We start from the raw sequence: 72,089 nt of genomic DNA on the forward strand, positions 1-72,089 counted from the left end.
GGGAAGGGGAAAAAAGGTTGTGTCCGTGGGGTAGGTGTTAAAGCAACAGTAACATCTGCAGAAGAAAGACCATCTTCCAGCCAAACTAAAATGTCTACTTCTTTTAGCGGACAATGTGATAAGATCCCTTTCTTACGGCCACACCAATCGCTACAAATTCCAGATGAGGCACAAAAACAGCAGGTGCTTCAACGGATATCAAGTGTTCCTTTAAGTGGGCTCTTCTCCACATCAACTTCAACATCACAAATACTCCAGTCCTCAAAGGTGTCACCCCAATCGCACTTGCTTCCTCACAGCTCCCAAATCTCCAGCTGCCCATCTGAGTATGAGGTAGAACAGATGGTTGAGTCTGCAGAGCTGTTTACTCATACTATAGCCTGGGAATCAGAGGTCGACTCCAGCGCTTCTGTGAATCCAGACGAGGAAATGATCTGCACTGATGCCCAGAATCTTTATGAGTCGGATCCAGGACCAGACGCAGAAGGTTCTGACCATAATGTAGACCCTCATTCCCAAACTGTAACTCCTGTTGGTGGAGACAATGAGGAAGACGATGACAAGACTCAAATACCTGATTGGAGCGACAACTTTAGTTTTTTGTCAGGGCAGGAACAGGTTGGCTCTGAGGACGACGGGTGTGATAACGCACAGGGTGATGATGATGAGGTTGGAGATCCCACTTACTGTCAACCCACAGTCAGCCAAGAGATGAGGTCAGCAGAGGAGGTGGAGGAAGATGCTAGTGACGACGAGGTCAGGTTGCGCCTTCCTGGACAGAGACGTAGTACTGGAAGCACGTCAACAACTGCATCCTCAAACACAACTCTGCCTCTCACCACAAGTCGTGGTGGCTCTTCAGGTCGCATGGGTGCTAAGCCTTGCATAGCCTGGGCATTTTTTCAGATCGATAAAGATGACCCAACTCGTGTTATCTGTAACATTTGTCAGCAAAAGCTAAGTAGAGGCCAAAAAATACATAGTTTGAGTACTTCATGCATGAACCGGCACATGGACATGAAGCATAAGTTGCAGTGGGAAGCTCAGTGTGCTACAATGCGGCCTAGCCGGCCGGGCCAACCACCGTCTGCCATATCTTGTGCATCCGCGGCCTCTTCATCCTCTGTGACTGGGGGGACAGCAGTCACACCTGTTTTGGGGCGCAGACCTGCCACCTCTTTACCCGCAACAGCCAGCGTGATTGGCAGGTCAACATTTTCTTTGGAGGTGGTAACACCAGCTGGTGTTGAGCGCTGTCCGACATCGATAGCACCACCTTTGGATCAAGGCAACCTAACATGTCCGCCTTCATCTTCCTCACAGACCGGCAGTTTGCCGGGGACACCCTTATCAACCCCGTCTAAGCACAATAGCCAGCCCTCGGTCCCTCAGATGTGGACAAGTAAAAGACCATTTCCTCCTAGCCATGAGAAAGCTAAGAGGTTGAATTTCACCATCTGCAAGCTCTTGGCTACAGAAATTCTGCCTTTCCGCCTGGTGGACACAGAGGATTTTCGAGACCTTATGTCCGTCGCAGTGTCCCAGTACCAGATGCCCAGTCGGCACTACTTCTCAAAGAAAGGTGTGCCTGCGCTCCACCAGCATGTCGCACACAACATCACCGCTTCTTTGAGAAACTCTGTGTGTGACAGGGTGCATTTCACCACAGACACTTGGACGAGTAGGCATGGACAGGGGCGTTACATGTCGCTGACTGGGCACTGGGTAACTATGGTGACAGCAGGACAAGGGGCTGCTGTCCAAGTCTTGCCGCCCCACGAGTTGTGCGTCAATCCTCTTTATGTCAAAGTTCCTCCACTGCTTCTGCCTCCTCAACCTCCTCTCGGTCTTCCACCTGCACCCAAAGCCTGTCTGGTCATGCCACAAGCTTTCTAACTGCGCAGAAGGGATCCTGTACACCTTCTTACTATGCTGGCAGTAGGGCTCAACGTCATCAGGCGGTTTTTACATTGAAATGTCTGGGAAATGTGAGTCACACAGCTGAGGAGTTGTGGTCAGCTCTGGAGAACCAATTTCATGAATGGTTGTCTCCACTGGACCTGAAACCAGGGAAGGCCGTGTGCGACAATGCTGCAAACCTGGGTGCGGCCCTTCGCCGGGGCAATGTCACACACGTGCCTTGTATGGCTCACGTGTTGAACCTGGTTGTCCAGCAATTTTTAGCCCACTATCCCAGACTAGATGGCCTTCTGTAGAGGGCACGGTCGCTGTGTGCTCACTTCCGCCGTTCGCATCCCGCAGCTCAGCGACTTACATCTCTACAGAAGTCGTTGGGCCTGCCACTTCACCGGCTAAAATGCGATGTGCCTACCCGGTGGAATTCAACTCTGCACATGTTGCAGCGACTGTGGCAGCACCGACAAGCCCTGGTGCAATACGTTCTGACGTATAGCCTGGGCCAACGAGATTCAGAGGTGGGGCAAATCACGCTGGAGGAGTGGTCTCAGATCAGGGACCTATGCACCCTTCTGCACAGTTTTGAAATGGCGACGAAGATGTTTAGTGCTGACGATGCCATTATCAGCATGACTATTCCGGTGATTTACATGCTGGAGCACATGTTAAACAGAATTCGTAGTCAGGTGGTGGCACAAGAGGAGGTGGAGGAAGTAGAGGAGGAGGAGTTGTATGCGGAAGGGCTAACATCTGCAAGGTCCAGACGGTCGGCAGCACCAAGGCGGCAGGCATGTGAGGGTGGGGGAGATGGTTTTACCAGGGCGCATGGTAGCAGCCAAACTAGTGAGGAAGGTGCAGGAGCCCAGGAAGAAGTGGAGGACGAACTGATGGAAGACTCATCAGATGAGGGAGACCGTGATCACATTTCTGTTGTGCGAGGTTGGGGGGAGAGGACAGAGGAAGGAAGCATGATTGTTACCTCGCCACCAACACAACAGGGACTTGGTGCTCCTGGATGCGCAACACACATGAGTGCCTTCTTGCTGCACTACCTGCAACATGACCCTCGAATTGTGAGAATTAGAAATAATCCTGACTACTGGGTTGCCACACTGTTAGATCCCCGGTACAAAAGGAAATTTGCAGAAATTATTCCTGCCATAGAAAGGGATGCACTCATGCAGGAGTATCAGCAGAGACTGTTGCAGAATCTTACATGTGCTTTTCCACAAAATACCAGTGGTGCACGTAGTGAATCTCACAGTTCCAACTTGCCAACCGTGGGACCGTCAAGTGTTCAGCACTCAAACCGTAACAGAACCACAGTATCTGCTGGTAACATCAATTTTGCGGAATCATTTCACCACTTTTTTAGCCCATCCTTTGCAAGGCCACAGGAGACAAGAAGTCTGACACATAGTCAACGCCTAGAGACGATGGTACAGGAGTATCTCCAAGTAAACATTGAAGCCACGACTGTGTCACTGGACCCTTGCTCTTTTTGGGCTTCCAATCTGGATAAATGGCCGGAGCTAGCCATTTACGCCTTGGAGATCTTGTCATGCCCCGCAGCCAGCGTTCTGTCTGAACGTGTGTTCAGCGCTGCTGGTGGTGTGCTGACAGATAAGCGCACGCGGCTCTCCACTGATAATGTAGACAGACTCACGTTCATAAAGATGAACAAATCATGGATCCGAAACGACTTTTCTACCCCTGTGTCATCCTGGGGAGAGTAAAAGCTTGATGATTGGTTAAAATCACCCTACCAACCGTTTTGAGCTTTCAAATTACTAATTGTTTATCTGTATCTTGGCTGGAAAATAATTTGGGCTTTGTAGCAGTGTGCAGCACTGATCCTATTAGGCCCTCTATACTAAAGCTTCACCAGATTTAAAATTAATAATAATTTTTAGCTGCATCTAGCCCAGAAAATAATTTTGGGGCTCCGAGATGCGCAAGACACATAAGTGCCTTCTTGCTGCACTACCTGCAGCATGACCCTCATATTGTCAGAATTCGAAGTAATCATGACTACTGGGTTGCCACACTCTTAGATCCCCCAAACTTTTCGATCAACCTTTTCATTTTAATAAAGACCAAAAAAATGGTCATTTTTGAAATTATAAGCATTAGCAGGTTGTTAGAAACTGAAATCAAACAGTTTTCAACTCAAAACTTTATTCTAGGTGATGTTACATTTTCACATAGGACCCCTTGTTCGAAAGGAGCTTCTGAACTCTCTCGTCCATTGAATTTGTCAGGTTTTGGATGGTTTCTGCCTCAATTGTTTTGCATGAGGACAGAATACCCTCCCAGAGCTGTTGCTTAGATGTGAACTGCCTCCCGCCATCATAGACACTCCTTTTAATGATGCTCCAAAGGTTCTGAATGGGGTACAGGTCAGGGGAGCATGGGGGTCACACCATAAGTTTGTCCCCTTTTATGCCCATTTCAGCCAGAGATGCAGATGTTTTATGTGCAGCATGAGATGGTGCATTATCATGCAGAAAAATGATCTTGCTGTGAAATACACGGTTCTTCTTCTTGAACCATGGCAGGAAGTGCTGTTTGAGAAAATCCACATACATTATGGAGTTCACCTTTAGCGCCTTCAGGGATCCTAAAGGGGCCGACAATCTCTCTCCCCATGATTCCAGCCCAAAACATTACTCCACCTCCTCCTTGTTGGCGCTGTAGCCGTGTTTGCGTGGGGTGTCCATCAACCAGCCATCCTCCACTCCATCCATCTGGACCATCGAGCGCTGCACGGCACTCATCCGTGAACAAAACAGTTTTGAAATCAGTCTTCATGTAATGTTTGGCCCACTGGAGCCATTTCTGCTTGTGTGAAGTGGATAGAGGAGGTCGACAGGATGGCGTATGCACAGCTGCAAACCTCTGAAGGACCCTGCATCTTGTTGTTCGGGGGACGTTGGAGGCACAAGCAGCTTCAAAAACTTGTCTGCTGCTATGACAAGGCTTTTTTGCCGCTGCTCTTTCAACCTGACGTAATTGCCTGTAGGAAAGAGTCCTCAATTTGCCCTTATCAGCACGCACACGTGTGTACTGTGAATCAGCTACATACTTCTTGATTGCCAAGACACTTCATCCTGATCATCGCACAATGTTGATTGTAGTCATGCCTTGACCTAAACACTCCACAATTTGTTGCTTCTCAGCAGCCGACACATCCTTTTTCTTTCCCATTTTGGCAGAAAATGTAGGCTGCTTAATAATGTGAGACAGCCTTCTTAAGTAGTCTTGCCTTTCATTGGACACACCTGCCAAACTAATTAGCACAGGTGTCTGCAATTGCTTACAGTGATATAAAGAGCCCTGACACACATCACCATCAATGAGTTTAACTGACAAACAAATTCTTCCCTTATCACTCCTAAACACTTTTTGCATAATAATTTGGAACGCAGTGTACATGTGCTTTTCCACAAAACACCAGTGGTTCACGTAGTGAATCTTACAGTTCTAACTTGCCAACCGTGGTCTGTATGGAGTTGTTCAATAAAGGGCCCAAAATTAAGATAACATAGATGGGAGAGGTCTCTATGAATAGGAATTCCTAAGTATTTGATACCCTGTGAGGGCCAGGCAAAGGGAAAGTTGGACTGGATGGAATCCTATATGGATTTGGGGAGGGAGACAACGAGGGCCTCAGACTTCGCTGCATTGATTTTAAAATTTGACCATGTAACAAAGTGATCTATTTCAGCCATAACAGCATGGATGGATATATGTGATTGAGTGATATATACTAGGACATCATCAGCAAATAGAGAGCACTTGTACTCGGTGCCTCCCACCTCAATCCACCTAATATTGGGGTTATGGCGAATTGATGAGAGCAGGTGCTCCGTCACTAGGATGTATAAGAGAGGGGACAGAGGACATCCCTGCCTTGTCCCATTGGTGATTGTGAAAGGTGATGAAAATGTTCTGATGCACCCCCTGGGCCTTGGGACACACGGAGCCGGACCTTTTTTGGTGGATGCTGGTGGTTGTAGTCTTCGTGGCGGCGACCCGGTTCCGTGGCTCAGGGTGGTCAAACCAGTGGCGGAACTATTTATGTGGTTTTGATGTTTAAATGTCCGACTACGCCACCCGTGGATTGCGGTCAGAGTGAACCGCCGCTGCAGGGCAGACCGCTGAGGCTGGTGTTGTGGGTGCAGCAGAGCGTAGCATAACTCCCCATGGGAGGAGTATAGCCTCAGGGCAGTGTATGCGGAGGATGGGGGTGATGGTGCAGGGCAGCAGCAGTAACGACACGGAGTCAGTGATGCAGTCCAGGGCCTTTACTCACAGTTCTTATTATCCAGACCACGTCTGCAGGTAACGGCTGCCCACGTCGTACTGTGCTCACCAGGTGAGGGGCTCAGACAACTCCCAGATAACTTTGGAGCGCTTCACAGGACCCCCTTTGTGTGTCCTTTGTCTGGCCTTTCTTACCAACCCTTCTGTCCGGCTGCCTCGGGCCTCCTCTTGGTAAACTTGGCGCCAGTTTCCCTGACCCTATGTGGTGCCTTCCTAGCGGGTGTAGTGAGGGGCTGCGCCACATAAAATATCACAGCCTCCGGTTTCTAGCTGAGGGTCGTTTCCTGCCTCCACTAGTTTCGGGGACCGGTCTCCCCCTTTGGCCTGACCCCTCCACGCAGGTGTATTCGGGCGTGCGGTGGCGACTCGCCCGTCCGCACCCCTGGGATCCCTTCATTCCTCGTTCCTGGAGCCTTCTCCGCTCCTCTTCCTTCCTTCTCCCTCTTCCAGGCCTGGGCCTCTGTTACTAGGCCCGCCTCCGGAGCAGAGCTCATGCAGAGCCCCTGCTCCCTGCCACTTCTGCTCAGACTTCTCTGCACTGAACTAAGATGGTGCCCACCTTTTATACTCCCTTCTCAATGCACCCAGGAACTGCTTCCTCCCTGCTCCTGCACTACAGGGTTCCCCTTCCTCAGTGTTCCCTCCCCCCACTCCAGCCAGGGACAGGGACTGTCGTGCCCATCTCAGAGGCATATTGGTCGCCCTGCCCCACGGCAATGTGGTGTAATGCATGCAGGTGTCGGGTCCTGATCCACACTCCATCCTTACCTGAGAGTGAGATATCACACCTCTGGGTGAGGTGCAATACCTCTGTAGCAACCGAGCCCTCCGGGTGCCACAGTTCCATTTATCTTCAGCCTAGGTGACGTATTGTGATACAGGGCCGTGATTTTGGCTATAAAAGGGTCCCCTAGACCCCTACCCCAAGCTTTTTAAGAGAATCATATATGGCGTGCCAGGAGACTCTATGGAATGCTTTCTCAGCATCCAACGAGAGTATCTAATTACAAATTTTTAACTGCATCTAGCCCAGGAAATACTTTGTGCCTAGTAGCAGTGTCTGCTAGTCAGCGGATTATCCCGGCTGTTAAGCAAGCTACACCACCTGTAGTTTAGACACTTAATTTTTTCAAAGGAAATGCTTCGGGACCATGGGATACTCAGTGAAGAGCATCAGGAGGCACCCCAAGGCATAGGGGCTGGGACTGGCAGTAGGATGCCTTGCGGTGGACAGCCGAGCTCAATCCTTATAAAAGCTTTTTAACTGCAGCAGCTTTAGTGGACGCTACTGGAGCTGGAATTACACGGCTGCTGGCATGAGACTTGCCCTCCAATAGATCCTTGTAAATGGATTTAAAGTGTATTCATTCAAATTAGAGAGACAATTTAAATTAAAAAGCTTAGAGCTGCCTCCACCACAGGGGGGCTCGCTCGACCCACCAGCGGACAGGCACCAGTATTGGGAGAGGGGGGCTGGCCATCAGGGTTCACCGCGGCTCTGGCACAAACCCGGCGACACGGAGGTGGCACGGGCAGGAGCGGACTGGCCGTGTCGGCTTCTCACTTTTCGGATTTTAGAAGGGCATGACATGCCTATATCTGTGTCTCCCCCTCCTTTTACTCCTCCACCTCTTTTATTTTCGCATGACTATATGTACTTGTCACTTTTCCATGTGTTAGTTATGTCTTCTGAGCAGTTTGTCAGCTTTTGGACACCTTTGAAGGTGTTTTCTATGTGTTTCTATGTGTTTTTGTTTGCCTGCCATTGGTTTTAACGGTGTTCGAAGGTGTTCGACGAACAGTTCGACGAACAGTTCGGCGAACACACGGGTGTTCGACGAACCGAACCGAACTCGAACACTACGGGGGTGGCTCAACACTACTCCAGAGGTTCTCAATGGAGTTGAGGTCTGGGGAGCATGGGGGCCACCCCATAAGTTTGTCCCCTTTTATGCCCATAGCGGCCAGAGATGCAGATGTGTTATGTGCAGCATGAGACGGTGCATTATCATGCATAAAAATGATCTTGCTGTGGAATACACGGTTCTTCTTCTTGAACCATGGCAGGAAGTGCTGTTTGAGAAACTCCACATACATTAAGGAGTTCATCTTTACCCCTTCAGGGATCCTAAAGGGGCCGACAATCTCTCTCTCCATGATTCCAGCCCAAAACCTTACTCCACCTCCTCCTTGTTGGCGCCATAGCTGTGTTTGGATGGGGTGTCCATCAACCAGCCATCCTCCACTCCATCCATTTGGACCATCGAGCGTTGCACGGCACTCATCGGTGAACAAAACAGTTAGATGGTCCAGATGGATGGAGTGGGCATAAAAGGGGACAAACTTATGGTGTGGCCCCCATGCTCCCCTGACCTCAACCCCATTGAGAACCTCGGGAGCATCATTAAAAGGAGAGTCTACGATGGCGGGAGGCAGTTCACCTCTAAGCAACAGCTCTAGGAGGGTATTCTGTCCTCATGCAAAACAATTGAAGCAGAAACCATCCAAAACCTGACAAATTCAATGGACGAGAGAGTTCATAAGCTCTTTTCGAACAAGGGGTCCTATGTGCAAATGTAACATCACCTAGAATAAAGTTTTGAGGTGAAAACTGTTTGATTTCAGTTTGTAATAACCTGCTAATGCTTATAATTTCAAAAATGACCATCTTTTTGTTCTTTATTAAAATGAAAAGGTTGAAAACTCTGCTGTACATAATAATTTGGAACATGCATTTTGAGTGCAGTTTGAGTATTTTATTTTTTTAAAAATATACTGTTATCATAGGCAGTTTGTACAAAAACCTTTCAATTGTACTCTAATAGTTATTTGACTGGATAATTACAATGACTGCAATTCATATAGGTAATTTGGGAAAATCTGAGAAAATATTATTTGCATAATAATTTGGAACACAGTGTAAATGTTGTACCGCTGTAAATGTACTGACCTGAAAAATAAAGCTACCTTATAAATTTTACCACACGCAGAACAGCATAAAAAAGTTTTTAAAAAAAACAATTCCTGAATTGTTGTTTTTTGTTTATTCTGCCTCCCAAAAATCAGAATAGAAAGCGATCAAAAAATGTTACATGCCTGAAAATGTCACCAATAAAAACTCAACTCATCCCGCAAAAATCAAGCCGTCATATGACTCTGTCGGCCAAAATATGGAAAAATTATAGCTATCAAAATATGGCGATGCAAAAACTATCGTCTTTTAGTGTGCGACGGCTGTCAATCATAAAAACCCAATATGATTCTAGTATCACTATAATCGCACCGACCCGAAGAATAAAGTCATCTAATCACTTATACTGCACGAGGAACGGCGTAAAAAATGAACTCTCAGGTAAGAGTTGTGCTAGGGTTCGGGTTGGGGTTAGGGTTAGTGTTGGGCTATGGTTAGGGTTAGGGTTGGGCTAGGGTTGGGGTTAAGGTTGGTGTTTGGCTAGGCTTAGGGTTAGGATTGGGCTAGGGTTAGGGTTAGGGTTGGAGTTAGGGTTGGGGTTAGGGTTGGGGTTAGGGTTAGGGTTGGTTTTGGGTTAGGGTTGGGCTAGGGTTAGGGTTGGAGGTAGGGTTAGGGATTTGGTTAGGGTTAGGGTTGGGCTAGGGTCAGGGTTGGGCTAGGGTTAGGGTTGGGGTTAGGGTTGGTGTTGGGCTAGGGTTAGGGTTAGGATTGGGCTAGGGTTAGGGTTAGGGTTGGGGCTAGGGTTAGGGTTCGAGTTGGGGTTAGGGTTAGGGTTGGGCTAGGGTTAGGGTTGGGGTTAGGGTTGGGGTTAGGGTTAGGGTTGGGCTAGGGTTGGTGTTGGGGTTAGGGTTGGGCTAGGGTTGGGGTTAGGCTAGGGTTAGGGTTGGGGATAGGCTAGGGTTAGGTTTGGGCTATGGTTAGGATTAGGATTTTTTTCAAAAGTAAAAAAAAAAAGATGACGATATGGTGACTATTGTTGAGTGCAAGTGCTCGCTACTTGAGTTTGCATCAGGTGCTCGGGTATGCACTGAGTATCGCGGGTGATCAAGTGACATACTCGAGTCTCCGCCCCATATGCTTCGCTGCCAAAAAAACCTCGCGGGGATAGCCTGCCATGCACAAGCGATCCCCGCATGTTTTTTTTGGGTGTCTAATTTCCATGAAACATGTGGGCGGGGACTCGCACATGGCACTCGAGCACCCACGATGCATGGTGCATACCCGAGTACCTGATGCAAACTCAAATAGCGAGCACTTGCGCTCAAGCCTAATGACAACTTATTCAATGTGATGACCTAACGTTATCAAATTCTGTGTCGTTCCTCTGGGTTCAAAATGTTCCAGATACCCCTTGATAAAATCCTTGAGGGGTGTAGTTTCCAAAATGGGGTCACTTGTGGGGGGTTTCCACTATTTAGGCACATCAGGGGCTCTCCAAATGCGACATGGCGTCCTCTCTCGATTCCAGCCAATTTTGCGTTCAAAAAGTCAAACAGTGCTCCTTTCTTTCTGAACTCTGCCGTGCACCGAAACACTGTATTTTCCCCACATATGGGGTTTTGGCGTACTCAGGATAAATTGCACAAAAGTTTTTTGGGTCCATTTTCTCCTCTTACCCTTGTGAAAATAAAAAAATTGTGGCTAAAACATCATTTTTTTGGAAAAAGTTTGATTTTTTTATTTTCATTGTGTCTGCTAATTATTCAAGCAAATTTTCCAATCAAAAAGTCAAATGGCGCTCCTTACATTCCAAACCCTGCCGTGCGCCCAAACAATGGTTTTCCCCCACATATGGGGTATATGCTTACTCAGGTGAAATTGCACAACAAACTGCATGGTGCAATTTCTCCTGTTACCCTAATGAAAATGCAAAATTGGGGGCTGAAATACATTTTTGTGGGAAAAATGTGAAAAGTATGTTTTAAACTTCTGTGAAGTACCTGGGAGTTCAAGGTGCTCACCACATATCTAGATAAGTTCCCTGAGGGATCTAGTTTCCAAGATGGTGTCACTTGTTGGGGGTTTCCACTGTTTAGGCATATCAGGGGCTCCCCAAACGCAACATGGTGTCCTCTAATTATTCAAGCAAATTTTACATTCAAAAAGTCAAATGGCGCTCCTTCACTTCCGAACCCTGCCGTGCGCCCAAACAGTGTTTTTTCCCCACATAAGGGGTATCTCCGTGCTCAGGGGAAATTGCCAACAAATTTTGGGGTCCATTTTTTCCTGTTACCTCTGCGAAAATAAAAAAAATGGGTCTAAAGTAACATTTTTGTGAAAAAAGTTAAATGTTCATTTTTTTCTTCCCCATTCCAAAAATTCCTGTGAAGCACCTAAAGGGTTAATAAAGTTCTTGAATGTGGCTTTGAGCATCTTGAGGGGTACAGTTTTTAGAATGGTATCACTTTTGGGTATTTTCTGTCATAACGACCCCTGAAAGTCACTTCAAATGTGATGTGGTCCCTAAAAAATGGTTTTGTAAATTTTGTTGGAAAAATGAGAAATCGCTGGTCAAAGTTTAATCCTTATAGCTCCCTAATAAAAAAAAATTTGGTTCCAAAATTATGCTTATGTAAAGTAGACATGTGGGAAATGTTATTTATTAACTATTTTGTGTGACATATCTCTCTGATTTAAAGGCAAAATATTTAAATTTTGAAAATTGCAAAATTTTCAAAATTTTTGCCAAATTTCCATTTTTTTCACAAATAAACGCAAGTGATATCAAAGAAATTTTACCACAATCATAAAGTACAATATGTCATGAAAAAACAATCTCAGAATTAGGGGGATCCATTGAAGCATTCCAGAGTAATTACCTCATAAAGTGACAGTGGTCAGAATTGCAAAAATTGGTCTGGTCATTAAACTGCAAACCACCTTGGGTTGTAAAGGGGTTAAAGTGTACCAAAATCGGGATTGTCCTAACTGCTAGTATTAAAACCTAACTTTAGGACTCATGTGAAAATCTGATATAATTTAAGTCAAATTTATGCAAAAATATCCAAAATTCTGAAAGGTTAAAAAAATTTCAAGCATGTGACGATCCTTTACTTGTAGAAAAAGTCACATCACAGGACAATACACTGCAATAACATGACATTTTCAGATGTACAAAAATGAGCTTATTATTTTGTCTTCTTTAATCTCACTATCACTATGTCATTATTCCTTGTGCAGACAGGTCCACTTCCAGAAGCTCGGTCCATATTCTTGCTCCTCTCCAGCCTCCGTGCACTCATAGCTTATTATAACTGGCTTGTGTGGTACATGAGGCTCGTGATACAGTTCATATAACCTGGAACGTTTCTGGGAGACAACACAAGGGCCGGACGATCTCTAAAATGGAGTCAAATGGAACATGGACAATTATGAACTTCATTTCACTACCAAGAGACAACCGGAACAATATAGAGAAGGTCACCTGTGAAGTTTGGCTTAGTTCATCTCCTATTAGTGTCCATTGGGTAATAACTAGTGTTGAGCGAGCACTAAAATACTCGGGTGCTCGAAGCTCGGGCCGAGCTCACTGTGATACTCGGGTGCTCGACCCGAGCAACGAGCCCAATGTTAGTCTATGGGAGACCCGAACATTTTTGCGGCGGCTCCCCCGGCAGTCTGTAGAAAGCCTAAAAAGTGCCCAAAACGATAGTGACAGTGCTCAAATGACATGGGAACAGCATGGGGATCGCCCCAGGAAGCATTTCTGACCCCCAGGTCACTGCTGTCAACAACGTGGTCAGAGGTATTAAGCCACTTTTACAGGCTCACAATAAAACGTTCAAAAACGAAAGTGAAAGTGCTTTCCTGTGAAATGTGTTAACCCCTTAACGACCATGGGTCTTTCTGTTTTTGTGTTTTTCTTTTTTGCTCCCCTTCTTCCCAGAGCCAGAACTTTTTAAATTTTCATTCAATATGGCCGTGTGAGGGCTTATTTTTTGCGGGACGAGTTGTACTTTTAAACACCATCACTGGTTTTACCATATCTTGTGCTGGAAAATGGGAAAAAAATTCCAAGTGCAGTGAAACTGCAAAAAAAATGCAATTCCACACTTGTTTTTTGGGTCCTTTTTTACCACGTTCACAGATTGCTAAAACTGACCTGCCATCATTATTTTCCAGGTCGTTACGAGTTCATAGACACCAAACATGTATAGGTTCTTTTTTATTTAAGTGGTGAAAAAAAAATCCAAAGCTTGCTAAAAAAACAAAAAAAAATGACGCCATTTTCTGAGACCCTTAGCTTCTCCATTTTTCTGGATCTGGGGCCAGGTGAGGGCTTATTTTTTGCGTTTTTATTTATACCATTTTGGGGTAGATCCGATGTTTTGATCGCCCGTTATTGCATTTTATTGCAAAGTTGTAGCGACCAAAAAAACTTAATTCTGGGGTTTAAAATTTTTTTCTCGCTACCCCGTTTACTGATTGTATTAATTCTTCTTTTATATTGATAGATGGGGCGATTCTGAACGTATCGATACCAAATATGTGTATGTGTTTTTTTTTTATATATATATACATTTTATTTTGAATGGGGCGAAAGGGGGGTGACTTAAACTTTTATATATTTTTTATTTTTTTAATATTTTTAAAAACTTTTTTTTTACACTTTCTGCTTGCTTCTATAGTCTCCAGAGGAGACTAGAAGCAGCAGTTGTCTGATTGCTTCTACTGCATACAAGCGATGAGCAGATCGCTTGTATGCAGGAGAAATGCTCACTTGCTATGAGCGCTGACCACTAGGTGGCGCTCATAGCAATTGAGACATGACAACCACAGGCGTCTGCTGCAGATCCTGAGTTGTCATGCCCACCCATTGGTGACCCGCGATCACGTGGCGGGGTCACTGATGGGCGGGGCTTAGGACTCCCGGAAGCGCGAGTTAAATGCCACTGTCAGAGATTTAACATGTTAACAGCCGCGGGTGGATTGCGATTCCAATAATCAGCTGACATCTGCACGCTTCAGTGCGGGCTCACCGCCGGAGCCCCCGCTGAAACGGCCTTCCCGACCTCGTGCGTACTATTACTGACCAGGTCGGAAAGGGGTTAAGGAACATCCTTTCCAGGGTAAAGACTTGTGTATAAGGTAAAATAAATAACCAAAAACAAAAATACTCCTCCACACCTTGGGCTATGTTCACAAGTAGCATTTTTTAAGCGTTTTTGCACGTTTGTATTGCTTTCAACCGTGACAAATGCATTCACCGAGAAATGTCATTTTAACATTTTACAACCTTATCTGGCCGTGTGCTGTGTGACACATGCATACAGTGCTAAAAAAGACATGGGAACAGCATGGGGAAGACCCCTGGAAGCATCTCTGACACCCAGGTCACTGCCTAAAAGTGTGCCCATCAGAAGTGATCCTTGCCGCATCAGAAGATGCAGACTTGCAACTATCCCCGTGCAAGTCCTTGTCCCAGGGCAGTGTTCAATTGTACCTCCCCCATAACTTGCAATACAAGCGCAAGTATGCAGCCTGCCACCCACCCACCCCCAGGCTGCAATACCATACTGCTAGCTTGCTTGCACTTGAAATTGGGCCTTTTAGGCATGTGGAGGTGGAATCTGGGCACCACGTCATGGCTGCGTCGGTAGCCTGGTATTCATACTCAGTCCCCAGCCGCCCGGCGGCCGGGTGTCAACGCTTGGTCCCCAGCCGCCAGGGGGCGGCCGGGTGTCCATACTCACTCCCCAGCCGCCCCGCGGCCGGGTGCCCACACACAGTCCCCAGCCGAGTGGGGGTGGCCGGGTGTCCATAATCGGTCCCCAGCCGCCCCTATTTGTCCCGGTGCGCCTTATACACAAGCGTGCATACCAAAACCTTACCTGTGCCCTCCCCAGTGCATTTAGTGGGAAGGACAGCCTAACCACAAACACGTGGACAAGTGAACGTGGCCAGGAATGGTCCATCTCACTGACGCCTTCACACTGGGTTAATATTGTGGAAGCCGGGACACAGTTGGACACTGGGATGCAACACGTCCTCCAGACATAGAGGATTGTGGGTCCTGGGTCAATCAGGCTTCAACACAAAGTTCAGAAGGTAGACAGCAGCAGTGGTCGGCCTCCTACACAATGAGTAAATTATTCATGATCATGAGGCCATCCACCTGCTTAGCTTTCTGTTCCTTGGAATGCAAGCGCATGTATGTAGTAGCAGCTAGGCCTGAGGTGGTCAGCATTTTGGCGCATATTCTACCTCCTTCGAGGATTGCTGGATGTTTTCCTGCTACTATCCCAGTTCTATGACTCCCGTTAAAACAAAGCTTCAGGTGATGAATGATGGATGAGGTGGTGGCAAAGGAGAAAGAGCAGGAGGAACAGGGACCATTCACATCAATATCAGACCAGCGAACCACACATGTCTTGTAGGATATGTTTCTGTACCAAAAGGAGCGGTTCAGCTACACAGTTATAAGGCATACAGTGAATGCAATGCCTACCAAAAATTTCGAGGCACTCCAATGCCCCTTGGAAATGACATGGAGGTCAGAGGTAGAGATGAGCGGTGTTTGACTAGAACTGTTCGCCAATCTCAAATTCGAGCTGTTTTGGGCAGTGTTCGAGTTGTTCGACGAACCCGAACGATTTGCAAAAAATTCGGCTGTTCGAGGTTATGTTCAATAACTGTTCGTGCACCAAAAGCGTGTCCTGCATGTCTGGCGCTATTTTGAGCACCAATCATGCAGGATTGTCTGCCACTCACTGTAATGCCACAGCCATGGTGGTTGTGGCGTTACAGTGATTGCACAAATCGATGGGAACAGTGCCAACAGTGAAACATGAAAACCCGGCAACTCAGCTGCGGCATACACCGGTACCCGACAATTTAGAACCGAAAGAATAGAGCTTCACACATAGATTAGATAGATAGCAACATGTCAGTCACATATATATGAAGTACAGTGACAGTGTTGCTTACTGTACTTGTCATTTAGTGTAAAGGATTTATTTTAAAAAATAATAGTGTTTTCATGCACCGTCTCTTTAAAAAAGCCGGCCGGCAATTCAGCAGCGGTACCCGACAATTTAGAATAGAAGGAATAGAGAATCACACATAGATTAGATAGATAGAAACATGTCAGTCACATATATATATGAAGTACAGTGACAGTGTTGATTACTGTACTTGTCATTTAGTGTTAAAATAAAGGATTTATTTAAAAAAAAATTGGCGTGGGGTTCCACGTAATTTTAGGCTCTAGTGAAGGTTAAGCAGACAGCTGGGGCAGATGTTTGAAGCCTGGGAAGGGGGTAATACCCTCGGAGCTTCCCAGGCTACTAATATCAGCCCCCAGCTGAATACCTAGCCTTTACTAGCTATTAAAATGGGGGACCCCCCCAAAAAAATGACGTGGGGTCCCCCCTATTTTAATAGCTAGCAAAGGCTAGGCAGACAGCTGGGGGCTGATATTAATAGCCCAGGAAGGGTGCCATGAATATTGGCCCCCTCCCAGGCTATAAACATCAGCCGTCAGACGCCCCAGAAATGGCGCATCCGTAGGATGCGCCAATTCTGGCACTTAGCCTCGCTCTTCCCACTGCCCTGTAGCGGTGGCAGTGGGGTAATAGGGTTGGGGTTGATGTCAGCTTATAATGCCAGCTGACATCAAGCCCAGGTTAGTAATGGAGAGGCGTCTATAAGACACCCCCATTACTAACCCCATAGTCAAAGTTAAAAGAAAACACAAACACCCAGAATAAAGTCCTTTAATTGAAATAAAGACACATTCCTTTATTGTTCTAAATTAAACCATACTTACCGTCACGCCCATTCCAGCTGAAGCCAACGATCTCCTGCAATAATAGTAAAATAATAAAACAACATCATCCTTACCTTTCCATGGTTCCCAGGACAGCTTCAGCTCTGCTACATCGAGATGACAGGCTGGACCGCAGCAGAATGCTGTCATCCAGCCTGTCATCCCGCAGACACTGAGAAGCGCAGGCATGCTTGCGCTCCTCAGTGTCTCGTTGTGACGGCATCCAGATGAGCCGAGGTCATGTCCAATGAACTCAGCTCACCTCATGCACGTCACTGACAGCGTGGGAGAATTCTCACGCTGTAGCGCTGAGTGCAGGAGAATTTTCCCACGCTGTCAGTGACGTGCATGAGGTGAGCTCATTCATGTCCAATGAACTCAGCTGACCTCTTGTACGTCACTGACAGCGTGGGAGAATTCTCAAGCTGAAGCGCTGAGTGCAGGAGAATTTTCCCACGCTGTCAGTGACGTGAATGAGGTGCGCCGAGTTCATTGGACATGAACTCGGCTCATCTGGATGCCGTCACAGCGAGACACTGAGGAGCGCAAGCATGCCTGCGCTTCTCAGTGTCCGCGGGATGACAGGCTGGATGGCAGCGTTCTGCTGCGGTCTAGCCTGTCATCTCGATGTAGCAGAGCTGAAGCTGTCCTGGGAACCATGGAAAGGTAAGGATGAGGTTTCTTTATTATTTTACTTTTATTGCAGAAGACATTGGCTTCAGCTGGAATGGGCTTGACGGTAAGTATGGTTTAATTTAGAACAATAAAGAATTGTGTGTTTATTTCAATTAAAGGACTTTTTTCTGGGTGTTGTGTTTTTTTTAAATACTTTACTAGAAATTCATGGTGGTCATGTCTAATATTGGCGTGACCCCATGAATTTCGGGCTTAGGGACAGCTGATAATGCCAAGCTGGCCCTAACCCCTTTATTACCCAGTGAGCCACCGCACCAGGGCCCTGGATGAGTTGGGTACAGCGCCAGAAGATGGCGCTTCTATGAACGCGCCATTTTCCGGGGTGGCTGCGGACTGCAATTTGCAGCAGGGGGGGATCCAGAAAGCTTGGGCCTCCCTGAGCTGCAGATTCCAGCCCCCAGCTGCCTAGGTGTACCTGGCTGGAAACAAAAATAGGGCGAAGCCCCACGTATTTTTTTTTTTCATTATTTCATGAAATTCATGAAATAATTAAGAAAAAAAGAGCTTTCCTATATTGTTGTGTCCGGCCAGGTACAAATAGGCAGCTGGTGGTTGGGGGCAGCCCGTTCCTGCCTGCTGTACCTGGCTGGACACAAATATAGTGCGAAGCCCCACGTCAATTTTTTTAAAAATTATTTCATGAAACTAGATGGTGGCCCGATTCTAAAGCATCGGGTAATCTAGAATATGTATGCGGCAGACCCGGCGCAATCAGCAGAGCGGTGTTTAAATTTGGCGCCAAAATCTCTGACTGGTCGCGGCCAGCAACCGCGACCAATCAGCAAAGCGGTGTTGAAATTTGGCGACTATATCGCTGATTGGTCACGGCCGGCGGTCGCGACTAATCAGCAAAGCGGGGTTTAAATTTTGCGCGAATAATGCTGATTTGTCGCGGTCGCGACCAATCAGCAAAGCGGTGTTTAAATTTTGCGCCAATAATGCTGATTGGTTGTGGTCGCGACCAATCAGCAAAGCGGTGTTTAAATTTGGCGCCAATAATGGTGATTGGTCACGACCGCGACAATTCAGCAGAGCGGTGTTTAAATTTGGCGGCAACAATGTTGATTAGTCGCGGCCGGCGGTCGCGACCAATCAGCAGAGCGGGGTTTAAATTTGGTGCCAATAATGCTGATTGGTCGCAATCGCCGGCCGCGACCAATCAGCAGAGCGGTGTTTAAATTTGGCGCCAATAATGGTGATTGGTCACGACCGCGACAATTCAGCAGAGCGGTGTTTAAATTTGGCGGCAACAATGTTGATTAGTCGCGGCCGGCGGTCGCGACCAATCAGCAGAGCGGGGTTTAAATTTGGTGCCAATAATGCTGATTGGTCGCAATCGCCGGCCGCGACCAATCAGCAGAGCGGTGTTTAAATTTGGCGCCAAAATCGCTGATTGGTCGCGGCCGGCAACCGTGACCAATCAGCAGAGCAGGGTTTAAATTTGGCGCCAATACTGCTGATTGGTCGCGGCCGGCAACCGTGACCAATCAGCCGAGCAGGGTTTAAATTTGGCGCCAATACTGCTGATTGGTCGTTGACGGCGACCGCGATCAATCAGCAGAGCGGTGTTTAAATTTGGCGCCAATAATGCTGATTAGTCGCAGCCGGCTTCCGCGACCAATTAGCAGAGCGGGGTTTAAATTTGGCGCCAATCTCGCTGATTGGTCGCGGCTGGAGTCCGCGACCAATCAGCAGAGCGTTGTTTAAATTTGGCGCCAATCTCACTGATTGGACGCGTCTGGCGTCTGCGACCAATCAGCAGAGCGTTGTTTAAATTTGGCGCCAAGCACGCTGATTGGTCGCGGCCGCTATTTAAATGTGGCGCCCAAATCGGTGATTGGTCGCGGGCAGCGTCCGCGACCAATCAGCAGAGCGGTGTTTAACTTTAGCGCCAAGATCACTGATCACTCGCAGCAGAAGTATCCCGACCCGCAGCGCCGCTCCCCGGTCCTCCCTTGACACCCTAGCCGCTGATGTCCCCACAGTATCCGCATGGTGTAACAAAGATCCGGACATTTGTGTTAAAAATCGCTGATTGGTCGCTGGCACTGCCCGCGACCAATCACCGATTTTGGCGCCAAATTTAAATATCGGCCGCAACCAATCACCAATCTTGGCTCCACATTTAAACACCGCTGTGCTGATTGGTCGCCGACGCTGGGCGCGACCAATCACCGATTTTGGCGCCACATTTAAATAGCGTCCGCCACCAATCAGTACAGCGGTGTTTAAATGTGGAGCCAAGATGGGTGATTGGTCGCGGCCGATATTTAAATTTGGCGACCAAATCGGTGATTGGTCGCGGGCAGCGCCAGCGTCCAATCAGCGATTTTTAACACAAATGTCCGGACCTTTGTAACTCCATATGGATACTGTGGGGACATCAGCGTCTAGGGTGTGAAGGGAGGACCGGGGAGCGGCGCTGCGGGTCAGGATACTTCTGCTGCGAGCGCCCGCTCATGTCCCGGTTTCTCGCAGCGGAAGTAGCCGCACAGGCAGCGCCGCTGACATCCATGCGGCTAGGGTGTAAAGGGAGGACCGGGGAGCGGCGCTGACATCCAATTGGTCGCGGCCGCTATTTAAATGTGCAGCACAAATCGGTGATTGGTCACCGTCTTGACCGCGACCAATCACTGATCTTGCCGCCAAAGTTAAACACTACTGTGCTGATTGGTCGCGGAGGCTGCCCGCGACCAATCACAGATTTGTGCGCCAAATTTAAATATCGGCCGCGACCAATCACCGATCTTGGATCCACATTTAAACAACGCTGTGCTGATTGGTCGCGGCCGATATTTAAATGTGGCGCCCAAATCGGTGATTGGTCGCGGTCTTGGCCCGCGACCAATCACTGATCTTGCCGCCAAAGTTAAACACTACTGTGCTGATTGGTCGTGGACGCAGTCCGCGACCAATCACCGATTTGTGCGCCAAATTTAAATATCAGCCTCATGCACGTCACTGACAGTGTGGGAAAATTCTCCTGCACTCAGCGCTTCAGCGTGAGAATTCTCCCACGCTGTCAGTGACGTACATGAGGTGAGCTGAGTTCATTGGACATGAGCTCACCTCATGCACGTCACTGACAGTGTGGGAAAATTCTCACGTTGAAGCGCTGAGTGCAGGAGAATTTTCCCACGCTGTCAGTGACGTGCATGAGGTGCGCCGAGTTCATTGGACATGAAATTGGCTCATCTGGATGCCGTCACAGCCTGACACTTAGGAGCGCAAGCATGCCTGCGCTTCTCAGTGTCTGCGGGATGACAGGCTGGATGGCAGCGTTCTGCTGCGGTCTAGCCTGTCATCTCGATGTAGCAGAGCTGAAGCTGTCCTGGGAACCATGGAAAGGTAAGGATGAGGTTTCTTTATTATTTTACTTTTATTGCAGAAGACATTGGCTTCAGCTGGAATGGGCTTGACGGTAAGTATGGTTTAATTTAGAACAATAAAGAATTGTGTGTTTATTTCAATTAAAGGACTTTTTTCTGGGTGTTGTGTTTTTTTTAAATACTTTACTAGAAATTCATGGCGGTCATGTCTAATATTGGCGTGACCCCATGAATTTCGGGCTTAGGGACAGCTGATAATGCCAAGCTGGCCCTAACCCCTTTATTACCCAGTGAGCCACCGCACCAGGGCCCTGGATGAGTTGGGTACAGCGCCAGAAGATGGCGCTTCTATGAACGCGCCATTTTCCGGGGTGGCTGCGGACTGCAATTTGCAGCAGGGGGGGACCCAGAAAGCTTGGGCCTCCCTGAGCTGCAGATTCCAGCCCCCAGCTGCCTAGGTGTACCTGGCTGGAAACAAAAATAGGGCGAAGCCCCACGTATTTTTTTTTTCATTATTTCATGAAATTCATGAAATAATTAAGAAAAAAAGAGCTTTCCTATATTGTTGTGTCCGGCCAGGTACAAATAGGCAGCTGGTGGTTGGGGGCAGCCCGTTCCTGCCTGCTGTACCTGGCTGGACACAAATATAGTGCGAAGCCCCACGTCAATTTTTTTAAAAATTATTTCATGAACCTAGATGGTGGCCCGATTCTAACGCATCGGGTATTCTAGAATATGTATGCGGCAGACCCGGCGCAATCAGCAGAGCGGTGTTTAAATTTGGCGCCAAAATCTCTGACTGGTCGCGGCCAGCAACCGCGACCAATCAGCAAAGCGGTGTTGAAATTTGGCGACTATATCGCTGATTGGTCACGGCCGGCGGTCGCGACTAATCAGCAAAGCGGGGTTTAAATTTTGCGCGAATAATGCTGATTTGTTGCGGTCGCGACCAATCAGCAAAGCGGTGTTTAAATTTTGCGCAACAGAAGTATCCCGACCCGCAGCGCCGCTCCCCGGTCCTCCCTTGACACCCTAGCCGCTGATGTCCCCACAGTATCCGCATGGTGTAACAAAGATCCGGACATTTGTGTTAAAAATCGCTGATTGGTCGCTGGCACTGCCCGCGACCAATCACCGATTTTGGCGCCAAATTTAAATATCGGCCGCAACCAATCACCAATCTTGGCTCCACATTTAAACACCGCTGTGCTGATTGGTCGCCGACGCTGGGCGCGACCAATCACCGATTTTGGCGCCACATTTAAATAGCGTCCGCCACCAATCAGTACAGCGGTGTTTAAATGTGGAGCCAAGATGGGTGATTGGTCGCGGCCGATATTTAAATTTGGCGACCAAATCGGTGATTGGTCGCGGGCAGCGCCAGCGTCCAATCAGCGATTTTTAACACAAATGTCCGGACCTTTGTAACACCATACGGATACTGTGGGGACATCAGCGTCTAGGGTGTGAAGGGAGGACCGGGGAGCGGCGCTGCGGGTCAGGATACTTCTGCTGCGAGCGCCCGCTCATGTCCCGGTTTCTCGCAGCGGAAGTAGCCGCACAGGCAGCGCCGCTGACATCCATGCGGCTAGGGTGTAAAGGGAGGACCGGGGAGCGGCGCTGACATCCAATTGGTCGCGGCCGCTATTTAAATGTGCAGCACAAATCGGTGATTGGTCACCGTCTTGACCGCGACCAATCACTGATCTTGCCGCCAAAGTTAAACACTACTGTGCTGATTGGTCGCGGAGGCTGCCCGCGACCAATCACAGATTTGTGCGCCAAATTTAAATATCGGCCGCGACCAATCACCGATCTTGGATCCACATTTAAACAACGCTGTGCTGATTGGTCGCGGCCGATATTTAAATGTGGCGCCCAAATCGGTGATTGGTCGCGGTCTTGGCCCGCGACCAATCACTGATCTTGCCGCCAAAGTTAAACACTACTGTGCTGATTTGTGCGCCAAATTTAAATATCAGCCTCATGCACGTCACTGACAGTGTGGGAAAATTCTCCTGTACTCAGCGCTTCAGCGTGAGAATTCTCCCACGCTGTCAGTGACGTACATGAGGTGAGCTGAGTTCATTGGACATGAGCTCACCTCATGCACGTCACTGACAGCGTGGGAAAATTCTCACGTTGAAGCGCTGAGTGCAGGAGAATTTTCCCACGCTGTCAGTGACGTGCATGAGGTGCGCCGAGTTCATTGGACATGAAATTGGCTCATCTGGATGCCGTCACAGCCTGACACTTAGGAGCGCAAGCATGCCTGCGCTTCTCAGTGTCTGCGGGATGACAGGCTGGATGGCAGCGTTCTGCTGTTGTCCAGCCTGTCATCTCGATGTAGCAGAGCTGAAGCTGTCATGGGAACCATGGAAAGGTAAGGATGATGTTGCTTTATTATTTTTCTTTTATTGCAGGAGATCGTTGGCTTCAGCTGGAATGGGTGTGACGGTAAGTATGGTTTAATTTAGAACAATAAAGAATTGTGTCTTTATTTCAATTAAAGGACTTTATTCTGGGTGTTTGTGTTTTTTTTAACTTTGACTATGGTGTTAGTAATGGGGGTATCTTATAGACGCCTCTCCATTACTAACCTGGGCTTGATGTCAGCTGGCATTATAAGCTGACATCAACCCCACCACTATTACCCCACTGCCACCGCTACAGGGCAGTGGGAAGAGCGAGGCTAAGTGCCAGAATTGGCGCATCCTATGGATGCGCCATTTCTGGGGCGGCTGACGGCTGGTGTTTCTAGCCTGGGAGGGGGCCAATATCCATGGCACCCTTCCTGGGCTATTAATATCAGCCCCCAGCTGTCTGCCTAGCCTTTGCTAGCTATTAAAATAGGGGGGACCCCACGTCATTTTTTGGGGGGTCCCCCATTTTAATAGCAAGTAAAGGCTAGGTATTTAGCTGGGGGCTGATATTAGAATCCTGGGAAGCTCCGTGGGTATTACCCCCTTCCCAGGCTTCAAACATCTGCCCCAGCCGTCTGCTTAACCTCAGCTAGAGACTAAAATTACGTGGAACCCCACGTCAATTTTTTTTAAATAAATCCTTTATTTTAACACTAAATGACAAGTACAGTAATCAACACTATCACTGTACTTCATATATATGTGACTGACATGTTTCTATCTATCTAATCTATGTGTGATGCTCTATCTTTCTGTTCTAAATTGTCGGGTACCGCTGCTGAATTGCCGGCCGGCTTTTTTAAAGAGACGGTGCATGAAAACACTATTATTTTTTTAAATAAATCCTTTACACTAAATGACAAGTACAGTAAGCAACACTGTCACTGTGCTTCTTATATGTGTGACTGACATGTTTCTATCTATCTAATCTATGTGTGATGCTCTATTCCTTCTTGTCTAAATTGCCGCTGCTGAATTGCCGGCCGGCTTTTTGAAAGAGAGCGTCTTCGGAGCAGTTTGTCAGCTTTTGGACACCTTTGAAGGTGTTTTCTATGTGTTTCTATGTGTTTTTATTTGCCTGCCATTGGTTTTAACGGTGTTCGACGATGTTCTAAGGTGTTCGACGAACAGTTCCCGAACATCCCGGTGTTGGACGAACCGAACCGAACCCGAACACTACGGGGGTGGCTCAACACTAGTCAGAGGGCCTTAACTAAACCGTTTTTTCCATTTATAGAAACTGGGTCTCCTGTACACTGTTGGCCTAAGCAGGGAATGGAAGGCATTCCAAAAATTATTAGGCACTGCAATGCCCCTTGAAACAGACGTGGATTACAGCGTATTAAAAACCTTCTACCCATTATTGGGGAGTGGGTCTCCCTTAGTGTTCGCCTATGCATTGAAAAGCAAAAGCTGACAAAAATTAGGAGGAAATGCAATGCCCATTGCAAGAGTCGTGGAGGTTAGAGGTAATTAAAAACAACATGTCAATGCCCCTTGGAAGAGCTGTGGAGTTCAGAGTGGTTTAACAAGACGGTTTTAATGCCCCTTGGAAGAGTGGTGGAGGTCGCAGTGCAATAAAAAGACAATATCAATGCCCCTTGGAAGAGTGGTGGAGGTTACAGTGGAATAAAAAGACAATATCAACGCCCTGTGGAAGAGACGTGGAGGTCACAGTAGCTTAACAAGACGCTTTTAATGCCCCTTGGAAGAGTGGTGGAGGTCGCAGTGGAATAAAAAGACAATATTAACGACCCTTGGAAGAGACGTGCAGGTCACAGTAGCTTAACAAGACGATTTTAATGACCCTTACAAGAGCCATGCAGTACAGCTATTAAAAACATTATTCCCATTATTGGGGAGTGGGTCTCACATAGTCTTTGCCTATGCCTTCCAAGCAAAAGCTGACAACAATTAGGAAGGGGGAACTTGCAATGTCCCTTACAAGAGCCATGCAGTACAGCATATTAAAAACATTATTCCCATTATTGGGGAGTGAGTCTCCCATAGTCTTTGCCTATGCCTTCCAAGCAAAAGCTGCCAAAAATTAGGACAGAGGAACTTGCAATGCTGGCAACATGGACCACGGTCACCCTGGTGGTATTGTGGTCGTGGAGGCTGAGGATAAGGAGAAGAGCAAAAAACAGCCGAAATGAGGAAGCGTATACCCATGTGTGGGTGTGAAGCGATGCATGGGAATACACCTCCCGAAATAACACAGTGGATTTGACTTTATGTTACTCTGCTGTCATTTGGTGGTGATGAGAAGTCTGGCCCAATCCAGCCCTTGTTCATTTTGATAAGGGTCAGCTTGTCAGCATTGTCAGTTGACAGGCGAGTGCTCTTATCAGTTATAATTCCCCCAGCGGCACTAAAAACACGCTCCGATAACACGCTAGCGGCAGGGCAGGCCAGGACCTCCAAGGCGTACAGAGCGAGTTCATTCCAAGTGTCCAGCTTGGATACACAATAATTAAAAGGCACAGAGGAATCACGGAGGACGCTGGTACGATCGGCAAGGTACTCCCTCACCATGTTTTGAAACTTTCCACTCCTTGTGAGAGTACCCCGTGCCTCAGGGCCTGTAAGCTGGGCAGGTGTCAGAAAACTGTCCCAGAACATTGACAGTGTTCCCCTGCCTCTGCTGGATTGGAGTTGCATCTCTCTCGCCTGCATGCCTTGGTTGGGCAACGAACTGTGACCTCTGCCGCTAGCGTGTTCAGATGGGAATTTTTTTAAGAGTTCTGCAGCAAGGGCCTTCTGGTATTGCCCCATTTTTGCAGACCTATCCACCTCAGGAATAAGAGAGTGAAAGTTCTCCTTGTAGCGGGGGTCTACAAGTGTCACCAACCAGTAATGACTGTCACCCAACATTTTGACAACGCGAGGGTCACGGTTAAGGCAGCGTAACATAAAGTCAGCCATGCGTGCCAGACTGGTAAAGGGCAAGATTTCCGTGTCCTCACCAAGATGACGACTGACCATGCTCTCCTCCTCCTCTTCCTCCTCCCCCCTGTCCTCAGGCCACCCACGCTGAACCGACGGTATGACACTTGTACAGGTACTATCGTCTACAACGCATGATAGCAGATCCTGTTCTTCCTCCTCCTCCTCTTCCTCCTCTCCCTCGTTGTCCCCCAATGCACGTTGGGATGAGATGAGGCTGGGCTGTGTGTAATCGCCCGCTACGGCTTCTTGATCCATCTCATCATACTCTGGCTGCAATGCCTCCTCTTTCATTCTCTGCAGAGAGCGTTGCAAAAGACAGACAAGTGGGATGCTGACAATAATGATGGCGTCATCACCACTCACCATCTCGGTGGCCTCCTCAAAGTTTGTCAGGATGGTACATATGTCAGACATCCAGGTCCACTCCTGAGGTCTTATGTGTGGAGTCTGACCTGAATATCGATGGCCTTGTTGCAGCTGGTACTCCACAACTGCTCTCTTCTGCTCAGAAATCCTTTGCAACATGTGGAGGGTAGAGTTCCAACGTGTGGGGACATCACACACCAGTCAGTGTGCCAGAAGCTGCAAACGCTGCTGCAACACAGCAAGGGCGGCGGAAGCTGTTGCCGACTTGCGAAAATGAGCTGACAGGTGGCGTACTTTCACGAGCAGATCTGGCAACTCGGGGTACGATTTAAGAAACCGCTGAACCACGAGGTTAAGCACATGAGCCAAGCATGGTACGTGTGTGATCTCACCTCGCCTCAGAGCCGCCACCAGGTTACGGCCATTGTCACACACGACCATGCCAGGATGTAGGTTCAGCGGTCTCAGCCACAGATCTGCCTGCTCTTTCACAGCTGTCCACAACTCACAAGCAGTGTGAGGTTTATCACCTAAGCTTATGAGTTTCAGCACAGCCTGTTGCCGCTTGGCGGAGGCAGTACTGCAATGCTTCCAGCTTGTAACTGAGGTGGTGATATCTGAGATGGAGGCTGAACATGAGGAGGAGGAGGATGCACAGGAGCTGTACACTGTGGGGGAAACTCTGACTGAAATAGGGCCCGCAATCCTCGGTGTGGGGAGGATGTGTTCCGTCCCAAGGTCCGACTGGGTCCCTGCTTTCACTATGTTTACCCAGTGTGCCGTCAGAGAGATGTACCGTCCCTGGCCACAAGCACTTGTCCACTTGTCCGTTGTCAGGTGGACTCTCCCAGTAACTGCGTTGTTGAGGGCACGGCAGATGCTTTGGGACACGTGCTTGTGTAGTGCGGGGATGGCACACTGGGCAAAATAGTGTCGGCTGGGGACCGAGTACCGAGGGACGGCCACCGCCATAAGATTGCGGAAGGATTCCGTCTCCACCAGCCTAAAAGGCAGCATTTCCAATGCAAGCAGTCGTGAAATGTGCGAATTTAGGACTGTGGCCTGTGGGGCGTTAGCTGCGAATTTCCGCTTTCGTTCAAAGGTCTGGGATATGGACAATTGAACGCCGCGGTGGGACGTGGACATGGACGTTGATGCTGTTTCTTGAGACACTGCCATAACAAGTGAAGACTGAGTGGAGGGGGCATCTTTACATGCAGTATGGACAGGGGATTGCCTTGCACACACAACAGGGGGTTATATTGCACGCACAACAGTGGAAGAAGCAGTGGTGACACCCGCTGACACTGGTCGTGGACCCTGGGTTTCGCCCCACAAAGTCGGGTGCTTTGCTGCCATGTGCCTGATCATGCTGGTGGTGGTCAGGCTGGTAGTTTTGTCACCCCTGCTGATGCTGGCATGGCAGGTGGAACATATGGCCTTTTTGGGGTTATCAGCAGAGTCTTTAAAAAAATTCCAGACTCTGGAAGACCTACCGCTTGTACTGGCAACGTCCCTCGTGTTGGTGTTACGGGGAACGGTTGCCTGCCTTCTGTCTGCGGCCACCACACTGCTTCTTCCTGCCTGTTGGGGTACTCTGCCTCCCTCCCCCTGTGTGCTGCTGGCCTCACTCTGCATGTCCTCCTTCCACGTTGGGTCAGTTACTTGATCATCCACCTCCTCCTCTTCTTCCACTTGCGCACCATGATCCTCCTCCTCACTTCCTGGCAATTGTGTCTCGTCATCATCCACCTCTTGTGACAGATTGCCAACGTTGACTTCCTGTGGCCGTGGGCATCGCAACATGAGATCTCCTCTTCCACCACTTCAAGCGTATCAGGCGAGGGGCCCAAATATGGAAATGGACCAGTGAACAGCTCTTCAGAGTGTCCAAGTGTGGGATCACTTGCTGTCTGACGACACTCAGCATGGTGGGAGGAAGGAGCATTAGGGTGAGGAGGAGTATGCGGTCGAGACTCACGGCTACTAAGAGTTGACCGTGTGGAAGACAGACCGGAGGTGGTGGTGCTCAGGAAACTGGAAGTATTGTCTGCTATCCAATTAATAACCTGTTCACACTGATCAGTTCTCAATACTGGTGTTGTTCTGTGCTTCCCTAGTAATTCGGTCAAGAAGTGGGAGCGAGAAGATGTGGCTGTTGGTTGTGGCACATCTTCACCTTGGCCACGGCCCCATCCTCTGCACGAACCATCACCAGAATGTCCACTTCCACGTCCCTTGCCACGCACCTTGCCCATTGTAAATGAGGTAAAATAGCTTACTCTTGCACTATCAATGGAAAAAGGGTAATAAAGAGTAGATTAGAACCGTGGAAGAGGTAAACCACAGTTATTGTTTACTGGGGCATACCACACTTTTTTAAATAGAGATTTTTGTGGCTGAACAGTGAGCGACACACTCAAACTGCTTTTTTTTTAGATACCAAAGGCCCAAAACTGGATAGTACAGCGATTTGACCCGTGGAACTGCGAAACCACACTGGGATGTCGGGCCTACACAAGATTATTTTCAACAGACATATTTTTGTGTCACAACAGTCAGGAGACACAACTGTTTTTCTTTACGGAAAAAACTACCAAAAGCTGAATAATAGAGATGTTTTACCGTGGGATGGCAAAACCACAGTTATTGTTTACTGGGGTATACCACACTTTTTTAAATAGAGATATTTGCGGCTAAACAGTGAGCGACACACTCAAACTGCTTTTTTTTTAGATACCAAAGGCCCAAACCTGGATAGTACAGCGATTTGACCCGTGGAACTGCGAAACCACACTGGGATGTCGGGCCTACACAAGACTTTTTTCAACAGATATATTTTTGTGTCACAACAGTCAGGAGACACTACTGTTTTTCTTTACGGAATAAACTACCAAAAGCTGAATAATAGAGATTTTTTACCGTGGGATGGCAAAACCACAGTTATTGTTTACTGGGGTATACCACACTTTTTAAAATAGAGATATTTGCGGCTGAACAGTGAGCGACACACTCAAACTGCTTTTTTTTTAGATACCAAAGGCCCAAAACTGGATAGTTCAGCGATTTGACCCGTGGAACTGCGAAACCACACTGGGATGTTGGGCCTACACAAGACTATTTTCAACAGATATATTTTTGTGTCACAACAGTCAGGAGACACTACTGTTTTTCTTTACGGAAAAAACTACCAAAACCTGAATAATAGAGATTTTTTACCGTGGGATGGCAAAACCACAGTTATTGTTTACTGGGGTATACCACACTTTTTTAAATAGAGATATTTGCCGCTGAACAGTGAGCGACACACTCAAACTGTTTTTTTTTTTTAGATACAAATGGCCCAAAATGGATAAAACAGAGGTTTGAACCGTGGAAGAGCAAAACAACACTTCTGTTTCTCTGGCCTACACCAGACTATTTTCAACTGTTATATTTGTGTCTGAAAAATCAGAGACACGCTCTTTTTTTTGGGGGGGGGGGGGACACACCAAAAGGTTAATAAGACGGGTATTTGTACAGTGTGAAGGAGGAAAAAAAAAAGGAGGATTTAGATGGAAAAAAAAGGATTTTTCGTGGCCCCCAACACCTGGTGCTAAGTCCAGTAATTTGAGCAACAGGAGCACACAGGACTGTAATGCAGCGTTTGCTGGTATAACCACTGTGTCTCCTATACAGCCTGCCTGCCTGGTATCTGAGATGGATATTAGTCCTGAAAAGGACTGTTTGTTTGTTCTGGCAGCCTTTACAGACCCTACACTAACTATTTCACAGTATATATCTCTCCCTAAATCAGCAGCACTGTCCCTACACTGTCTAATCCGGAGCGACTGTGTCCAAGATGGCGGCGCCCGGTTTTAAATACTCGAGGTGACGCTGTGCGGCCAGCCAATCACTGTATTGCCCACAACTAACATGGCTGCAGCATTACAGTGACTGGCTGGCAATTCCTGCATGTTCATTGGCTCTGTAAAGAGCGCCAAACATGCAGGGCGAAGACCCGAGCTCCCGCCCGAGTAACCTGGAAATGCTCGGTGCTCGCCGAACATCCCGAGTAGCGTGATGCTCGGGCGAGTACCGAGCAGTGTCGAGCATGTTCGCTCAACACTAGTAATAACAGAAAAAGGTAAAGTAAAAATGTGTCCTTGATCTGGAATTCCTTTAACAAAAATATTAAATCCCAAAATATATTTTACAATTCAAAAATTTTTTATAAAACCAAACCATTCCTACTTATTGGAAAGAAATTGATGGCAGACACCACTACAGTATATCTCCCCATTTATGTCCTATACAGTATGTAGGTGTTAAGATGCCTAGTAACCAAATATTACATATCTGATTATCAATTTTAGCTAAGGATATTGAACTCATTTACAAGCTGGAGGACCTTATTTTGGATCTGCCTTAAAGTCACCATCTCAATGTGTAACTCCATATTTTGGGTGATTCATTACCTCCTCCCTCAGATACAACGTCTGACCTAGAGATATCACTACCAAATATTATGAGGTGATCTTGTGTGTTAGAAAGGTACCAGTTTATAGAGTTTGTAAGAACTTTTAGGTTGGTCATAAAGGGACGACTTCCGGAGGTCCCCATCACCAATATGGTCACAAATAGTCCATATTCCTGGATGAGTCAATGCTATAGGTCAGGTGAGCATCTGTATGGGTAACAACCTTTTCTTGGGATCTGTCTAGAAGACAGAAAATGCTGAACTCTAAAATGTAATTTCAGGATAATGTCTGTTATTGATATTCTAGCATTGTGATCTCATTGCAGATGAGCTCCATGTATTTTGTTCTTCTAAATGTCAAGTCTTCTGGGTCCGGGTGGCCACCACCAGTTTTTTACTGATTCTGGCTTTGTCTTTTCATATCATCCTGACTTTCAGACTCACAGGTAAAGTATTCACATGGAATTATGAACAATTGACTTAGTTGGTGACTTATTGTAATATTGTGGCCATTTTTATCTATTCCAAACCCTTTCTTGTGTCTCTGGACACAGATTTCTATGGGTTTTGTCTGGGTATTGTCGCTCAACGAGATTTACTTAGAGCAGTGCCACAGTAATAATTGTATATAATAATAAAATTGTCTGCACAGTGATGCAGATTGATTGGAGTATTTTGCTAAAGTAAAAGGTAAATTTATAAAAAAAAAGCTATTGTCAAAATAGTTTTATTTTATTTCATATTTCAGCTAAAGTTTAAGATGCACGGACACAACGACGGAGGTAAATATGGAACATTACTGATAATTATGGGACTGAAGCTAAAGCGCAGAAGTGGCTTCCAATAATTTCATGGTGACATGACTTTGGACATTATTTTGGTCTTTGAAGCCTCATAATACAATTTCCTAAATATAGCCGTTATAATGAGGACAAATGGAGCAAATTCCATGTGGTCTCCACCAACTTAGTCCTCTTATCTGGGCACTGTATGATGGCATTATTTAGAGATAACATTACTGTCCTATTCATGCACAATTTTATATATTTTTTCAGGGTTGAGCACAATGTTTCTTACTGGACACAGGACATGTAACTTGACTTTCCTGAACCCAAATGCAAAATCTACCACCGACCTGAACTGAACCAACTCTTGTGATGTAATCAGCAGATAATGATTGTGATGATGTTGTGCAGACAGTAGATGAATCATCCTGTTATGTTTCCTAATAAAGAGTTGATATTTTCACCCATCAGATGTTTCCTTCAGTAAAGTAAATTACTAATTTCACCCAAACATTGGTTTTCTTGGCTTTCCTGCATAAGTCACCAGTACAGGTAATTTCTCAGCACCACGAGTTATTCTGAAGGTAAATCTGCATGGGAACGACCATAGGAAAAACCACAATGGCGTCTGCTGGGTGATGAGTGGTGGATTATTTTGTCTATATGGTGTTTCTCTCTTTTCCTTCACCTGATAGCCAACAGTCTCTTCTCCCTGTCCACCATTGTTTCTACAAACTGGTCCAGCATTCCCCCCTGACACTCAGCGTCCCCATGTCACTAGCATGTGTCATGTATCTGAGTGCAAGGTGTGGAGGGTTCATACAGTCTGTACCTGACTAATACCAGGGGAGGCCGAGCTTCTCTTAATTTTGAGCCTTAATTAGGGTATGTGCACAAGTGAAGTATTTGTTGCAGATATTTATGTATAAAAAAGTGTTCTTTTGGCAGGAAAAATGCTGCATAAGTAATTTGCATTTTTGCTGCATTTTTTTCCGTGCATTTTTTGTGTGTTTTTTTTCTAGTGATTGGAATGGGTGAAAAACATTACAAAAAGCTGCTTCAAATCTGTAAGGAAATAAATAAGAGACATTTCAGAAATCTCATTCACATTTCATGGTAAAAGCTGCAAAATTTTATTTGCATTGCACTTTTTTTTCTTTTTGAACATTATTTTTTTTTTTAAAAAGTTGTAAAATCTTATTAAAAATGTATTATAGTTTGCACCCTGGAGTGATTTTATATATGCTTCATTTTGTGCAACATGCAACTTTTTTGTCGTAAAACAGGTCAAAGACGAAAATAAAAAGCATTTTTTTAATTTTGCGCAAAATTCTTGAACCATGGGACCTATTCATGAAGGTTTTTCTTGCTAAATTACTGGCTTAAACATGATGAAATTGCACAAAATTCTTGTGCAATTCAAAGATTTGAAAAATGTTGTGACCTTTGGCATTTTTACAGCAGTTCTGGTCGGTTTTGACAAAATGATCCAAGTTGGGCCAGAGCAATACTAGACCAATAAATACTTCAAAATTTTGTGCCATTTTCTTGGTGCAAATTTCACCAGAAATTAACTCTAGGCTTTTACATGAGCAACATTTCTGGTGGAGGCGCACCCTAACAAATGAGGCACATCATAATCCAGCAGTCTCATGCATTAAGATTGGGGCTTAGTACCCACGTGGGCCATTTTGAAGGATTTGGTGCAAAAATTGCCAAACAATTCCACAAGACAAAAAAATAAGGGCCGGATTCATCAAGAATTTTTAAACAATTTCCTGGCAGTAAACAGCTCGACATGTCATAAAATAATCAAGCAACTCAAAGTTGCACAAAAACTTTCTGGCATTTTGCATTTTAACACCACTCCCGGCCAATTTTGTCAAAATAGGTGGTGATGCCAGTCAGACAAATATATAACATTTTCTCCACTTTTGCCCCTTAACCCCAGCTTGTTTTCACCTTCCTGACCAAGGTAATTATTTCAATTCTGACCAATTTCACTTTATGAGGTAATAATAACTCTGAAACGCTTCAACATCTCATGAAAACACAGCTAAAAAGACCCTCCTACTATTTACAACAATTTTATTTAAATACTAATAAAAAGGGGGGGCTTCTTATATTAGGGATATATTGAGGATGCGGTAGTTAGTATAGACCTATACAGGCCCCAATACCTTACTTTGCCTTGCTGCGGAGGTTGGCACCCTTGGATTCCAATATGGCGCCCCATTCATTGTTGGCTTGCCCTAAATGACTCTATTGCGCCCTAAATATAACACACCAAAAATGAAATATTGTGAAACCAAGAAAACAATATTCAGCAAACCAAGTCTCACACATACAAGGCTCTTAACATGAGCACCAAACAGAATATCTCATCACTTGTTGATACGATAGCCATCAGAAAACACATAAAAACAGGCCAGAAACATCAAATCCTCATATTGGAAATGAAGTAACAAAGTGAAACGCCTAAGCTGCTGCATAGGGCAAATGCCCTTCCTATGGTTTTCAAGTGCAGCTATCAAATGTCTAAATCCAGTGAAGTCAGATATATTGGCTGTGTATTTGTGCTTGCGTTCAAAGGACTGGGGTAGGGACAACTGAACGCTGCACTGGGACAAGGACATGAATGTGGTTGCTGATGGTGATGGTTGCAAGTGTGCAATGACAGGTGCAGGGCAGGAGGCATTTTCCCCTGCATCATGGACGGAGGCTTGGCGTGCATGTACAACAGGGTAAGAGGCAGTGGTGTCACCCACAGACACTATTTCTGAACACTGGCGTTCGGCCAACTTAGTCGGGTGCTTTGCTGTCATGTGCCCGAGCATGCTGGTGGTGGTCAGGCTGCTAGTTTTGCTAGCCCTGCTGATGCTGGCAAGACAGATGTTGCAAATGGCCTTTTTGTGGTTAATGATTATTACCAGGGAAGTTGCCAGTCCAACTGTTTGGTCTTCCAGAGTCTGGTTCTTTTCTAAAAATTGTCCAGATTATCCCAAAAGGGCCATTTGAAACATCTGCCATGCTAACATCATCATCATCATCATGACCGCCACCAGCCTGCTCAGGCACATGACAGCAAAGCACCCGACTAATTGGGCAGAAGCCAGGGTCCAGAAACAGTGTCTGCAGGTGACTCCACAGCCTGTTCCGCTGTTGTGCGTGCATGCCAATCCCCTGTCCATGGCGCAGGCGAAGATGCCTCCTGCCCTGCACCTGTCATTGCACACTTGCAACCATCATTGTCAGCAACCACTTCCTTGTCCCACCCAGCGTTAAGTTATCCCTACCCCAGTCCTTTGAACACAATTTCAAATATGCAGCCAATGCCCCACAGGCCACAATACTAGACTCAAACATTTCTCAAATGCTTGCACTTGAAATGTTGCCTTTTAGGCTCGTGGAGATGGAATCTTTCCGCAACCTGATAGCGGAAGCCCCTGGAACGGAATATGTCCTCCCAACGCCGAGGATTGCGGGCCCTGGGTCAGTGTTGCCTCCACATTCTACAGCTCCTGCACCTCCTCCTCCTCCTAGCCTATACCTCCGAAATTACCATATTAGTCGGAAGCTGGAAGCACTGCAGCACTGCATCGGCAAAGCGGCAACAGGTTGTGCTGAGGTGATAAACAGCACACCGCAGCAGAGTTGTTGACAGCTGTAAAAGAGCAGGCAGATCTGTGGCGGTCATCGTTGAACTTGCAGCCATTCATGGTTGTGGGTGACAAGGGTCGGAACCTGGTGGCCTCTCTGAAGCTAGGCCAGATCGCACAAGTACCATGCGTGGCCCATGTGCTCAACCTAGTTGTTCAGTGGTTTCTCAAAACCTACCTGGATCTGCCTGAGCTGCTTGTCAAAGTACGCCACATGTGTGCCCATCTTCAAAAGTCACTTACAGCTTCCACCGCCTTCAGCCTCCTTCAGCAGCATTTGCAGCTTTCAGCTCACCGACTGGTGTGTGCTGTCACCATGGGTTGGGACTCAATGTTGCAGATGTTGGGAAGGATTTGTGAGCAGTAGAGGGCAGTTGTTGAGTTCCAGCTTCAACATGTCCTTTGGTATTCAGGTCAACCTCCGCACATAAAAGCTAATGAGTGGGTATAGATATCTGACATCTGTGCTGTCCTCCAAAACTTTGAGGACTCCACCAAGATGGTGGCAGCGATGATGCCATAATTAGCATCCCCATCCCGCTTCTCTGTCTACTGAAACGCTTGATGTAAACAATTAAAGAGGAGTCATTGCAGGCGGAGCACAATGAGATGGAGCAAGGAACCATATAGTTTAATGTCACACAGCCCAGACTCATCTCATCCCAGTGCAGATTGGGTGATAATGAGGAAGGAAAGGAGGAGGAACAGGAGCTGGTTTCCTGCGCTACAGACGGTACTACCCACACAACTGTCATACCTTCTGTTCAGCGTGGATGGCCTGAGGAGAGGTAGAACAAGGAATTGAAGGATGAGAAGGAGAGCATGGACAGTTGTCCTCTTGGTCAGGACAGGGAAGTTTTGCTTGCTGGCAGTCTGCCACACATGGCTGAGTTTATGTCCCTCTACCTTTCCCATGACCCTCTTGTTGTGCGCATTTTGGCTGACAGTAATTACTGTTTGATGACACTTCTAGACCGACACTACAAGGAGAACTTTATATCTCTCCTTTCCATGGCGGAGAGGTCTAATAAAATGGTGCAGTACCAGAAGGCTCTTGTAGAATTATTAAAAAAATTCCCATCTGAAAACACTGGCGGCAGAGGTCACAGTCCGTTAGACAAACAAGAAGTACATGCGAGGGAGACACAAATACAGCAGCAGAGGCAGAGGAACACTGTGTAAGGTCTGGGACAGTTTTAACAGCCCCTTCCAGCGTCCAGTCCCTGATGCGCAGGATACTCTGACAATTAGGGGAAAGTTTTGGAAGATGGTGAGGGAGTACCTTGCCGACTGTACCAACGTCCTCCGTGATTCCTCTGTGCCTTATAACTATTGGGTATTCAAGCTGAACACATGGCAAGAACAGGCTCTCTACGCCTTGTAGGTCCTGAACTGCCCTGATGCTAGCGTTAAGTTACAGCGTGATTTTAGCGGCACTGGGGGAAGTATAACTGATAGGTGCATCCGCCTGTCAACGGAAAATGCTGACAGGCTGACTCTTATAAAAATGAACAAGGGCTGGATTGGGCCAGACTTCTCAACACTACCGGATGATAGCAGCGGAAAATAAAGTCAAAAGCAGTGTTTTATTTTGGGGGAGGGTCTATTCCCATGCACTTCTTCACACTCACACACGGGTATATGCTCCTGATTTTGTCTATTTTTTGTTGTCCTTCTCCTCATCCTCCACCACCATATCACCAGGGTGACGGTGATGCAACACCCACATAATTTTTTTAAGGGTGTATAATGCCCGTAAGAAATTTCTTTAGAGGCCTACCTCTAACATTCTGTAAGTTATTAATTTTTAGGCTCTCTACAGACCTCCTGTGGTGGACCTCTGGAAAAATACTCTAGTTTCCCATAGACTTACATTGGGCTCGTTGCTCGGGTCGAGCACCCGAGCATTTCAATTTGCTCGAGTCAAGCAACGAGCACCCGAGCATTTTAGTACTCGCTCATCACTATAAGGAACATTTCTGAGAATAATGTGACCTTTTTACTTCTTATTAATAGTAACACTGTATGTTTTCTTTTGCTTATGGTTCCTCATTCCAAGTTCATAAAACTAGTCATATTTTTTTTCTACCAAGCCTGATATCTGATCATTTCATGTCTAAATCTGTAGCTTGGTATCCAGGCGTAGTCAGTCTCTGCCTTGAACATGTGGGCACTGGTCACCCATATTTTACTCTACGTGTGGTTGGAACACTACAGCCAAATACATCTTTTACAGAAAAAAGTAGCAGCCACAGAGCAGGTTTCATTCACTTCCTGTGAAGTTTTGTAGTTAATGTAACTACTATGCATAGTTGGGCGTCTCGGTCTTGTAGATCAGTTTTTTTTTCATAATTTAACACATTATGAAAGTGCAAAAGAAACTAACTCAAGGAATAAATTGTGGCAAGGGAATGGGAGAAATAGAGATTTATACTAGAGATTCATAATGAATCACATTTTGTTGAATTCTACAGACCAGAAAGAGGTTAATAAAATCTTCCAATTACCTCACCTCATAACTCTTCTGCCATCGCTGGTCATCTTGTCAGCTCCTCTTCATGTCTCTATCTTCTGCAGATGATTTCCAGGGACTGATGAAAACGTCAGCCTCCAAACAGAGACTGTGGTGTAAAATATATAAAAGTTTATTAATCATTAATAGTGTTGGCATAAGAGATGAGCATATACATTCCACTGGAATTGAATTCTACTTGAACTTTACAAAAATCCGCATTAGCCAAATTGAAGGCTTTTTGTACTTTGCTTCTATGTGAATCCAGCAAAATGGGGCCAAAGGGCAATTTTCTAGACTTTAATAGTGCTGTAGATAAACTCTATCTGCAGGTTAATAGTGTTATCCAACCGGACAAATCTTTTAAAATTCGAATACATTGACGTCAACAAATTTTTCCCAAACAATGATTTGTGACCAATTAATTTGCATAAATCTCAATGCTAAAAAGCTTGTAATTGCACATAGTAAAAAAAAGAGTGAGAAACCCACTGATCATGTAACGAGGCGCGTCCATTTACTGATTCCTTTCTCTTTTCTCACTTGTCCTCTTTCTGCACCCTTCCTTTTTTCTTCACCACAGCTCAGCTCAGTAGTACAGTCCAGATTGTAAAAGTCCTATGCTCAACCCACAGTTCCTCGTCCTTTTCCCAACCTGACAAAAGAACTGAGATGAGCTTCCAGGGTTGCTGAGCAGAGAGGGAAAAGGTTACACTAACGAGCAACTTCATTGCATTCAAACAGTCCCACACTACTTTCAAGTCCACACTCACTGCAGTAAAACAAACATACTTCTCATCTCTCATATCCTCATTGTCTCACAACCCTAAACAGCTATTCAACACTTTCAATTCTTTCCTCCATCCCCCAGCTCCCCCTCCCCCTCCTCTCATCTCAGCCAAAGGCGTTACCTCATTCTTCAAACAGAAGATTGACGCCATCAAATAAAGCTTTTGCCTAACGTTCCCACAGACACTCCTCATATCTACTCAACCCTCCTCCTCCAAAAGCAGCTTCTCCACTATTATGGAAGATCAACTTTCCTCTTTTCTCTCCAAATCACACCAACCACCTGGGAACTTGACCCAATCCCGTCCCACCTCATCACTAACCTTACCACAGTCTTCATCCCAAACCTAACTCACCTCTTCAACCTGTCACTAACAACTGGTGTCTTCCCCTCATGCTTCAAACATGCCTTGATCACACCCATCCTCAAAAAGCCCTCCCTTGACCCATTTACTCTGACTAACTATTGCCCCATATCACTTTTCCCCTATGCCTCAAAACTACTAGAACAACACGTCTATTTGGAACTGTCATCTCACCTTTCCTCCTGCTCCCTCCTTGACTGCTTACAATCAGGCTTCCGACCGCACCATTCCACTAAAACTACCATTATCCATTTACACCTTCAGCCTTGGACAGCTGATAGAGTCTCACAGCTTTCAGTATCACCTCTATGATGATGACACGCAAATCTACCTCTCTGGACCTGATATCACCCCATTACTAGCGATAAGCGAGCACTAAAATGCTCAGGTGCTTGTTGCTTGAGTCGAGCAAATTGGAATACTCGGGTGCTCGACCCGAGCAATGAGCCCAATGTAAATTTATAGGAAACTGGAGCATTTTCTTGGCGCCCCCCCAGAGGTCTGCAGGGGACCTAAAAATTGCCAAAATCGAGGTAAACAGTGCTCAAATGACATGAGAACAGCATGGGGAAGACCCCTGGAAGCATCTCTGACTCCAAGGTCACTGCTGTGAACAATGTTGTCAGAGTATTACACCACTTTTACGGGCTCACAATAAAACAAGCAAAAGCAAAACCAAAATGGATTTTCCTGTGTAAAATGATAATGAACATCCTTTCCCGTGTAATGAATTGAATATAAGGCAAAATAAACAGCTAAAAACAAAAAAGGTCCTCCACACCTTGGGCTATGTTTACACGTAGTGTTTTTGATGCGTTTTTGTACTTTTGCATTGCTTTCAATCGTGAAAAATCTATTTACCAGTAAATGTAATTTTAACATTTTACTACCTTATCTGGCTATGTGCTGTGTGAGACATAATCAGACACATCCCATTTCATTTATGAAGACGGGACTCTGAAAGTCACAAAGCCTATTTTTATAGGGCCATCAGGTGGCCCTTACTATTCTTAAAGGGCAAGCAGTCGGCTATGCATTGTTGCTCCCATTATTAAAGAGTGGGTCTCCTATACTGTATTGTGTATCCAGTAACTGCAAGGGCTGCCAAAAATTTTGATGCACCCCAATACCCCTTTGTAGATACATAGAGGAGGGCCTCCGTAACAACATGTTCCCATTATAAAACAGTGGTTCTGCTCTACAGTTATTGCATATGCGGTGACTGCAACAGTTGCCTAAATGTAGTGAAAACCCCCATATCAATTTAAATACACATAGAGGTGGGCCTCAGCAACAAAATGTTCCCATTATAAAGGAGAAGTTCTGCTATACAGTTATTTGACTACAATGGCTGTCTAAATTTTGGAAATACCCCAATACCAATTTGAAGTCACATAGAGGTGGGCCTCAGTAACAAAATGTTTCCATTATAAAGGCGTGGGTCTCCTATACTGTCCTTGCAAATGCAGTAACTGCAACGGCTTCCAAAAGTTTGGACGCATTCCAATGCCCCTTGGAAGAGATGTAGAGGAGGGTCTCATGAAAAAAATGCACCCATTATAAAGGAGCGGGTCTCCTATACTTGTGATGCCCATGCACTAAGTGCATGGGCTGAAAAATATTTACCCCTGGGGGATATACATGACCATGCTGTATATCAAACATTTCCTACATTCATCATAAACAACTTAAAAAAAATATGTGGGTGTTGCATAACGGTCACCCTGCTGATATGATGATGGAGGATGAGGATCAGGAGAATGAGGAGGACAACAGAAAATAGACACAATCAGGAAGCGTATACCCATGTCTGGGTGTGAAGAGCCATATGGGAATAGACCTTCCAAACACAAGACACTGGATTTGAGTTTATTTTACGCTGCTGTCATTCGGTCGTGTTGGAAAGTCTGACCCAATCCAACCCTTGTTCATTTTTATAAGAGTCAACCTGTCAGCATTTTCAGTTGACAGGCGGTTGCACCTATCAGTTATAATTCCCCCGGTGGCACTAAAAACCCGCTCTAACAAAACGCTAGCAGCAGGGCAGGCCAGAACCTCCAAGGCGTAGAGAGCCCGTTCATGCCACGTGTCCAGCTTGGATACCCAATAATTATAAGGCACAGACGAATCCCGGAAGACGTTATAACCGTCGGCAATGTACTCCTTCAGCATTTTCGTAAAATAATCCCTATTTGTGAGAGTACCCTGCACATCAGGGCCTGTGCGATGGGAGGGTCTGAGAAAACTCTCCCAGACCTTTGACAGTGTTCCCCTGCCTCTGCTGGATCATATTTATGTCTCTCTTGCCTGTACTCCTTGGTTGTCCAATGACCTGTGGCATCTGCCGCCGGCATTTTCAGAATGGAATTTTTTAATAATTACGCAACAAGGGCCCTCTCGTACTATACCATTTTAGTAGACCTGTCCACCGCGGGAATGAGACATAGAAAGTTCTCCAGTGTAATGACTAGAGATGAGCGGTGTTCGACTAGAACTGTTCGCCAATCTCAAATTCGAGCTGTTTTGGGCGGTGTTCGAGTCGTTCGACGAACGCGAACGATTTGCAAAAAATTCGGCTGTTCGAGGTTATGTTCGATAACTGTTCGTGCACCAAAAGCGCGTCCTGCATGTCTGGTGCTATTTAGAGCACCAATCATGCAGGGATTGTCTGCCACTCACTGTAATGCCACAGCCATGGTGGTTGTGGCATTACAGTGGTTGAACAAATCGATGGGAACAATGCTCACAGTGAAACATGAAAAGCCGGCAATTCAGCAGCGGCATACACCGGCACCCGACAATTTAGAACCGAAAGAATAGAGTATCACACATAAATTAGATAGATAGAAACATGTCAGTCACATATATAAGAAGTACAGTGACAGTGTTGCTTACTGTACTTGTCATTTAGTGTAAAGGATTTGTTAAAAAAAATATTAGTGTTTTCATGCACCGTTTCTTTAAAAAAGCCGGCCGGCAATTCAGCATCGGTACTCGACAATTCATAACAGAAAGAATAGAGCATCACACATAGATTAGATAGATAGAAACGTGTCAGTCACATATATAAGGATCTACCTGAGGAAGATAGCGTCTGCTATCGAAACGCGTCGTGGCGTTAGAGAGCGTACTAAACAATAAAAGGTTTGTGTGTTATAGCCTAATCCACTGTCTAGTTGTTCTAGCGCTTCACTAACACCGCAGAATTCCTTCTTTCTTGATTGCTAATCTCCCCTGTGGAGAGCGATGGAAGCTGCTCTGTTTACAACTAGCCTACTACAGGACCTGCCGTGATGTCATTGTGGAACGCCCACTTCGGTCAAACGGTCCTGGTCATGTGATCGCTGAAGCAGACAGAAGCTCCCTACAACACATCCTGCTTAGTTGTGATCATCTTACAGACTCCCACCTGGAAGCGTTTTCCCTTGTTGTGCAGGGCTCCTTTGCACAACAGGACCAGGTGAGTGGTCACTACATTTCCCCCTTCATTTCCCCCCCCAAACCTCAGGCTCTTCACCATTGGCGCTCCTACTGTTTTTGTTTTCCACATATATAAGAAGTACAGTGATAGTGTTGATTACTGTACTTGTCATTTAGTGTTAAAATAAAGGATTTATTAAAAAAAAAAATGGCGTGAGGTTCCCCGTTATTTTAGTCTCTAGTAGTGTTGAGCGAGCACTAAAATGCTCGGGTGCTCGAAGCTCGGGCCGTGCTCGCCGTGATACTCGGGTGCTCGACCCGAGCAATGAGCCCAATGTTAGTCTATGGGAGTCTCGAGCATTTTTGCGGTGGCACCCCCGGCAGTCTTTTAAAAGCCTAACAAATGCCCAAAACGATAGTGACAGTGCTCAAATGACATGGGGACAGCATGGGGATTGCCCCAGGAAGCATTTCTGAGCCCCAGGTCACTGCTGTCAACAACGTGGTCAGAGGTATTAAGCCACTTTTACGGGCTCACAATAAAACGTTCAAAAACGAAAGTGAAACTTTTTTCCTGTGAAATATGTTAAGGAACATCCTTTCCAGGGAAAAGACTTGTGTATAAGTTAAAATAAATGACCAAAAACAAAAATACTCCTCCACACCTTCGGCTATGTTCACAAGTAGCATTTTTTATGCGTTTTTGCACTTTTGTATTGCTTTCAACTATGACAAATGCATTCACCGTGAAATGTCATTTTAACATTTTACAACCTTATCTGGCCATGTGCTGTGTGACACATGCATAAAGTGCTGAAAAGACAAGGGAACAGCATGGGGAAGAACCCTGGAAGCATCTCTGACTCCCAGGTCACTGTCTAAAAGTGTGCCCATCATAAGTGATCCTTACCGCATCAGAAGATGCAGACTTGCAACTATCCCCATGCAAGTTCTAGTCCCAGGGCAGTGTTCAATTGTACCTCCCCCATTCCTTGCAATACAAGCTCAAGTATGCAGCCTGAAACCCACCCACCCCCAGGCTGCAATACCATACTGCTTGCTTGCTTGCACTTTAAATTGGGCCTTTTAGGCATGTGGAGGCGGAATCTGGCCACCACGCCATGGCTGTGTCGGCGGCCTGGTATCCATACTCAGTCCCCAGCCGCCTGGTGGCTGTGTGTCCCCGCTTGCTCCCCAGCCTCCAGGGGGTGGCCGGGTGTCCATACTTGGTCCCCAGCCACCCCTATTTGTCCCGGTAACCTTTCCCACACTATTATTAGCCTGGCCTGCTTTAGGGCAGCATTGGCCGAGCCCACCGGACTCTCAGACTCCTCCGGTGGGCCCTGGCTTCTCCATCAGGGGAGTTGAGAGTGCCAAGGTGAGGAGCATGATGAGGATGATAGAAGTTAGCATCTGCTTTGTTTTGTTGTAATGCAAGCGCAAGTATGTAGTAGCGGCTAGGCCTGAGGTGGTCAGCGTTTTGGCGCATATTCTACCTCCTCCGAGGATTGCTGGATGTTTTCCTGCTACTATCCAAGTTCTATGACTCCCGTTAAAACAAAGCTTCAGGTGATAAATGATGGATGAGGTAGTGGCAAAGGAGAAAGAGCAGGAGGAACAGGGACCATTCACATCAATATCAGGCCAGTCAACCAGATATGTCTTGTAGGATATGTTTCTGTAACAAAAGGAGCGGTTCGGCTACACAGTTATAGGGCATACAGTGAGTGCAATGCCTACCAAAAATTATGAGCCACTCCAATGCCCCTTGGAAATGACATGGAGGTCAGAGGGCATTAACTAAACCTTTTTTTCCATTTATAGCAACTGGGTCTCCCGTGCACTGTTGGCCAAAGCAGTGAATGGAAGGCTTTCCAAAAATTATGAGGAACTGCAATGCCCCTTACAAGAGTCATGTGTGGCACCCCAGGGGTGTGGTCACCACAGTAATAGAGATATTACGTCGGAGAGCAAGTGGGAGGTTTCCTGGTCAGGATCCCTTAAACATGCAACATCCTCCTGCCCCAATCCTGGGAGGGGAGAATTCTGCCCTTATAATCTGGATCTGGGGCGGGGTTGAGTGAGTCAGAGAACAGTCAGAGTCAGAGTGAGAGCAAGGGAAAGTAACAGCAAGGAGCTCTGTAGGAGCTAGGAGCTAAAGACCAGGGGCTGGAAGCTGAGCAGAGCTCGCCCTGGCAGAAGACAATAGGAACCGGACACAGGAGTCCGAAGCTGTGAGGACTTATATATCCAGCAGCAGAAACCAGCCGGCAGGGGATTTCAGATCCTCTAGCCATAGAAACCCGGAGGCTCAGTCACAAGCAAGGGACCAGCACTGCCGTCGTGGAATGGAGGCTAACAGAAGGCCCCACGTCACCAGCCATACGGGTGAGCACTACACGGTACACTCAGGGACGTGGGCTACTTCTACCCGCTTACAGCAAGGTAGCCAGGAAGAGTGCAGACAGACGGGGAGGCCTACAACTCCACCTGGCCAGGGGAACTCCTGCTTGCTCACAGACTGACCAGGCCTCTTATGCTAGCCAGTACTCCCGGGAGGGTCTACCTTACAATCATCAGTAAAGACCCTGAACTGCACTGCAAAGACTCTGAGTCATTCCTGCTGCGCTCGTGCACCATCACCCCCATCATCCACACTCACTGCCCTGAGGCTATACTCCTCCCAAGGGGAGTTATCCCATTCTATGCTGCGCACACAACACCAGCCTCAGCGGTCTGCCTTGCAGCGGTGGTACTCCCTGACCGCAATCCACGGGTGGCGCAGTCGGACAATTAACCTCAAAACCTAAGAAAGACTGCCACTGGTTTGACCAGCCTGAGCCACGGGACCGGGTCACCACCACGGAGACTACAGACCCCAGAGACGCGGCACCGGGTATCCCACACACGTGTACACACAGCCCAGGGGGCGCGTCACATGCAGTACAGCATATTACAAACATAAGTCCCATTATTGAGGAGTGGGTGTCCCATAGTATTTGCTTATGCTTTCCAAGCAAAAGCTGCCAAAAATTAGGACGGAGCAACTTGCAATGCCCCTTACAAGAACCATGCAGTACAGCATATTACAAACATAAGTCCCATTATTGCAGAGTGGGTCTCCCATAGTATTTGCTTATGCCTTCCAAGCAAAAGCTGACAAAAATAAGGGCGGAGGAACTTGCAATGCTGGCACCCTGGTGGTATAGTGGTGGTGGAGGCTGAGGATAAGGAGAAGAACATAAAACAGCTGAAATGAGGAAGCGTATACCCATGTGTGGATGTGAAGCGATGCATGTGAATACACCTCCCGAAATAACACAGTGGATTTGACTTTATGTTACTCTGCTGTCATTTGGTGGTGATGAGAAGTCTGGCCCAATCCAGCCCTTGTTCATTTTGATAAGGGTCAGCTTGTCAGCATTGTCAGTTGACAGGCGAGTGCTCTTATCAGTTATAATTCCCCCAGCGGCACTAAAAACACGCTCCGATAACACGCTAGCGGCAGGGCAGGCCAGGACCTCCAAGGCGTACAGAGCGAGTTCATTCTAAGTGTCCAGCTTAGATACCCAATAATTAAAAGGCACAGAGGAATCACGGAGGACGCTGGTACGATCAGCAAGGTACGCCCTCACCATCTTTTGAAACTTTGCATTCCTTGTGAGAGTACCCCGCGCCTCAGGGCCTGTAAGCTGGGCGGGAGTCAGAAAACTGTCCCAGAATGTTGACAGTGTTCCCCTGCCTCTGCTGGATTGGAGTTGCATCTCTCTCGCCTGTACGCCTTGGTTGGGCAACGAACTGTGACCTCTGCCGCTAGCGTGTTCAGATGTGAACTTTTTTAAGAGTTCTGCAGCAAGGGCCTTCTGGTATTGCCCAATTTTTGTAGACCTCTCCACCTCAGGAATAAGAGAGTGAAAGTTCTCCGTGTAGCGGGGGTCTACAAGTGTCACCAACCAGTAATGACTGTCACCCAACATTTTGACAACGCGAGGGTCACGGTTAAGGCAGTGTAACATAAAGTCAGCCATGCGTGCCAGACTGGTAACGGGCAAGATTTCCGTGTCCTCACCAAGATGATGACTGACCATGCTCTCCTCCTCCTCCTCCTCTTCCTCCTCCCCCCTGTCCTCAGGCCACCCACGCTGAACCGACGGTATGACACTTGTACAGGTACTACCGTCTACAACGCATGATAGCAGCTCCTGTTCTTCCTTCTCCTCCTCCTCCTCTCCCTCATTGTCCCCCAATGCACGTTGGGATGAGATGAGGCTGGGCTGTGTGTAATCGCCCGCTATGGCTTCTTGATCCATCTCCTCTTACTCTGGCTGCAATGCCTCCTCTTTAATTCTCTGCAGAGAGCGTTGCAAAAGACAGACAAGTGGGATGCTGACACTAATGATGGCGTCATCGCCACTCACCATCTTGGTGGCCTCCTCAAAGTTTGTCAGGATGGTACATATGTCAGACATCCAGGTCCACTCCTGAAGTCTTATGTGTGGAGTCTGACCTGAATATCGACGGCCTTGTTGCAGCTGGCACTCCACAACTGCTCTCTTCTGCTCACAAATCCTTTGCAACATGTGGAGGGTAGAGTTCCAACGTGTGGGGACATCACACACCATTCGGTGTGCCGGAAGCTGCAAATGCTGCTGCAACACAGCAACGGCGGCGGAACCTGTAGCCGATTTGCGAAAATGAGCTGACAGGCGACGTACTTTCACGAGCAGATCTGGCAACTCGGGGTACGATTTAAGAAACCGCTGAACCACGAGGTTAAGCACATGAGCCAGGCATGGTACGTGTGTGATCTCACCTCGCCTCAGAGCCGCCACCAGGTTACGGCCATTGTCACACACGACCATGCCGGGATGTAGGTTCAGCGGTCTCAGCCACAGATCGGCCTGCTCTTTCACAGCTGTCCACAACTCACAAGCAGTGTGAGGTTTATCACCTAAGCTTATGAGTTTCAGCACAGCCTGTTGCCGCTTGGCGGAGGCAGTACTGCAATGATTCCAGCTTGTAACTAATGTGGTGATATCTGAGATGGAGGCTGAACATGAGGAGAAGGAGGAGGAGGAGTATGCGCAGGAGCTGTACACTGTGGGGGCAACTCTGACTGACATAGGGCCCACAATCCTCGGTGTGGGGAGGATGTGTTCCGTCCCAAGGTCCGACTGGGTCCCTGCTTCCACTATGTTTACCCAGTGTGCCGTCAGAGAGATGAATCGTCCCTGGCCACAAGCACTTGTCCACGTGTCCGTTGTCAGGTGGACTCTCCCAGTAACTGCGTTGTTGAGGGCTCGGCAGATGCTTTGGGACACGTGCTTGTGTAGTGCGGGGATGGCACACCGGGCAAAATAGTGTCGGCTGGGGACGGAGTACCGAGGGACGGCCACCGCCATAAGATTGCAGAAGGATTCCGTCTCCACCAGCCTAAAAGGCAGTATTTCCAATGCAAGCAGTCGTGAAATGTGCGAATTTAGGACTGTGGCCTGTGGGGCGTTAGCTGCGAATTTCCGCTTTCGTTCAAAGGTCTGGGATATGGACAATTGAAAGCTGCGGTGGGACATGGACGTGGACGTTGATGCTGTTTCTTGAGAAACTGCCATAACAAGTGAAGACTGAGAGGAGGGGGCATCTTTACATGCAGTATGGACAGGGGATTGCCTTGCACACACAACAGGGGGTTCTATTGCAAGCACAACAGTGGAAGAAGCAGTGGTGACACCCGCTGACACTGGTCGTGGACCCTGGGTTTCGCCCCACAAAGTCGGGTGCTTTGCTGCCGTGTGCCTGATCATGCTGGTGGTGGTCAGTCTGGTAGTTTTGTCACCCCTGCTGATGCTGGCATGGCAGGTGGAACATATGGCCTTTTTGGGGTTATCAGCAGAGTCTTTAAAAAAATTCCAGACTCTGGAAGACCTACCGCTTGTACTGGCAATGTCCCTCGTGTTGGTGTTACGGGGAACGGTTGCCTGCCTTCTGTCTGCGGCCACCACACTGCTTCTTCCTGCCTGTTGGGGTACTCTGCCTCCCTCCCCCTGTGTGCTGCTGGCCTTACTCTGCATGTCCTCCTTCCACGTTGGGTCAGTTACTAGATCATCCACCACCTCCTCCTCTTCCACTTGCTCACCACGATCCTCCTCCTCACTTCCTGGCAATTGTGTCTCGTCAACGTCCACTTCTTGTGACAGATTGCCAACGTCGACTTCCTGTGGCCGTGGCTGTTCAAATATTTGGGCATCGCAACATGGGATCTCCTCTTCCACCACTTCAAGCGTATCAGGCGAGGGGCCCAAATATGGAAATGGACCAGTGAACAGCTCTTCAGAGTGTCCAAGTGTGGGATCACTTGCTGTCTGACGACACTCGGCATGGTGGGAGGAAGGAGCATCAGGGTGAGGAGGAGTATGCGGTCGAGACTCATGGCTAATAAGAGTTGACCGTGTGGAAGACAGACCAGAGGGGGTGGTGCCCAGGTAACTGAAAGTATTGTCTGCTATCCAATTAATAACCTGTTCACACTGATCAGTTCTCAATACTGGTTTTGTTCTGTGCTTCCCTAGTAATTCGGTCAAGAAGTGGGAGCGAGAAGATGTGGCTGTTGGTTGTGGCACATTTTCACCTTGGCCACGGCCCCATCCTCTGCACGAACCATCACCAGAACGTCCACTTCCACGTCCCTTGCCACGCGCCTTGCCCATTGTAAATGAAGTAAAATAGCTTACACTTGCACTATCAATGGAAAAAGGGTAATAAATAGTGTTGAGCATTCCGATACTGAAATATCGGGTATCGGCCGATATTCGCGGTATCGGAATTCCAATACTTAATTCCGATACTTTTGCAATATCGTATACCGGAATCGGAAGTTCCCATAATGCAATGAGCCATTTTCATTTTATTCAGCCAATGAGGATCCTAAGAAGTGTGGGCACATCCTGTTAGGCATGTAGGCATCTTAACTAATGGCATGGCTGTGATTGGCTGCTAAAATGATGTCATGATTAGTGTTGAGCCACCCCCATAGTGTTCGGGTTCGGTTCGGTTCGTCGAACACCGGGATGTTCGAGGAACTGTTCGTCGAACTGTTCGTCGAACACCTTAGAACACCGTCGAACACCGTTAAAACCAATGGCAGGCAAACAAAAACACATAGAAACACATAGAAAACACCTGCAAAGGTGTCCAAAAGCTGACAAACTGCTCAGAAGACACTCTCTTTAAAAAAGCCGGCCGGCAAATTCAGCAGCGGCATACACCGGTACCCGACAATTTAGACAAGAAGGAATAGAGCATCACACATAGATTAGATAGATAGAAACATGTCAGTCACACATATAAGAAGCACAGTGACAGTGTTGGTTACTGCACTTGTCATTTAGTGTAAAGGATTTATTAAAAAAATATTAGTGTTTTCATGCACCGTCTCTTTAAAAAAGCCGGCCGGCAATTCAGCATCTGTACCCGACAATTTAGAACAGAAAGAATAGAGCTTCACACATAGATTAGATAGATAGAAACATGTCAGTCACATATATAATAAGTACAGTGAGAGTGTTGCTTACTGTACTTGTCATTTAGTGTAAAGGATTTATTTAAAAAAATAATAGTGTTTTCATGCACTGTCTCTTTAAAAAAGCCGGCCGGCAATTCAGCAGCGGTACCCGACAATTTAGAACAGAAAGATAGAGCATCACACATAGATTAGATAGATAGAAACATGTCAGTCACATATATATGAAGTACAGTGATAGTGTTGGTTACTGTACTTGTCATTTAGTATTAAAATAAAGGATTTATTATTAAAAAAATTGGCGTGGGGTTCCCCTTAATTTTAGGCTCTAGCGGAGGTTAAGCAGACGGCTGGGGCAGATGTTTGAAGCCTGGGAAGGGGGTAATACCCACGGAACTTCCCAGGCTACTAATATCAGCCCCCAGCTGAATACATAGCCTTTACTAGCTATTAAAATGGGGGACCCCCCCAAAAAAATGACGTGGGGTCCCCCCTAATTTAATAGCTAGCAAAGGCTAGGCAGACAGCTGGGGGCTGATATTAATAGCCCAGGAAGGGAGCCATGAATATTGGCCCCCTCCCAGGCTAGAAACACCAGCCGTCAGCCGCCCCAGAAATGGCGCATTCATAGGATGCGCCAATTCTGGCACTTAGCCTCGCTCTCCCACGCTGCCCTGGTGCGGTGGCAGGGGGTAATAGGGTTGGGGTTGATGTCAGCTTATAATGCCAGCTGACATCAAGCCCAGGTTAGTAATGGAGAGGCGTCTATAAGACACCCCCATTACTAACCCCATAGTCAAAGTTAAAAAAAACACAAACACCCAGAATAAAGTCCTTTAATTGAAATAAAGACACAATTCTTTATTGTTCTAAATTAAACCATACTTACCATCACGCCCATTCCAGCTGAAGCCAACGATCTCCTGTAATAAAAGAAAAATAATAAAGCAACCTCATCCTTACCTTTCCATGGTTCCCACGACAGCTCCAGCTCTGCTACATCGAGATGACAGGCTGGACCGCAGCAGAACGCTGCCATCCAGCCTCTCATCCCGCAGACACTGAGAAGCGCAGGCTTGCTTGCGCTGCTCAGCGTCTCTCTGTGACGACATCCAGATGAGCCGAGTTCATGTCCAATGAACTCGGCTCACCTCATGCACGTCACTGACAGCGTGGGAAAATTCTCACGCTGAAGCGCTGATTGCAGGAGAATTTTCCCACGCTGTCAGTGACGTGCAGGAGGTGAGCTGAGTTCATTGGACATGAGCTCACCTCATGCACATCACTGACAGCGTGGGAGTATTCTCCTGCACTCAGCACTTCAGCGTGAGAATTTTCCCACGCTGTCAGTGACGTGCATGAGGTGAGCCGAGTTCATTGGACATGACCTCGGCTCATCTGGATGCCGTCACAGCGAGACAGTGAGGAGCGCAAGCATGCCTGCGCTTCTCAGTGTCTGCGGGATGACAGGCTGGATGGCAGCGTTCTGCTGCGGTCCAGCCAGTCATCTCGATGTAGCAGAGCTGAAGCTGTCGTGGGAACCATGGAAAGGTAAGGATGAGGTTGGTTTATTATTTTTCTTTTATTGCAGGAGATCGTTGGCTTCAGCTGGAATGGTATGATGGTAAGTATGGTTTAATTTAGAACAATAAAGAATTGTGTCTTTATTTCAATTAAAGGACTTTATTCTGGGTGTTGTGTTTTTTTTAAATACTTTACTAGAAATTCATGGCGGTCATGTCTAATACTGGCGTGACCCCATGAATTTTGGGCTTGGGGCCAGCTGATAATACCAAGCTGGCCCTAACCCCTTTATTACCCAGTGAGCCACCGCACCAGGGCCCTGGATGAGTTGGGTACAGCGCCAGAAGATGGCGCTTCTATGAACGCGCCATTTTCCGGGGTGGCTGCGGACTGCAATTTGTAGCGGGGGGGGGGCCCAGAAAGCTTGGGCCTCCCTGCGCTGCAGATTCCAGCCCCCAGCTGCCTAGTTGTACCTGGCTGGACACAAAAATAGGGCGAAGCCCCACGTACTTTTTTTTAAATTATTTCATGAAATTCATGAAATAATTAAGAAAAAAAGGGCTTCCCTATATTGTTGTGTCCGGCCAGGTACAAATAGGCAGCTGGTGGTTGGGGGCAGCCCGTTCCTGCCTGCTGTACCTGGCTGGACACAAATATAGTGCGAAGCCCCACTTCAATTTTTTTTAATTATTTCATGAAATTCATGAAATAATTAAGAAAAAAAGGGCTTCCCTATATTGTTGTGTCCGGCCAGGTACAAATAGGCAGCTGGTGGATGGGGGCAGCCCCTTCCTGCCTGCTGTACCTGGCTGGACACAAATATAGTGCGAAGCCCCACTTCAATTTTTTTAAATTATTTCAGGAAATTCATGAAATAATTTAAAAAAATTTGACGTGGGGCTTCGCACTATATTTGTGTCCAGCCAGGTACAGCAGGCAGGAACAGGCTGCCCCCAACCACCAGCTGCCTATTTGTACCTGGCCGGACACAACAATATAGGGAAGCCCTTTTTTTCTTAATTATTTCATGAAATAATTTAAAGAAAATTGACGTGGGGCTTCGCCCTGTTTTTGTGTCCAGCCAGGTACAACTAGGCAGCTGGGGGCTGGAATCCGCAGCGCAGGGAGGCCCAAGCTTTCTGGGCCACCCCCGCTGCAAATTGCAGTCCGCAGCCACCCCGGAAAATGGCGCGTTCATAGAAGCGCCATCTTCTGGCGCTGTACCCAACTCATCCAGGGCCCTGATGCGGTGGCTCACTGGGTAATAAAGGGGTTAGGGCCAGCTTGGCATTATCAGCTGGCCCTAAGCCCGAAATTCATGGGGTCACGCCAATATTAGACATGACCACCATGAATTTCTAGTAAAGTATTTAAAAAAAACACAACACCCAGAAAAAAGTCCTTTAATTGAAATAAACACACAATTCTTTATTGTTCTAAATTAAACCATACTTACCATCACGCCCATTCCAGCTGAAGCCAACGATCTCCTGAAATAAAAGAAAAATAATAAAGCAACATCATCCTTACCTTTCCATGGTTCCCATGACAGCTTCAGCTCTGCTACATCGAGATGACAGGCTGGACCGCAGCAGAACGCTGCCATCCAGTCTGTCATCCCGCAGACACTGAGAAGCGCAGGCTTGCTTGCGCTCCACAGTGTCTCTCTGTGAGGGCATCCAGATGAGCCGAGTTAATGTCCAATGAACTCGGCTCACCTCATGCACGTCACTGACAGCGTGGGAAAATTCTCCTGCACTCACCGCTTCAGCGTGGGAGAATTCTCACACTGAAGCGCTGAGTGCAGGAGAATTCTCCCACGCTGTCAGTGAAGCGCAGGAGGTGAGCTGAGTTCATTGGACATGAGCTCACCTTATGCACGTCACTGACAGCGTGGGAGAATTCTCCTGCACTCACCGCTTCAGCGTGAGAATTTTCCCACGCTGTCAGTGACGTGCATGAGGTGAGCCGAGTTCATTGGACATGACCTCGGCTCATCTGGATGTCGTCACAGAGAGACGCTGAGCAGCGCAAGTAAGCCTGCGCTTCTCAGTGTCTGCGGGATGAGAGGCTGGATGGCAGCGTTCTGCTGCGGTCCAGCCTGTCATCTCGATGTAGCAGAGCTGAAGCTGTCGTGGGAACCATGGAAAGGTAAGGATGAGGTTGCTTTATTATTTTATTTTTATTACAGGAGATCGTTGGCTTCAGCTGGAATGGGCGTGACGGTAAGTATGGTTTAATTTAGAACAATAAAGGATTGTGTCTTTATTTCAATTAAAGGACTTTATTCTGGGTGTTTGTGTTTTTTTAACTTTGACTATGGGGTTAGTAATGGGGGTGTCTTATAGACGCCTCTCCATTACTAACCTGGGCTTGATGTCAGCTGGCATTATAAGCTGACATCAACCCCAACCCTATTACCCCCTGCCACCGCACCAGGGCAGCGTGGAAGAGCGAGGCTAAGTGCCAGAATTGGCGCATCCTATGAATGCGCCATTTCTGGGGCGGCTGACGGCTGGTGTTTCTAGCCTGGGAGGGGGCCAATATTCATGGCTCCCTTCCTGGGCTATTAATATCAGCCCCCAGCTGTCTGCCTAGCCTTTGCTAGCTATTAAATTAGGGGGGACCCCACGTCATTTTTTTTGGGGGGGTCCCCCATTTTAATAGCTAGTAAAGGCTATGTATTCAGCTGGGGGCTGATATTAGTAGCCTGGGAAGCTCCGTGGGTATTACCCCCTTCCCAGGCTTCAAACATCTGCCCCAGCTGTCTGCTTAACCTCCGCTAGAGCCTAAAATTAAGGGGAACCCCACGCCAATTTTTTTAATAATAAATCCTTTATTTTAATACTAAATGACAAGTACAGTAACCAACACTATCACTGTACTTCATATATATGTGACTGACATGTTTCTATCTATCTAATCTATGTGTGAAGCTCTATTCTGTCTGTTATAAATTGTCGGGTACCGCTGCTGAATTGCCGGCCGGCCTTCTTAAAGAGACAGTGCATGAAAACACTATTATTTTTTTTGATAAATCCTTTACGCTAAATGACAAGTACAGTAAGCAGCACTTTCACTGTACTTCGTATATATGTGGCTGACATGTTTCTATCTATCTAATCTATGTGTGAAGCTCTATTCTGTCTGTTATAAATTGTCGGGTACAGGTGTATGCCGCTGCTGAATTGCCGGCTTTTCATGTTTCACTGTTGGCACTGTTCCCATCGATTTGGGCAATCACTAATGCCACAACCACCATGGCTGTGGCATTACAGTGAGTGGCAGACAATCCCTGCATGATTGGTGCTCTAAATAGCGCCAGACATGCAGGACAAGCTTTTGGTGCACGAACAGTTATCGAACATAACCTCGAACAGCCGAATTTTTTGCAAATCGTTCGGGTTCGTCGAACAACTCGAACACCGCCCAAAACAGCTCGAATTTGAGATTGGCGAACAGTTCTAGTCGAACAACGCTCATCTCTAGTCATGATGCACTATAAAAGCCGCCGCCGCCATTTTGAGCTCACTCTGCTGTGAATTCAGTTAGGGATAGGACGCTGTTGTTCTGAGGGACAGTTTTAGCTACCTATTTGGTCTATTCTGCTTTACCCAAGCTACTTTATAAATAGCTGTGAATAGCAGTGCTAGTGCACAGTTCTCTGTGCTGTTCACTGCTTTCTGCAAGGTCTCTGTGTGTGAGTGCAGCTCACCCTGTAGTGTGTGCTTCAACCACGTCTGGTTGTAGTGCACTCAGTGTGTGTCACTGCCTCATACATTGTCCTTTTTTGCCAATTCATAATTTTTCCTGATTTCTCCTATTAGTGTGGTGGTTCCATCCGTATTCAGCTAAATTGGTTCCAAACACACTATATAGGAGTAGTTAGAGGAGCCTTTCTGCAGCATTGGGCCCTGCAGCCCCAGCCAGATTAGTATTAGCCTATTTTTTGCAGCCTCATCTATTGCATTGTAGGTTACCTTCCTACATTGTAATAGCTTCAAAAAGTTTGTGATACTATTGTTATTACATCTTTAGGCACATCCAGTGTCTTTTTGTGACAAAAAAACCTAAATAAAGTTCACCAAACACTCCATTTTACAGTTGTGTAGGCCACATTAGCTCATATTAAAGTCAAGTCCACACTTTATAAAATTAGTGTTTCTTATACCTGTTAGCAGCTGTTCAGGAATAAGCACACTAAGCCCTTAGTACTTTTCTGCCTATCTTTATCAGTCTACCAAGATGAAGAAGGCAGGGAGTAAGGCATGTGGTCGTGGGCGTGGGCGTGGGCATGGAGTTTATGCAGGGAGAGGACGTGAGGATTCTGTGCCTGCAGGGAGAGGACGTGGGGATTCTGTGCCTGCTGCGGGCACCAGTGACTCAGCATCACCCAGTTTTACCAGGGAACAGTCCTTTATGCGCAGCTTTGTAGGAGCTAGCTGTACCCCACTGCTGCGCGAGGACCAAATTGAAGCCGTTGTCGGATGGGTGGCAGCTAACGCATCGACTTCAATTAGTTCCAGATCCTCTCAGGTCTTGAGCACTGAAGAGCACCCATCTGTCTCTTCACCACCTGCCAAATTGCCCAGGCAGTCAGAGAGCCCTGGACAGGAGCCATCTCTACTTCTGTTCTCTGAATCTCTTGGCTTGGAAAGAGGGGGCCAGCCAAGCAGAATTCGAGAATTTGAAGAAGAGGTAGTATGCAGTGATGCGCAACCGTTTTGTCTCTCTGAATCTGAAGAGGCGGGTGGGCCAGTGCCTATGGTCAGCAGCACACCTCAGTACGCATCTGATGATGAGACTCAGGTGCCACTTTCTGGTGCATACTGTGCTGTCGAGACTACCCAGGAGAAGCAGTTGATTGAAGTGGGTGGTGTAGATGATGAGGTCCTTGACCCATCATGGCGTGAGGGACAGGAAGGTGGTGGGAGCAGCTCTGAGGAAGAGATTCCCCGAACGGCCCAAAAAGGAGGGAGAGGGAGGGGGCAGACTTGGTTGCCTGTAGCCTCCACTTCGGCACCCATTAGGAGCATGGCTCTACCAAAATCCAAAGCGGGCGCTCCCAAGACTTGCAGTGCCTGGTCCTTTTTTGACACAGTTGCAGATGACATTTGCTTTGTCAAATGCAAGCTGTGTAATCAGAAGGTGAAAAGAGGGAAAAGTGTCAGCAACCTCAATACCACAAATATGTGGAAACATGTGCGGACCAAGCACGTGGTGGAGTTACAAAAACACACTGAAGACCTAGACCAACCTACAGCGCCAGCTACCACCTCTTCAGCTCGTGTTGTAGCCTCTTCCTCCAGCTCACACACAGCTGGTTCGGCTTCCTCACAGGATCGCCATGGAAGAATCTCTGGCACTGTTGTACAGAGACACAGTGTAATTCCACCCACAGCACCACTTTCCCAGTCATCCTCACACTCCCAGGCCAGTCTACAGCCATCGTTAGCACAGGCATGGGAGAAAAGGCGCCCCTACTCGGCAAACCACCCCCGAGCACAGGCTCTGAATGCTGGCATTGCTAAACTACTGGCCCTTGAAATGCTATCATTCAGGCTGGTGGAGACTGACACATTCCGTAACTTTATGGCATTGGCAGTCCCACAATACAACGTGCCCAGCCGATTTTATTTCAGCAGGCAAGCCGTCCCTGCCCTGCAACTTCATGTGGAGGGAAAAATTAAACATGTGCTACAAAACGCTGTCAGTAGCACGGTCCACCTGACCACCGATGCGTGGACCAGTAAGCATGGACAGGGACGATACCTTTCCCTCACTGCGCATTGGGTAAATGTTGTGGAGCCGGGTACAGATCTTGAGAGTGGCGCTGTACGTGTTCTGCCAACTCCAGGGATTGCAGGAATCCAGTCTGTACACATTGACTCCTCCTCATACTCCAGTTCCTCTGAATTAGCGCTGCAGGAGCCGTCACGGTCTACCTCCACATCGACCCGTGAACGGTTACCTGTTATGGTGACCAATATGAGCACAGCCGTGGCCAAACGTCAACAGGCCGTATTAAAATTAATTTCTTTGGGGAATCGAAGCCACACAGCGCAGGAGCTCTGGAATGCCATCAAGCAGCAGAGCGACGTGTGGTTTGTGCCAGCGAATCTCCAGCCAGGCATGGTAGTGTGTGACAATGGCCGAAATCTGGTGGCAGCTCTGGGCCTAGGCAACCTCACTCACATCCCATGTCTGGCACATGTGCTCAACTTGGTCGTGCAGAGTTTTTGAGGGACTATCCGGATCTTGATGCACTGCTTCACAAGGTCCGCATAGAGTGCGCTCACTTGCGGCGTTCTAGCAATGCAAGATCACGCATTGCAGCTCTGCAGTGCCGATTACGTCTTCCGGAACATCGCATCATATGTGACCTACCCACCAGGTGGAATTCAATGTTACATATGTTGGAGAGGTTGTGTGAGCAGCAGGCAGCAGTAATGGAGTACCAGCTGCAGCAGGCGCAAACAAGTCGCAGTGCGCGCCGTTCACACTTCACCACCACTGAGTGGGCCTCTATGAAGGACATTTGCCACGTTTTGCGTGCCTTCGATTATTCCACGCGGATGGCGAGTGCAGATGATGCTCTAGTCAGCATGACTATCCCCCTTATCTGCCTGCTTGAAAAAACACTGCAAGCACTAAGGGACGAGGTTTTGCAAGAGGTGGAGGATGAGGAGTCATAAATGCCATCTGCTTCTCTACAGTCTGCGCAACGTGGTTCCTCACAAAGGCCTAGGCAGGGGACACTTTGTGAGGAGGATGAGGAGGAGTCAATGGATGAGGAAGACATCTGTCCAGAGGAGGGAGGTAAACAATGCTCTAGTAGTCAGTATCTAGAGCGAGGGTGGGGTGATGCAGAGCAGGCAGAGATCACGCCTCAAGCAAGGGACAGCGTTTCTTGGCCAGTTGGCAGTCTGCAGCACATGGTTGATTTCATGCTGCAGTGCCTGAGAAATAACCGCCGCATCGCCCACATTCTCAACACGGCTGATTATTGGGTGTCCACCCTCCTAGATCCTCGCTACCGGGACAACTTACAAAGCCTCATAACACCGTTGAACCGGGAGCGAAAAATGCGGGAGTACCAAGACGCACTGGTGCATTCCATCATGTTCTCCATTCCAACCGAGAGCAGTGCTGCTAGTGCTTTACAAAGCAGCTCAGTGTGTCGAGGCAGTGGAGGAAGCTCTGCACAAAGAGGGAGCAGAAGCAGCGCCTCAGCACAAGGCAAGACCAGTATGGCCGAAATGTGGCAAAGTTTTGTGTCCCCGCAGCCACAAATGTCTACACCATCACAGACGGCTCCAGTCAGCAGGAGGCAACGTTTCCGTCAGATGGTGACAGACTACATGTCTTGCCCTCTTAGTGTACTCCCAGACGGCTCTTCTCCCTTCAAGTTTTGGGTCTGTAAGCTGGATACATGGCCAGAGCTTAGTCAGTATGCATTGGAGGTGCTAGTTTGCCCTGCTGCTAGTGTATTATCGGAACGCGTCTTTAGTGCCGCAGGTGGTGTACTAACAGACCGTCGCATGCGACTATCCTCCGATAACGTTGACCGGCTTACTTTTCTCAAAATAAACAAGGCCTGGATCTCTCATGAATTTGCCAGTCCTCTTCCAGAATAAATAATTGGTTGGCAACAGTATCCAGGTCTCCTGTTCTGTTCATGTTTCTACCACCTGAACTGTAATCCCTGAGCTCCAACACCGCCAGTTGGCGCTCGGAAGTGCCGTCTGCACAGTCAACACTTGCTGCCGTGTTATTGGGGTTCAGTAACGTCAGCTGTTCCCCTGCTGTGCGGACGGCAATTTCTCCTGCTCTGTCTACATCCACTGTACTACTGATTTAAAACCTCCTCCAAATACACCTCTGGCTCCTCTGTTTTCAGTATTATCCCTGAGCTCCAACACCGCCAGTTGGCACTCGGAAGTGCCGTCTGCACAGTAAACACTTGCTGCCATGTTATTGGGGTTCAGTAACGTCAGCTGTTCCCCTGCTGTGCGGACGGCAATTTCTCCTGCTCTGTCCACATTCTCACTACTACAGATTTTAAAGTTGCTCCAATTACACCTCTGGCTCCTCTGTTTTCAGTATTATCCCTGAGCTCCAACACTGCCAGTTGGCGCTCGGAAGTGCCGTCTGCACAGTCAACTCTTGCTGCCGTGTTATTGGGGTTCAGTAACGTCAGCTGTTCCCCTGCTGTGCGGACGGCAATTTCTCCTGCTCTGTTCACATCCACTGTACTACTGATTTAAAACCTCCTCCAAATACACCTCTGGCTTCTCTGTTTTCAGTATTATCCCTGAGCTCCAACACCGCCAGTTGGCGCTCGGAAGTGCCGTCAGCACAGTCAACACTTGCTGCCATGTTATTGGGGTTCAGTAACGTCAACTGTTCCCCTGCTGTGCGGACGGCAATTTCTCCGGCTCTGTCCACATTCTCACTACTACAGATTTTAAAGTTGCTCCAATTACACCTCTGGCTCCTCTGTTTTCAGTATTATCCCTGAGCTCCAACACCGCCAGTTGGCGCTCGGAAGTGCCGTCTGCACAGTCAACTCTTGCTGCCGTGTTATTGGGGTTCAGTAACGTCAGCTGTTCCCCTGCTGTGCCTACGGCAATTTCTCCTGCTCTGTCCACATCCACTGTACTACTGATTTAAAACCTCCTCCAAATACACCTCTGGCTCCTCTGTTTTCAGTATTATCCCTGATCTCCAACACCGCCAGTTGGCGCTCGGAAGTGCCGTCTGCACAGTCAACACTTGCTGCCATGTTATTGGGGTTCAGTAACGTCAGCTGTTCCCCTGCTGTGCGGACGGCAATTTCTCCTGCTCTGTCCACATTCTCACTACTACAGATTTTAAAGTTGCTCCAATTACACCTCTGGCTCCTCTGTTTTCAGTATTATCCCTGAGCTACAACACCGCCAGTTGGCGCTCGGAAGTTCCGTCTGCACAGTCAACACTTACTGCTGTGTTATTGGGGTTCAGTAACGTCAGCTGTTCCCCTGCTGTGCGGACGGCAATTTCTCCTGCTCTGTCCACATCCACTGTACTACTGATTTAAAACCTCCTCCAAATACACCTCTGGCTCCTCTGTTTTCAGTATTATCCCTGAGCTCCAACACCACCAGTTGGCGCTCGGAAGTGCCGTCTGCACAGTCAACACTTGCTGCCATGTTATTGGGGTTCAGTAACGTCAGCTGTTCCCCTGCTGTGCGGACGGCAATTTCTCCTGCTCTGTCCACATTCTCACTACTACAGATTTTAAAGTTGCTCCAATTACACCTCTGGCTCCTCTGTTGTCAGTATTATCCCTGAGCTACAACACCGCCAGTTGTCGCTTCGAAGTGCCGTCTGCACAGTCAACAATTGCTGCCGTGTTATTGGGGTTCAGTAACGTCAGCTGTTCCCCTACTGTGCGGATGGCAATTTCTCCTGCTCTGTCCACATTCTCACTACTACAGATTTTAAAGTTGCTCCAATTACACCTCTGGCTCCTCTGTTTTCAGTATTATCCCTGAGCTCCAACACCGCCAGTTGGCGCACGGAAGTGCCGTCTGCACAGTCAACACTTGCTGCCGTGTTATTGGGGTTCAGTAACGTCAGCTGTTCCCCTGCTGTGTGTCCGACAAATTCTCCTGCTTCGTCCACATCCACTGTACTACGGATTTAAAACTTGCTCCAATTACACCTCTGGCTCCACTCTGTTTTTAGTATTTACCCTGGGTTTCAGCACCGCCAGCTGGTTCTCGGTAGTTCCATTTGCTCTTGTACCTTCTACTACCCATCCGGGTTCCAGTACCGTCAGCTGGTTCTCGGCAGTGTCTTTGGCACGGATACTCCCTCCTGCCCAGCCTGGTTCCAGCACGCCAGCTGTTTCCGGGTAGTGTCAACGTCACTTTGCCTCCAATGCGTTGTCCTGTCGTGTTGCGGTCGGGTTAGCCGACTCTATGGTGCCTGCAGTTTAGGTGACTTCTATGTGGGCTGCGGGATCTGGCAATGAAGGCTGGTTCCATAGTGCCGATAGTACAAGCACCCCCTGTAGGACTGTGGGTTTTGGTAACTGCGGCCTGCTCGCGGCCTTGAACTTTTTTTTACATGGGTACCTTCTGCTACCCATCCGGGTTCCAGTACCGTCAGCTGGTTCTCGGCAATGCCTTTGGATTAGGTGCCTTCTTCTCGGTATCCAAGTTCCACCAACATCTGCTGGTCCTTGGTAGTGCTTTCTGGCACAGGTACCTCCTGCTTAGTAACCGAGTTCCAGTACCGTCAGCTGCTCTTCGGCAGTTCCATTGGCTCTTGTACCTTCTGCTACCCATCCGGGTTCCAGTACCGTCAGCTGGTCCTCGGTAGTTCCATTTGCTCTTGTACCTTCTACTACCCATCCGGGTTCCAGTACCGTCAGCTGGTTCTCGGCAGTGACTTTGGCATGGGTACTCCCTCCTGCCCAGTCTGGTTCCAGCACGCCAGCTGTTTCCGGGTAGTGTCAACGTTACTTTGCCTCCAATGCGTTGTCCTGTCGTGTTGCGGTCGGGTTAGCCGACTCTATGGTGCCTGCAGTTTAGGTGACTCCTATGCGGGCTGCGGGATCTGGCAATGAAGGCTGGTTCCATAGTGCCAATAGGACAAGCACCACTTGTAGGACTGTGGGTTTTGGTAACTGCGGCCGGCTCGCGGCCTTGAACTTTTTTTTACATGGGTACCTTCTGCTACCCATCCGGGTTCCAGTACCGTCAGCTGGTTCTCGGCAGTGCCTTTGGATTAGGTGCCTCCTTCTCGGTATCCAAGTTCCACCAACGTCTGCTGGTCCTTGGTAGTGCTTTCTGGCACAGGTACCTCCTGCTTAGTAACCGAGTTCCAGTACCGTCAGCTGGTCTTCGGCAGTTCCATTGGCTCTTGTACCTTCTGCTACCCATCCGGGTTCCAGTACCGTCAGCTGGTCCTCGGTAGTTCCATTTGCTCTTGTACCTTCCACTACCCATCCGGGTTCCAGTACCGTCAGCTGGTCCTCGGTAGTTCCATTTGCTCTTGTACCTTCTACTACCCATCCAGGTTCCAGTACCGTCAGCTGGTTCTCGGCAGTGACTTTTGCATGGGTGCTCACTCCTGCCCAACCTGGTTCCAGCACGCCAACTGTTTCCGGGTAGTGTCAACGTCACTTTGCCTCCAATGCGGTGTCCTGTAGTGTTGCGATCGGGTTAGCCGACTGTATGGTGCCTGCAGTTTAGGTGACTCCTATGTGGGCTGCGGGATCTGGCAATGAAGGCTGGTTCCATAGTGCCAATAGGACAAGCACCCCCTGTAGGACTGTGGGTTTTGGTAAATGCGGCCGGCTCGCAGCCTTGAACTTTTTTTTACATGGGTACCTTCTGCTACCCATCCGGGTTCCAGTACCGTCAGCTGGTTCTCGGCAGTGCCTTTGAATTAGGTGCCTCCTTCTCGGTATCCAAGTTCCACCAACGTCTGCTGGTCCTTGGTAGTGCTTTCTGGCACAGGTACCTCCTGCTTAGTAACCGAGTTCCAGTACCGTCAGCTGGTCTTCGGCAGTTCCATTGGCTCTTGTACCTTCTGCTACCCATCCGGGTTCCAGTACCGTCAGCTGGTCCTCGGTAGTTCCATTTGCTCTTGTACCTTCTACTACCCATCCGGGTTCCAGTACCGTCAGCTGGTTCTCGGCAGTGACTTTGGCATGGGTACTCCCTCCTGCCCAGCCTGGTTCCAGCACGCCAGCTGTTTCCGGGTAGTGTCAACGTCACTTTGCCTCCAATGCGTTGTCCTGTCGTGTTGCGGTCAGGTTAGCCGACTCTATGGTGCCTGCAGTTTAGGTGACTCCTATGTGGGCTGCGGGATCTGGCAATGAAGGCTGGTTCCATAGTGCCGATAGGACAAGCACCCCCTGTAGGACTGTTGGTTTTGGTAACTGCGGCCGGCTCGCGGCCTTGAACTTTTTTTTACATCGGTACCTACTGCTACCCATCCGGGTTCCAGTACCGTCAGCTGGTTCTCAGCAGTGCCTTTGGATTAGGTGCCTCCTTCTTGGCATCCAAGTTCCACCAACGTCTGCTGGTCCTTGGTAGTGCTTTCTGGCACAGGTACCTCCTGCTTAGTAATCGAGTTCCAGTACCGTCAGCTGCTCTTCGGCAGTTCCATTGGCTCTTGTACCTTCTGCTACCCATCCGGGTTCCAGTACCGTCAGCTGGTCCTCGGTAGTTCCATTTGCTCTTGTACCTTCTACTACCCATCCGGGTTCCAGTACCGTCAGCTGGTTCTCGGCAGTGACTTTGGCATGGGTACTCCCTCCTGCCCAGCCTGGTTCCAGCACGCCAGCTGTTTCCGGGTAGTGTCAACGTCACTTTGCCTCCAATGCATTGTCCTGTCGTGTTGCGGTCGGGTTAGCCGACTCTATGGTGCCTGCAGTTTATGTGACTCCTATGTGGGCTGCGGGATCTGGCAATGAAGGCTGGTTCCATAGTGCCAATAGGACAAGCACCCCCTGTAGGACTGTGGGTTTTGGTAACTGCGGCCGGCTCGCGGCCTTGAACTTTTTTTTACATGGGTACCTTCTGCTAGCCATCCGGGTTCCAGTACCGTCAGCTGGTTCTCGGCAGTGCCTTTGGATTAGGTGCCTCCTTCTCGGTATCCAAGTTCCACCAACGTCTGCTAGTCCTTGATAGTGCTTTTTGGCACAGGTACCTATTGCTTAGTAACCGAGTTCCAGTACCGTCAGCTGGTCTTCGGCAGTTCCATTGGCTCTTGTACCTTCTGCTACCCATCCGGGTTCCAGTACCGTCAGCTGGTCCTCGGTAGTTCCATTTGCTCTTGTACCTTCTACTACCCATCCAGGTTCCAGTACCGTCAGCTCGTTCTCGGCAGTGACTTTGGCATTGGTACTCCCTCCTGCCCAGCCTGGTTCCAGCACGCCAGCTGTTTCCGGGTAGTGTCAACGTCACTTTGCCTCCAATGCGTTGTCCTGTCGTTTTGCGGTTGGGTTAGCCGACTCTATGGTGCCTGCAGTTTATGTGACTCCTATGTGGGCTGCGGGATCTGGCAATGAAGGCTGGTTCCATAGTGCCAATAGGACAAGCACCCCCTGTAGGACTGTGGGTTTTGGTAACTGCGGCCGGCTCGCGGCCTTGAACTTTTTTTTACATGGGTACCTTCTGCTAGCCATCCGGGTTCCAGTACCGTCAGCTGGTTCTCGGCAGTGCCTTTGGATTAGGTGCCTCCTTCTCCGTATCCAAGTTCCACCAACGTCTGCTGGTCCTTGGTAGTGCTTTCTGGCACAGGTACCTCCTGCTTAGTAACCGAGTTCCAGTACCGTCAGCTGGTCTTCGGCAGTTCCATTGGCTCTTGTACCTTCTGCTACCCATCCGGGTTCCAGTACCGTCAGCTGGTCCTCGGTAGTTCCATTTGCTCTTGTACCTTCTACTACCCATCCGGGTTCCAGTACCGTCAGCTGGTTCTCGGCAGTGACTTTGGCATGGGTACTCCCTCCTGCCCTGCCTGGTTCCAGCACGCCAGCTGTTTCGGGGTAGTGTCAACGTCACTTTGCCTCCAATGCGTTGTCCTGTCGTGTTGCGGTCGGGTTAGCCGACTTTATGGTGCCTCCAGATTAGGTGACTCCTATGTGGGCTGCGGGATCTGGCAATGAAGGCTGGTTCCATAGTGCCAATAGGACAAGCACCTCCTGTAGGACTGTGGGTTTTGGTAACTGCGGCCGGCTCGCGGCCTTGAACTTTTTTTTACATGGGTACCTACTGCTATCCATCCGGGTTCCAGTACCGTCAGCTGGTTCTCGGCAGTGCCTTTGGATTAGGTGCCTCCTTCTCGGTATCCAAGTTCCACCAACGTCTGCTGGTCCTTGGTAGTGCTCTCTGGCACAGGTACCTCCTGCTTAGTAACCGAGTTCCAGTACCGTCAGCTGGTCTTCGGCAGTTCCATTGGCTCTTGTACCTTCTGCTACCCATCCGGGTTCCAGTACCGTCAGCTGGTCCTCGGTAGTTCCATTTGCTCTTGTACCTTCTACTACCCATCTGGGTTCCAGTACCGTCAGCTGGTCCTCGGTAGTTCCATTTGCTCTTGTACCTTCTACTACCCATCCGGGTTCCAGTACCGTCAGCTGGTTCTCGGCAGTGACTTTGGCATGGGTACTCACTCCTGCCCAGCCTGGTTCCAGCACGCCAGCTGTTTCCGGGTAGTGTCAACGTCACTTTGCCTCCAATGCGTTGTCCTGTAGTGTTGCGGTCGGGTTAGCCGACTCTATGGTGCCTGCAGTTTAGGTGACTCCTATGTGGGCTGCGGGATCTGGCAATGAAGGCTGGTTCCATAGTGCCAAAAGGACAAGCACCCCCTGTAGGATTGTGGATTTTGGTAACTGCGACCGGCTCGCGGCCTTGAACCTTTTTTTACATGGGTACCTTCTGCTACCCATCCGGGTTCCAGTACCGTCAGCTGGTTCTCGGCAGTGCCTTTGGATTAGGTGCCTCCTTCTCGGTATCCAAGTTCCACCAACGTTTGCTGGTCCTTGGTAGTGCTTTCTGGCACAGGTACCTCCTGCTTAGTAACCGAGTTCCAGTACCGTCAGCTGGTCTTCGGCAGTTCCATTGGCTCTTGTACCTTCTGCTACCCATCCGGGTTCCAGTACCGTCAGCTGGTCCTCGGTAGTTCCATTTGCTCTTGTACCTTCTACTACCTATCCGGGTTCCAGTACCGTCAGCTGGTTCTCGGCAGTGACTTTGGCATGGGTACTCCCTCCTGCCCAGCCTGGTTCCAACACGCCAGCTGTTTCCGGGTAGTGTCAACGTCACTTTGCCTCCAATGCGTTGTCCTGCCGTGTTGCGGTCGGGTTAGCCGACTCTATGGTGCCTGCAGTTTAGGTGACTCCTATGTGGACTGCGGGATCTGGCAATGAAGGGTGGTTCCATAGTGCCAATAGGACAAGCACCCCCTGTAGGACCGTGGGTTTTGGTAACTGCGGCCGGCTCGCGGCCTTGAACTTTTTTTTACATGGGTACCTTCTGCTACCCATCCGGGTTCTAGTACCGTCAGCTGGTTCTCGGCAGTGCCTTTGGATTAGGTGCCTCCTTCTCGGTATCCAAGTTCCACCAACGTCTGCTGGTCCTTGGTAGTGCTTTCTGGCACAGGTACCTCCTGCTTAGTAACCGAGTTCCAGTACCGTCAGCTGGTCTTCGGCAGTTCCATTGGCTCTTGTACCTTCTGCTACCCATCCGGGTTCCAGTACCGTCAGCTGGTCCTCGGTAGTTCCTCAGCTTTCTTGTACCTTCTGCTACATTTCCAAGTACAAGCTTTTTGAAATGGTTCTTGGTAATCACTCTAGATCTCCCTGACGAGGACCCTGAAGACGAGGACCCCGAAGACGACGACACTGAAGACAAGGACCCTGAAGACCACCCCGAAGAAGACGAGGACCCTGAAGACCACCCCGAAGAAGACGAGGACACTGAAGACCACCCCGAAGAAGACGAGGACCCCGAAGACGAGGACCCAGAAGACCAACCCGAAGAAGACGAGGACCCCGAAGACGAGGACCCCCGAAGACCACTTCGAAGAACACCAAGAAGATGACCCTGAAGAAGTTGACCAAGAGGACAAAGAAGAGAAGACAAGCACCAAGATACAGAAGAGCAAGAGACAGAAAACCAAGAAGCAGAAATACAAGAAGCTGCAGAACAAAAAGCGGAAGAACATTAATCATAAGACTAAAAATCAGAGCAAAAGATAATATATAAATTATAAGCAGAAGATGACTAAGCAGTGTATGGGGGTGAGTCCGTTCCTCCTCGTGGTGCCCCTGGAAAAGACCTGCTGCTGCAGGCAAAACTGAATGCAGAAAAATCCTGTTGTAAATCTTTTGTGACGGGCAGAACGAAAGGTGTAATGTCCAACCTTTTATAGATAACAACTACAGGAATGCCTGCCACAAATAAGAACATGATGAAGAAGAAGAAGATGAAGAAGATGAAGAAGTAGAATATGAAGAATGTAAAAAAAAAGAATAATACGAAGAAGGTGAAGAAGAAGAAGATGAAGAAGGTGAAGAAGAAGTGGATGAAAAAGATGCTGAGGATGATGAAGGAGAAAGTGTGGGAGAAGTAAAAAAGAAGGTGAAGAGCATGGAAGTAGTGAAACATAAATATCTGACAAAATATAAAAATACTTAACATAGTCAATATTTCCGTAACTCAGAACGTCTTAAAAAAAATATTAATTCCTGCTATTCCATTTGATTGGGCTAAACCTCTATGCCTCTATTGTCTCCCCCACCTCCCCCAATACATTCTACATTATTCTTAGTTGTTTTCCTTCATGTAGAATTAACCTACAAGGAAAGAAAGGGTTTATTTTCATTCCGATATTTCTGTCCCATTGACTTGCATTGGTTTCCGGTATCGGAATCGGCGATATCCGATACTTTTTCGGTATCGGTCCGATCCAATCCGATCTGATATTTCCCGATATCGGAAGGTATCGCTCAACACTAGTAATAAAGAGTAGATTAGAACCATGGAAGAGGAAAACCACAGTTATTGTTTACTGGGGTATACCACACTTTTTTAAATAGAGATATTTGCGGCTGAACAGTGAGCGACACACTCAAACTGCTTTTTTTTAAGATACCAAAGACCCAAAACTGGATAGTACAGCGATTTGACCCGTGGAACTGCGAAACCACACTGGGATGTCGGGCCTACACAAGACTATTTTCAACAGATATATTTTTGTGTCACAACAGTCAGGAGACACTACTGTTTTTCTTTACGGAAAAAACTACCAAAAGCTGAATAATAGAGATTTTTTACCGTGGGATGGCAAAACCACAGTTATTGTTTACTGGGGTATACCACACTTTTTTAAATAGAGGTATTTGCCGCTGAACAGTGAGCGACACACTCAAACTGTTTTTTTTTTTAGATACAAATGGCCCAAAATGGATAATACAGAGGTTTGAACCGTGGAAGTGCAAAACAACACTTCTGTTTCTCTAGCCTACACCAGAATATTTTCAACAGATATATTTGTGTCTGAAAAATCAGAGACACGCTTTCTATTCTAAATTGTCGGGTACCGCTGCTGAATTGCCGGCCGGCTTTTTTAAAGAGACGGTGCATGAAAACAGTTATTTTTTTAATAAATCCTTTACACTAAATGACAAGTACAGTAAGCAACACTGTCACTGTACTTCTTATATATGTGACTGACATGTTTCTATCTATCTAATCTATGTGTGATGCTCTATTCCTTCTTGTCTAAATTGTCGGGTACCGGTGTATGCCGCTGCTGAATTGCCGGCCGGCTTTTTTAAAGAGAGTGTCTTCTGAGCAGTTTGTCAGCTTTTGGACACCTTTGAATGTGTTTTCTATGTGTTTCTATGTGTTTTTGTTTGCCTGCCATTGGTTTTAACGGTGTTCGACGGTGTTCTAAGGTGTTCGACGAACAGTTCCTCGAACATCCCGGTGTTCGACGAACCAAACCCAAACACTACGGGGGTGGCTTAACACTAGTAATGACTGTCACGCAAAATTTGGACAACGCAAGGGTCACGGGAAAGGCAGCATAACAGAGACCCAGCCATGTGTGCCACGCTGCTTACAGGCTGGACTCCCGTGTCCTCACCAAGAGGACGACTAACCATGCTCTCCTCCTCCTCCTCCCTGTCCTCACTCCAGCCACGCTGAACAGACAGTATGACAGTTGTGTGGGTAGAACAATATAGCGCAAGAAACTAGCTCCTGTTCTTCCTCCTCCTCCTCCTCTTCCTCATTGTCACCCAATCCACATTGGGATGAGATGAGGCTGGGCTGTGTGGAATCAGCCTGAATGGTTCCTTTCTGTATCTCATCGTGCTCCGCCTGCAATGCCTGCTCTTTAATTGTGAGCAGAGAGTATTTCAAAAGACAGAGAAGCAGAATGGTGACACTAATTATGGCATCATTGCTGGTCACCATCTTGGTTGAGTCCTCAAAGTTTTGCAGGATGGCACAGATGTCTGACATCCATGAACACTCCTGAGCTCTTATGTGCAGAGGCTGACCTTAAAACTGACGGGCGTTTTGAAGCTGGTGCTCCACAACTGCCCTGTGCTGCTCACAAATTCTTCCCAACATATGCAATGTTGAATTCCAACATGTGAAGACATCGCACACCAATCGGTGAGCTGGAAGCTGAAAACGCTGCTGAAGCATGGCATGGGCAGAGGAAGCTATAACTGACTTTCTAAAATGGGCACACACACGGCGTACTTTGAAAAGAAGATCCAGAAGATCTGGGAAGATTTTGAGAAACCGCTGAACCACGAGGTGGAGCACATGGGCCAGACATGGTACATGTGCGTGAGCTCGCCTCGCTTCAGAGCCGCCACCAGGTACCGGCGGTGAAGTGATATGTCTGACGGACACCCACAATTTTACATAGTGGGCTTATAGTTTCCTAGTATTGCTAGAGACTACGTGTGAATAGCTTCACGGACACATTGCTGCCAAACTGTAAATGGAGTACTGTACAATATTTTGCACGGTCACTACCAATAGCTGGATTTGTATCACCGTTAAATGTGATACGTCTGACGGACACCCATGGCTTTAAATAGCGGGCTTTTAGTTTCCTATTATTGCCAGTGACCATGTGTGAATAGCTTCACTGACACACTGCTACCAAACTGTAAATGGACACAACAAATCCATATAAGTAAATAGGATAATGTGTCAATCATATACATGAAACCGATAAATAGACACATATATCAAAGATAAAATAATCACATTTATTTCATACTTAATATTAAAAACAGAATACATAAAAATAGAAAAAAGGGAAAGGTGAAAAAGACACTCACAAAGAGAGTATCCTTGAGAAAGCGACAGCGAAAGGCGCGTTGGATGCAGGACTCACACATGAGACACCACATACTCCAGGGTTAGTACCTATTCATTTACTCATTGTTACATTGATTTGTTTGGTCATGGTCACTCCTGGTTACTTTAGCAGTGCAATGTTCATGATATATTCGTATATTTATTTATTTATTTATTACTTATCCATTTGGATTTGTATATTATGGGTATGATCATATTTATTTATATATTTATCATATTTCATTGAATAGCACTATGCACTTTCCACTGTCTGTGGATATATATATTTGAGTGCCTTTTGACTTTCTTGCTTGAGATATTTGTTTTTTTGATAGGTCCAAAATACTTCACCCTAGTGTACTCTTTTTGTGAGTGTCTTTTTCAAATTGTGGTCCACTGGGAACAGCTGATCCGTGATGACCGAAGCAGAGAGGTTCCCACTGACCATAAGAGCTTACACTCTTCAGAATAAATTGGACCCTTATGATAATAAAAGATTACACTTTACAGGAGAGAGAGGACCCCGCTGACCATAAGAGCTAACACTCTACAGGAAAGAGAGAGGACCTCGCTGACAATAAGAGCTAACACTCTACAAGAGAGAGAGAGGACCTCGCTGACCACAAAAAATTACACTTTACAAGACAGAGAGAGGACTCCTCTGACCATAAGAGATTACTCTCTACATGAGCGAAAGAGAGAAGACCCCTCTGACCTTAAGAGCTTACACTCTACAGAAGAAAGCGAGACTTACCCGGTGACCCAGGGGATGGATAATGACTACCATACAAACTGAGCTCCACTAGGAATCGCTGACCTGTGATGGCCCCGGTACTGACCCCCACTGTACAACGTATGATCATCCGCTAGATGACATCGCCTCAGGGCATTATGGGAAACCCCATGTAGTAAAATTACGTTAGCCCATGGTCTAATACTTCAGCAGTGTGGGAAATGTCACAAAGGGCAATTTTTTTTGTGAGAAATCATACATCGAATCTCAAAATGTTCAAATTCACATAAAAGCGCTAATTTCAATAAATTTGACCCAAAATCGATCCTCCACGGATCAATCCGCTCATCTCTAGATATTACCCCATGTGTTATGTTTTTGAGTTATCTCTTTGAGTACATTGATTTGCACCTAATAATTTTGGGTAACCTTTGATATCCGCCCCTTTTTATGTATTAGTTGTGTCCCCTTTCTTTACATATTTTGTAAATCTGTGCACTCTTGAAAAAAGATCAATATGTTTTTGCTAAATAATAATAGACTTTTATTTATTTCCAGGGTGTGAGAAATCTAGATGTATTTGTATATAGACTGTGGATGAGATGAGATGAGGATGTGTTTGGTAGTGCCTCCTGTGGTCAGGTGGGAGGAGCCAATGCCATGTCCATATATGGTCATGTAGGGGGAGTATAGAC

At 47.5% G+C, this 72,089-nt stretch overlaps 2 long non-coding RNA genes across 2 annotated transcripts; one reads left to right on the forward strand and one right to left on the reverse strand.

Annotated features, from left to right (window-relative positions):
* Positions 1 to 9,179: 9,179 nt before the first annotated feature.
* On the reverse strand, positions 9,180 to 38,869 carry LOC141153014 (uncharacterized). Its single transcript, XR_012247219.1, has 3 exons — positions 38,653 to 38,869; positions 38,161 to 38,269; positions 9,180 to 12,553 (listed from the first exon to the last, which is right to left on the reverse strand). It is a non-coding gene; the product is annotated as an uncharacterized lncRNA (long non-coding RNA).
* Positions 31,529 to 32,396, forward strand: LOC141153013 (uncharacterized). Its single transcript, XR_012247218.1, has 3 exons — positions 31,529 to 31,650; positions 31,953 to 31,986; positions 32,260 to 32,396. It is a non-coding gene; the product is annotated as an uncharacterized lncRNA (long non-coding RNA).
* Positions 38,870 to 72,089: the final 33,220 nt, after the last annotated feature.

Source organism: Phyllobates terribilis, unplaced genomic scaffold (assembly GCF_046119375.1).
Source record: "Phyllobates terribilis strain yellow unplaced genomic scaffold, ASM4611937v1 Scaffold_7__3_contigs__length_470593459, whole genome shotgun sequence".
NCBI lineage: Eukaryota > Metazoa > Chordata > Amphibia > Anura > Dendrobatidae > Phyllobates > Phyllobates terribilis.